Below are 72,089 nucleotides of genomic sequence, written 5' to 3'. Positions count from 1 at the left end.
GCAAAAAAAAAAGAACTTCACCAGAAAGATGAATTCAAAAGAATCCAAGTCATGGTCATGACCTTGTGGTTCTGAACATATAAACAAATTGGGAATTTAGAACAGACAGGTACTGTGTTCAAAATTGGTTTCATCATTTACACTAGCAATTTCCCCGAAATTACAGGTCTTTGCTTAGCATAGGTCAATATATATATATATATATATGATATTGTTACAATGTCAAATATTCCAATCCCAACTATAGCTAGCAAAGGTCAATTAAATAATTTACTGCTGTTGGAAGTCATAAAATTCAATATGGTTTGATTCTATAAGTTAGGTCAAAGAACATACCAAGTCAGATATTAGTTATTAATAAACACGAAGTAATAAACTAGATTATTATTAAGTCAAAAAGCACAAAGAGTTTTTATTTATACTTAACTCCATATATTAACTTGTGTAAACTTAGCTAGTGGACCCTTGCTATTGAGCTATAAACCCTGTAATTGAAACCAACCTGCTGGTCATCACCTAATTCCAATCAAAAGCAGAGTGCATGCGTATGCGTATGCGTACAGCTGGATACTTTGGACAATTTCTATACTCATCTTGTCCTCAATATTCCAAGTTGTCTAAAACAAAAATTATTATATAAAATACTAGTTAAATATTATTTAAGTAGTAACATAAAAGTCTCATTTGAAATTTTTGCTTTAAGCCTCTGAAATGTTTGGGCTGGCCCTAATATTCACTTTTCTATTTTAAATGCTAACATTATTTTTGTCATGTGTATATTTTTACAGGGTGGATGTAACATATATGCATAAAAAAATATTTTCTTTTCACAAAAAAAAAATTGTAAAGTTGTGATTTACAAATTTGTATTTTGTTGGTTTTTATTTCGTGCCAAATTTGATTGTAATTTTATTCAATCTTTTGTACCCTATATTTGTTGTGGGAATTTATTGTAAGGGTTGTGTGATAGTGAGAGAGAGTGTGAAGACTCAAGCTATTGAAGACTGAAGAGTTTTTGCGGGTATATCGCGACTAAGTATCCCACGAAAGGAAGCATGTCTTGGCATATGACTGGAATGCGAAAAGTCAGGCCAAATGGAGACAGTTGTGTCTCGCGAGTATCTCGTGGGTAAAGCCTTCCCATGAGACACCCGCGAGACATTCTGTTCTGCCAGCCTGTCCAATCTGATACACACTTTCTGTGCCTACACTACCCATAAATATAAGAGAGAGCTTCAGAGAGAAAACCCTAGCTAAAACACTTGAGAGTTAGAAATTGTTCATCCAACAATTCTATACACATTTGTTTGTGGAATTTCCTCATCTCCTACCTCTCCATTTCCATACCATTGAGAGATCAAAAACCCAAACACTTACCACACCTTTTGAGAGTGTCCAGTGAGGTTTTGGTGCTGTTGGGAAACATTGGAAGAAGCCAAGGATGGCAAATGCAACATGAAACTTGTTGCGGGATCCAGAAAGCTAGACAATATACTGTTCCGAGAAGCCTTGTTGGAGTAGGAGTTTGGAGGGCTTAGATACAGAAGGTAGATTAGGCTTGGAGGGTCTCTTACTTACCTATGTATCCCAACTAATTGTCTAGTGGATTGATTACCGCTTGGAGGGTGGTGGAGAGATTTTTCACCGAGTTCTTCGGTTTCCTCTTCGATAACACGTCTTGGTGTTATCTATGTTTACATCTCTCTTCCCTACTCTTGTTCATTTCATGTTATTGCTGTGTTGCTTTAAATATGAATTAGAGTAGTTCTCTTGCTTGTTTGCTTACGTTTACACTATTCTGCACTTAGTATTAAGTTAATGTAAAATCAACCAAGCCGCATTTGAATTAGGGGTCTAAATAAACTTTTGTATTTTCACACATTTCGAACTTTCAAAACTGATTATAGGGTGACTAGTGTGACTTTCCTATTTGGAAAGTAACAATATATAGTCACACCGTAATCGACTTGAGATTAATGCAATACATGAGTACAAAGAGCACTGACAAGTTGTTATTGCGCCTAGACTACCAACCCTGTTGGTGTAAAAAAATATTTTCTCAAACTATAATATATAATGTAATAGTGGATTTGGACGTGACTTTTTTGCTAAAACTTAAAGGAGAAGTTAAAAGAAAGTTTGATCAATTTCGTTTTTGAATGCAGATTTGACTGTGAGTGGCGAACAGGGGTGCAGCTAATTCCTGTCAACTGTGATAGCTCGAACAGTTTTCTTATCACAAAAGCAGCATTGGAAGCAGCATACGAAAGAGCCCAACAAGACAATATCAATGTGAAGGGCTTGATCATAGCAAACCCGTCAAACCCTTTGGGCACGGTTTTAGACAGAGACACATTGAGAAGCCTAGTGAGCTTCATCAATAAAAAGAAAATCCATTTAGTCAGCGACGAAATATATGCAGCCAGTGTGTTCAGCACTCCAAGTTTCATTAGCGCTTCCGAAATTATAGAGGAAATGGAATGTGACCGTGATCTCATTCACATTGTTTATAGTTTTTCCGAAGATATGGGACTCCCTGGCTTTAGTGTCGGCATAGTTTACTCTTACAATGATGCAGTCGTGAATTGTGGGCGCGAAATGTCAAGCTTTGGATTAGTTTCCTCACAAACTCAACATCTACTGGCTTCAATGCTTTCAGATGATAAGTTTGTCGACGACTTTCTCAAGGAGAACTCGGAAAGGCTAGCCAAGAGGCACAGCTTGTTCACCAAGGGACTTGAAAAGGTGGGAATTACTTGTTTGAAAAGCAATGCTGGACTCTTTGTTTGGATGGATTTGCGTAGGCTTCTAAAAGAACAAACACTCGAGTCTGAAATGACGCTTTGGCGAGTAATCATCAATGACGTTAAGCTCAATGTTTCACCAGGGTCTTCGTTTCATTGCTCCGAGCCAGGTTGGTTTAGGGTTTGCTTTGCAAATATGGATGATGACACAGTTGAAGTTGCACTCGAAAGGATCCGAGTATTTGTTAAGCTTAGCTTGACATCTCGAAGATACGATGAGAGTGTTATGTCACCACACAGGATGTCTCCTTGCTCACCGCTTGTTCGAGCAAGCACTTAGATGACAACTATTATAATGTCTGAAAAGCAGGGGCGGCGGCCAGGGTGCCCCTCTCATGGACCACTCTTACCTGAATTCTTCCTAATTGTTAGGAAAACTTTAATTTAATGGACTTTGTTAACAGGTGACAGTAATGAGCACCTGTGATTCATTTATAATTGTTTGTATGGATAAATATATAATTGTTTGTATTGTCTTTAGGGCTTTGAGCATTGTTTTGTAGGCCTATTACAAAGGTTCACTATCAATCTCAAGTCCGGAAAAAGAGAGTTGCCGTAGGTCATTTTGTTATAAATGGAAACTCCCAACCCTAAAAAATTGAAGACTCACACTGTTGTTGTGAGATAATTTAAATTGGTTTAACATTTACACTACCTATGGTTTGAGGGGAAGAGGACAAAAAAAAAAAGCAGAAGAGAAATTAAGTAATTTTATCTGTTTGGATAGCATGAGAGTAAAGAAAATGAATTAAATTTGATGAAAAACCTTTCACTCAAACCAAACATAGAATTAAATTCATATCCCTCTACTGTTGCTAAAATATTAAACCGTTTGTATTCTCTATTGGCTTTTGGGTATTATTTTGTGGGCTTAAAAGCGTACACTTGTAGTTGTTCCTCCAAAAAAAAAGAGGTACACCTGTACGTAGTTAGTGACCATCCCCGGGTCGGTGTGACTTGACTCCCATAAACGACCACGTGTCTGAAAAAGTCAACCATTGAACGGTTGACATGTGGCCATCCATAAAAATAGTTTTTAGAATTTTTTACTATTTTAGTAGATATCTTTTAGCTTGCATATATGGTCTCATTCATAACTTCACTCAGCTAGCTTTTTGCATGAAAGCTGGTCGATTAGTTCACAAGATTATAAAGATCACACCGCATCTTTATAGAACATTAATGCCCCAGACGGCAAGAAAACTTAAACATGTCATTTTCTGCTGAGCTGAGCAAAGAAACAGGATTTTGTTTGCCTTTGAATACAAACTGACAATGGCTCCTAAAAATCAAACTAGCAAAGGTCGGTTTATTTGCTGAGACAAAAGGTCATTTGGCTAATTAAGCAACCATTTGTACATACACAAATTAATAATGTCCATGCATGGTGGGTCAGGTATATGTCTCCTCGGCTTGGTGAAAGTGACTATATATAAACATCGCTATTTAGTGCCCACATAAACCCAAATAATTAAAGAACATCGAGACAACTGTCGTCTCCCTCACCAGTTTGGCCAAAAACTGTGACCCTTTAACAGTGACATTGCATATTTCTTGCGAGCTACAATCACTAAGTTTACTCCTAAAATTTCACAATAGACAACAGACTACGATACCACTACATGAGCAACACGTTATTACTTTTTAGTGCATTATCATTATACTAGTGGCATTGAAGTCATATACTCAATATGTATATATTATATAAAAGTGGGAGTGGGAAATTTGGACAAGTAAATATGTACATTTTGTAGATAAACGAGCAAGAAGTGTCTATCGATCAACATCATCGCCATCGATTATGGGCTTATATATAGATGAGTTGGAATTTTCTGAAATCGAGTCATAGTGACGAAATAAACATGTGGCACGCTTATAAACTATACATATTATATTCCAAGCTCGAACGTGGCCTTGGATGTCATGCTTAATGCGTTAACTATATATAAGATTAATATTGTGCCACTAATTAAGTCAATAATGAATGCAACATTTGCAATTGGTGATGTCATGCATGTTGCAATTTTATTATTATTATTTTTTTAAAAGTCTGTTTGTTAGCATTGACTTATTTGTGTTCTAAACAAACTCGTTAAGGTGGGTTGTTCTTACATCTTATACTTGATTGAACTTTGGATTCACACTATATGTTAAATATGAGACTCATTTAAAAACATTTTGAAGACAAAAAAAAAAACAGATGAATTCACACAAGCACTTTACCAGCAGTCAAAAGAAATATTTTTATTATAAAAATATGAATAATTAGTCAAATTAATTTTTTTTAAAACATGTAACACATGCATTCATGCATACATATAGATATATTTAAAATTAAACACAATATTTTATCATAAAATATTGATAATTAGTCAAATTATGTTTTTAAAGTAAACATGATTAGTTACATATTAAAATTTTACCTAAATTTAATAATACTTATAATCATTTTTTTCTAATTATTAATAAAATAGAACATGTGGTGATTTTTATTATGTGATGATATTTGTTTTATTTATTTATTGAGAAACATGTGGTGATTTTTATTATGTATATGTGAGTTTTATTTATTTATTTTATAGTTCATTAATATTATATTCTTAATATTTTGCACTCATTAACTCACTTAACACAAAGATTAAATAGGACACGTGGCACAATATTAAACTCTAATTGAAATTCAATTTTTACATTAAATTAACTCATTTGACACAAAATTTTAAATTTTAGATTAAATGAGACACATGACACAAAATTAGACCCTAATTGAATTCCAATTTGAAATTTAATTGAATTTTCTCTCTGTTTTACCTATTATTATATATATATAGATTAACAAAATAAATATTGAAAAGGTACTTAATTAATTTTAGAAATTAATACATTTCCAATAGGGTAGTTGTCCAATGTCAGACAACTTACAAATATCACTACTTTCAAAAAGGACATTTCTAATCCCATGAAAAACTTATAACACCCACACTTACTATCCAGTGGGGAAAAAATGGTACTAACCAAACAGCAACGACATCTCAAACCTTATTTTCTAAGTACAATTTAGTAGGAAATAAATTAATGAGAATAAAATCTTAAAAATTAGGGTGTACAGCACCCGTTAATGTGATAAAATTTAAAATAAATTATTCATGTTTTTTTAGGGATGTGGAAAAAACTGAATATGTATTAAATGTGTGTCAATTTAGATAAAGAAAGTCAAATCATTTTGTGATAAAACACAGCTGAAAAATAAAACTTGGTCAATTTCCTATGCAGGTGGGATTTGTGATAAATCATAAATGAATCACAGTTGGTTCATTAACATGTGCTAGCCAGCACCTGTTAACAAAGTCCTTATCTATAAAATAACAGTAGAGGGACAAGCATTTATCAAATGTTAAACCAATTTAAATTATCTAACAACAACAACAACAACACAGCATAATAGTGTGACTCCCAAATTTTTTTATGGTTGGCTATTTCCATTTATAACAAAATGACCTACCACAATATAAGCTTAGTTTTTTTTTTTTTTTTTTTTCATGTATTTTATATTACATAAAACTGAGAATACTTCACCTTTTAACAAATCTAAACCTCAATTTCTTAATTGCCAAGGGTTTTGTAGTTGAATTGACACATTCTTATGCAAAAAGTGTTTGGAGAGTAAAGGTTCAAAGTGCGAAGTTAGCAACATATTGTAATTATGTCTAAAAAAAACCTCATTTTCTTAATGAAAAGTTTTACTTGTAGAAAGATTTAGCGTGTGTTTGGATTGAAATTAAAATTATAAATTATTTCACTATTCAGCTTATTTTTACTACTATTCATGGGTCCCATTGCACTTTTTGGTACTATTTATGAGTTCCACTGTACTATTTCAACTAACTTTTACCTTTATTTATAGTACTTTCAGTAATAAGTTTTCAGTTTTAGCAAAATAAGCGGTATCCAAATAGACCCTTAATATCTTATAATTTTTACTATATCTTCAAAATTAATACATTTTTTTTAGGATAAAATTAATACACTTAAATAAACTTCAAGTTAAAAAGTTGGATCACCCCCTCCCCCCTTCTTTATTTTATTCATTATATCTTAAAATTTTGACCTTGGTTGAGTTTATCGTATAACGTTTTTAAGTGCCCGTTTGTTTCAGCGTTTGAAGCCCAAAAGTTGCGTTTTCAAAAAAGTCAGCCCAAAAATAGTGTTTGGTAAGTATGAAACGCAACTTTTTGGAAAAAGTTGCGTTTTATATTTGTGAAGAGAACGTGCGTTTGAGTTATGGAGCTCTGGAGGTCCATAAACAAAAAGTTCATGCGTGTTTTGAAGCTATCCGTTGGGCTCTTCCGAAAATTACCAATTACCCTTGATAAATCATCAGTTCTCACGCTGTGCCTCATTCCTCTCATCTCATCTCATCTCTCTGCTCTCCCAACAAATTTCCAAATCCAAACACAAAAAAATCTATAACAAATTCCCAAATCAGCTAAGGAAAAAAAAATCAATCCCTTGCAAATTAGGATTCCTCAAAATGCAAAACAAAAAAAATTAGAATATAGCAAAATGATAGAATTACAATACGAAATTGAAGGCAAATGCGTCAACAACACCAAGCTCTGGGTTTAATCAAATCGGCGAACCCCTCCCAATCAAACCCTCACCCTCTAACTCCGACTCCAACCCCATTTTCGATCTCCAAGCCCTTCCCTCTCAGCCACTCGCCGTTTCCGAACTCCACCGCTTCATCTTCGTCGTGCACTCTGATGGATTCTACGTCGCTAGAACCTGAGTGGGACGCTGTCGATTCCGCCAAGAATCAACAGACGAAGTGCCAAGAAAAAAAAAAGAAAGAGAGAGACGAAGAAGGAGAGCTTTGGAATGTTCTGGAGTTTGGAGGAATGGAAGGGGAAAAAAAAAAGAGGAAAGAAGGATAAAAAAGAAAAGAGTAAGGTTACGTGTGTGGAGGAGAAAAAACGAGGGAAAAAGAAGAAGAAAGAAATGCCATGTGTGGAGGATAAAAAAAGAGGGGGAAAAAAAGGAAAAAAGAAGAAGGAAATGTTATCACAACCTTTTCACAATTTTTTCACAATAAATTTTAAGGGGTAGGTTATTATTAACTAATATTGGTGAGAAAAAAATAATTTTTTTAGAAAGAGAAAAAAATAATTTTAATAGTATGTTAAAATTAAAATCAGTATTAATTTTTATCACAATATTTTCACAATAATTTCACAATAAATCTTAAGTGGTAGGTTATTATTAGCTAATATTGGTGAGAAAAAAATAATTTTTTTAGAAAGAGAAAAAAAAATTTTAATAGTATGTTAAAATTAAAACCAGTATCAATTTTTATTACAATATTTTCACAATAAATCTTAAGTAGTAGGTTATTATTAGTTAATATTAGTGAGAAAAAAATAAATTTTTTAGAAAGAGAAAAATTAATTTAAGTATGATGAAGTAGTTTTTTTTTTTTTTTGGCTAAACAAGTATGATGAAGTAGTTGATTTAAGTATGAAACAAACTCACATAAAAAAATTAAAAAAAAAAAGTATGAAATAAACTCCCTTATATATATTGTCCTTTTTGGTAATTTATCCCTCAAACTGCCACTTTTATAAATGCTAGTCAAACACTCAGTTTTTTCAAAAAGCATTTTTTAACAGTTTTTACCAAACACTCAGTTTTTTAAAAATGCACTTTTTCATTATGCACTTTTTGAAAACTCAACTTTTTCATTATGAACTTTTACAAAAAGTTGAACCAACTCACCCTAAAAAGTAAAGATTGAAAGAATACTTTCATGATTTAATACAGTACTCAAATAAATTTTTCAGGCCTTTTTTTTTTTGTTAAATAATAATTTTTATACAACTAAAAAACCTCTTTATCAAGTTATTTAATTATGTAGTATTTTTTTGAAATTTGATTTTGCTAAAATCAAGTTCAAAGTAAAACTTGATTTTGTCAAAATCGAGTTCTACGCAAGTAACCACTGATGTGGCATGGTCGATGTGGAACTAAGAACTACTAAACTCGAGTTCCATTTGCCACATCAATGGTTATTGCATAGAATTTAACTTTGGCAAAATTGAGTTTTACTTTGAATTCAACTTTGACAAAATCTAGTTCCGAAGGAGCACATAACTAAATTAATTGGGAATGAAGATTTTTAGGGTCCGTTTGAGATCCGTTTATTTTACTGAAACTAAAAACTTTATACTGAAAGTATAGTAGATAAAGGTAAAAGTTAGCTGAAATAATACAGTGAGACTCATGAATAGTACCAAAAAGTGCAGTGAGACTCATAAATAGTAAAAAAAAAAAAAAAAAAAAAAAAAAAAACTGAATAATAAAATAAGTTGGCAAAAATAATCTTTACCAAATGGACACTTAGAGCATTAGTATTAGTGGTGCTAAAAAGCTATTTTTAGCACCACCATATAGCTTTTTAGCACCACCATATAAAAAAGGGTGCAACATTGGTGATGGTATAGGTAAAATTTTTACCTACACAACTACAGTGCACAGCCATGACTGTGCACTGTAGCTCAAAACTAAACTCAAAAATAATTTTTTATTCCCACCTTACGTTAAAATTTTTTTTTCTATCTCTTTTTTCCTCTACCCGATTTCAGTCACTCACTTTCTCAGATCAAACTCTTACCTCTCTCTCATATTCATCAAACTCTCACCTCTGCCACCAATTCATCATCCTCTCACCACCGCCACTAAAGCTTACCATCGCCACCGAAACTCACCATTGCCGATTCATCATCCTTCTCCCTTTACTTTTTTTTTTTTTTTTTTTCACTCCTTACAGGCCCAACTCCCCTACCCCACGTTGTCGACCCACGTTGGCCCATCTCGACCTCGCCGCCGACCCAAGCCCTAGGCCCCAAGTCCCAAGTTGACCCACGCCAACCCATCTCGCCCTCTCTTCTGTCTGGCCCATCTCGGCCTCTCTTCTCTGTTTGGGTAACCCATTTCTTCAAAGCTTGCTTGTTGATTTACAAGTGAGTTGTCTTTGTCTTCTTCATCATTTAATGCTTAGGGTTTTTGATTTAGGTCATTGGAATGATAAATTTTTCATGTCAGTTGGGAATTGTTTTAGTAAAAAGAAAATATTGTATATTTATAATTTGGGGTTAAAAAATATTATTGTTACACTAGATGATTATTTGCTATCATGACAATTGAGAAATTGTTTTAGTAAAAAAAAAAAAAAAATTTGTATATATATAATTTGGGGTTAAAAAAATATTATTGTTACACTAGACGATTATTTGTTATCATGTGGCTTTATGAGAAATTGTTTTAGTAAAAGATATTTTGTATATATATAATTTGGGGTTAAGAAAATATTATTGTTACACTAGACGATTATTTGCTATCATGTGGCTTTATGAGAAATTGTTTTAGTAAAAAAAAAAAAATTGTATATATACTTTGGGGTTAAAATAAATATTATTGTCACACTAGACGATTATTTTTATTTGGTATTATGCGGTGGTGGCGGTGGCGGTGGCGGTAGTAGCAATGACGGCAGTGGTGGCGATGACAGCGATGGCAGCGAGGGCAACGATGGTGGCAGTAGTGGTGGCGATGGCAGCGGCGGCAATGGCAGCGACGTTTGTATTGGTTGTTATGGTTGTTTATTGTAGTAGATATATTATTTTATTATGTTGTTTACATTGTTTTATTGTGTTCAAAACTAAAATAAAACTATTGATGTTGGGTGGTTTGTAAAGTGAGAAAGTAAAATAGATAAAGTAACTTTTGGTAGAATCAAATATCTAAAATTAGCAAAATAGGCTGCCTTTTCGATCCCCACCTCCCAAAAAAAAAAAAATGCAAGCCTCAATCAGCTACAGTGCACTAGCGTGTCCGTGATAAAATCCTAGAAGGCCTACTGGGCACAGTATGCTTGTACTCGGAGCTAGGGCTATAAATGAGCCAAGCCATTCATAAACAGCTCGGGTTTGGCTCTATAAAAAGTTCATTCATGATTGTTTGTTTATAAACAAGCTAAGCTTAAGGTTTAGTTTTAGGCTTGTTTAATAAACAAGCCAAGCCTGAGTAAAAAATATTGCTCATGAACAAGTTCATGAACACTAAGGCTTGATACAAAAATAACAAAACAAGTTGAGCCTAGGCTTATTTATGAGCTTGGTATTAAAATTGATATAAGCTTGACAAGTTGACTCATATCTTTCTATGAATTTAATTAATTATAAGTTGAGACCACTCATCCAAACCAAATAAGCTGGATAATAAATTGGATATGGGTTTGATAATATACTTGTATTGAATCTCAAGCTCAAAAGCATGATATTGAGGTTGAGTTTGGGCTTGAAATTGAGCTCGAGCTTGGCTTGACTAATGAATCAAGCCAAGCCAAGCAGAGTTCAAGCTTTTATACTTTATAATAAGTTCAAGCTTGAACATTATTTGCAGGCTTGTATCAAGCTCAAGCCAAGTTTGAACATTCTGCTTTTGTTGTCGAGCTGAGCTTGAACATTCATTACTCGACAAAGTTTGGCTCGTTTACAGCCCTACTTGGAGCATCCAAACCGGTTAATCTTATTCCATGTGCTTGTTATCTAAACAAATTAAACTGTAGCATAGACGTGTTGGATCCAACTAAGAGCGACTAAATCAGTGACGAAGTGAAGATTTTATTTTAGGGGACCATGGCTTGAATGTAAAAAAATGAAAATTACAATCAAATTTGATACATTAATTTTTTTTGGAGAAATTTGATACATTAATTAGAATGTGTTTTACAGCTCAAAAATTAGTTTAATTTGGTTTTGAATCAATTTTAATCAACTCATTTCATTTAGTTTGTATGTTATTTGATGCATGAGACACTGTTTTTTTTACTCTTTCATTATCCATTTACTATTAGACTTTTTTTGTTTCCTCCCTAAATATCGTAATGCATAAGCTTACTTGGAGTAAGATGACTTCTTAACCATTTTGCTCAGCAAGAGCCTTGTGGTAGGGGTACAATCGAGTTGAGTTGAATATAAAAAGCTTAAAATTTGTTTGTTTAATTTTATGTTGAACATATACTAAACTTTAGGTTACTGCTAAACTAGATTATATGTTTCTTGGTTGATTTTCTTATTGAATAAGTTCAAGCTTATTCGCATGTTGAAAATTTTCATGACAATATTTGATGTTTTTGTAACTGTCATTCAACTATCCAAGATCAGACATGTTAAGATGTAGCTCAAAGAAGATAATCTGGTATATTTCGACTATCTTTTGATCAACTCTCAATCGATTGCACCTAAGATTTCGATGGACTTTCAATCACTTTTCAGACAATTGAAAGAGGATTTTTGACCGTGCTTTGATTGTAGATTCAATTTTCTAATGTGTTTTAATTTAAGTCAATGTCATGAGTTTAGAAACCCTACCAAGTCTACTATATAAGGACCTTCAGTGTGACTTTAGAGGCAAAAATCCTGAGCTATTCAGGAAGAAAATCTTTAACTTCTTTCCCGCTATACTTGTGAGGTTAGAAAGACATGTTCTTCCGATTCTTTCATATTGGTGAGATCAAAGCTTGAAAACACAAAGCCTTAATCCCAATGATGCTTCTGTCGTGTTCATATCATCAAGGGCATCTTTGGAGTTTGTCAAAGTATCTAGTTATGATCACATATGTAGTTTGTGCAAGGAATTCATGAACTAAAAGTTCAAAAGTTCTGAAATTGGTGTTAGGTGACATCAATAAGTTAACTACCGAGTAGGGTCTAATGTCATGAGTTTGAACTAGGTTGTAAAACTACTCTACTAGTAGTGAATTTCCTTTTGTGAGTAAGGGTACCCCAAGTAGTAGTGGTTTTTCCTTGGATGAGTCTTATTTGATTTTCCACTTTATCATCATATCATTGTCTCATGATTTATTGCTTTATTTTATATCTTTGGTGGTGACTTAATGCTTTCATTGTTTTAATTGCCAAAACTTGATCACATAATTGGCATAATTGAAATACAATTAAGTAATTCACTGCATAATTGTTGTTGGGGTCAAGACTGATTTTGTTTTTCACAAAATGCTAATAATTAATAAGTGTTAAGTTATGGTTTTTCACATAATATTTGTAGTGGCTTTATTCTATAACAAAAGTGTTGTAATTGCATTAATTTATTTCCTTGTATTTGGTGAAATTTATTTGTAATGGGTTTAGTATTAAGTTGGTGATGATTGCCCAAGAAGTTGATCTCACAACTTGGCTCGCAAGTGGTGCAACTCGCAAATGTCATATGAGAAGCACATGACAAAAGCTGAAGAATCAATGAGTTTCGCGACTCTTCTCGCGAGTTGGCCAACTCGCGAGATAACCTGCGAAATGCATTGATAACTGAGATTATAAGTGTGACTTTTCTATCCTTCACCCATACTATATATACCCTCATTACCCATAAAAGTGAAAGGAGGCTATCAAATAGAAAACCCTAGAGGTTTCTACAACACACCCACCATTTTAGAGAGAACTACTCATCCTTAAGTGAGAATTCATTTGTAGTCTCTTCTCCTTTCCCTCTCCCATTGTTATACCTTGAGAGGTGATTTATACACAAACACAACCCACACCTATTCAGAGTGTAGAGAGTGTTTTGGAATTTGGGAAGCATTTGAGATTTGCCAAAAGAAGCCAATGAGGCTTGACAGATACAATCGGGCGGTAATGTAGGATCTGGATAACTAGTGAAGACAAGACTCCGAGAAGTCCATTAGTAGCAGGAGCTTGGAGGGCTCAAGTACATTGGTTAGATTAGGCTTTGAGAATCTTTTTGATATTCGTGTACTCCAACTTATTTACTAATGGATCGATTTTGACTTGGAGGGTCGCAAAGAGGTTTTTCGCCAAATTCTTCGGTTTCCTCTTCAATAACACATCTTGATGTTATCTTGTGTTTGCATCTCTCTTCCCTTACTCTTTAAGCTTTACATCTATTGTTCATTGTATATGCTTATGCCTTAGAGTGTAGTTCTGGTTTATTGCATTTCATCTACTCTTATTTCGCACTTAAATAAGTTAAAGTAAAAGCAATTAAACCGTAATTTAAAATTGGGGGTCTAAACAAGCATTAGTGTTTTCACACTAATTGAGCTTTCATTAAGTAAGACTATAGTTTAAGTTATGTTATTTAAATTAATTAGATAAACTAAATTTTCCTTTATAAACTTATAAAAGCAATATTCACAAACCATTATATATAATTTTTATTACTAAATAGACTCTTTATATATATTATTAAAAAAATTACCTTATGAATTTATTTACAAAATTATAAAATTAAATCTCAAGTCTATATATATATATATATATATATATATATATAAGTATCTTTTAATATATGTATACATAATTGCATATAAGAATACAATAAAACGTTATATACATGTGCACACACGCACACACTTTAATTAAGCCTCATGTTCATGAACTTCTTCACGAAGCATTTTTTTTTTCTTTCTTTATACTCATTTAATAGTCAAGTTTACCATTGAGATAGCAAAGAGTAGTCAATAATAGTGGGTTTATACGAAATCCAAATAGAAATATAGAAAAATATAATCATACATGGAAGATAGATTTGTGTGATTCACCTTAGACTTTAAATGCATGAGAGGTGCCAAGTAGATATTTTTACTAAGAAATGTGGATATCATGAAGGTACGTAGCACAAAAGTTTTCATAAAATCCAAACCCTAAATATAACCAAAATTGAAATCTCTTTTGATCTTATCACAACTCGTACGTCACAAGAATTCCAAAATTATTTAAACTTGATGTGAAAGACTAAAATTGCATGCCCGTTACGTCTTGAACTCTTTCCAACAAAGAAATCCAAGAAAGCCGAACACATACACACGTGTGTGTGTGTGTGTGTGTGTGTGTGTGTGTGTGTATATATATGCTTTGTGTCGACATAAAGTGGTTTTGGTAATACCACTCAAACACATACACTGTGAGTTATGATCTCCCATGACTCATTCCGATGAACTTATTCAAACCATCAATCAACACCTAAATTTAGGCTTGGGTTTAACTAGTTTTCTAAATAAATAAACATCAACAATGTTTTCCTGACTAAATGAGAACTATTTATGAACAATTTATTTGATTTACAAGCCTAATCCTTGGTACAAACTTTTGTTTTTTTTCCTTTTTGTTTTTGTTTTTTTCTTTTCTTTTTTGAGGGTACTTCTGTTTTTTTTCCCTATTAGCTTCCGTCCTGTTGAATAATTCATCTTTCAGATTGTCTCTGCTTAAAAAAATAATAAATAAAATAAATAAATAAAATATTTTGGATTGTCCTTTACCACTGTGGATAAGATTGACTTTATGTTGGTATCGACAGGTAGTAGTACTAGGGTCGATAGGAGGTAAAAGCACTCATGGTTCTTGCTTGCACGTATGTTACTTGAAAGCTTCACTAGAAGACTTTTTCTTCATAAAAGATTTTTGTCTAACAAATTAAGATCGTTTGAAGTGAGCTTGTACAAGTGATTATCCATATATAATTGCACAGTAATTATCAATAACTAGTAATGTTTATGTTTTACTTGTATCTATAACTGATCTTTAAATTTGCTGAAGAGTAAGCATCATCTAATCACCTTTGGTTTCTGTCATGTCATCTTGTCAATTCTACTGACTCTCTCATGACGTGGATGGATAATGCTGGAGATTAAGGTTGGCAACTTTGCTTAAAGATGATTTAAGGATATATGACATTGAAAAGGAGAGACTCTGTCTTTGCTTTTCAAAAAAAAAAAAAGAGACACTGTCTTTGATTCTAGAGACTTCATAGCTTTCTTTGAGTTGAAGTACTGTTCATTTTTTTTCCTCTTGAAACTTACTGATAAGTGGAAATATCCCTTAATGCTTCAATTTTTGCTGAAATTTCACATAGAATGTTTACATAAAATAATAACTACAACCGTCACTGGCCTTGGAGCCTAGTGGCATCCAGTTCTATTGTAAACCGTGAGCTTGGGAAGTTCAATCTCCTGCAATTACCAAGCAAAAAATAATAATAATAATAAGAATAATAATAACTACAACCGAGGTTGAATCAGATATATACAATATAGTACAAATGATGCGGCTCGGTTACTTTTATCACATGCACTTGTGGTTTAATATATAAAGTATGCAAATAACAGCCAGGGTCCTCATGTGGAACTGGAATACAGAAGCACAGGTTTGTATTTTACTATTTGGTTAAACAAATAATCATTTAAAAGAGATTTGAACCCTCCTTGGATGCTTGTCTACTTGCATAGCTGATTACTCAATACACGTGCATCACCAAAAGAAATGAAATACATAATTTTTTTTAATGATTCTCATTCCTATAAATTTGGTGCTTAATCTATTCATACATTGCATTTGACATATATAGATCTTGTAATGGCCTGATTAACATGTAAAAAATAAATAAAAGATACACATCAGTTTAATGATGTACCAAAGACTTTAAGAGAGAGAGAGAGAGAGAGAGAGAGAGAGAGATCTGGCCCTCACACTTGGAAAGCAAGTGGCCAGAAAGGTTTGAAAGAAATGCTCAAGGCAATCAAACAAACCACGATTCTTTCGGCAGAGAATTCCATAGGCAAAAACTTGTATGCCAACTAACAGGTGCCACGCACATGAACCCAAGAGAAAAAGGTTGCTATTAACACCGACCAATTGCTCTATGGGGCCATGGCCAATCAGTTCATACGTCAGAGACAGATCAATGAGACCCACAAATCTATGAGAACCATCACTTTTTATTTCATATAGTAGCATAAAACACAGAGAAAGACACGAGATGTGAAAAAAAAACAACTTGACACATTTTAAAGAGAGCTCTCAATCTCAATCTCAATCTCAAACCCGTGAGTGTGCTCTCACTTTGTTCCTTTTCAGCTGCCTTGTCCCACAGCATCGTCCTCATAGGCATGGCCCTTGAAAATAAAAGGCTTTTCATACGGGGAAAGTAAAAAAGAGAAAAAAGTTTAGCTAGGTAACACTTTCCAAAAAAAAGCATTACGTGCCAAAAATATAGATACTATATAGTGTTCAAAACAAATTCCAAAACTTATTTCTACACATTATTAATTTCTAAGCATACCAATGAAGCATCACCATCTTTGTGTACAAGAGCTCCTACCAATCTTGGGTGTTTGCCTCCTTTACCAAACAAAGAAAAGATTTAATCTTTTCACTCAGTTTTTGGTGGCCCATTAATTATAAAATAGCACAAGCATTTGGATTCTCCTCCATTGGTTGGACGTAGTAATATGAGGTGTGGAATGGATTATGTGCGGCGAGGTGGAGATTATATGCTTTGTAAGCCTTAACAAGCTCTAAAACAGGGTCTGGTGGAGGTGCTTCTTTCTTTTTCTCTTCTTCTTTCTTTTCCTCTTTCTTCTCTTCTCCTTTCTTTTCCTCTTTCTTCTCTTCTTCTTTCTTGGGTTCCTCCTTGGGTTCCTCTTTCTTTGCTTCCTCGGCCTTGGGTTCCTCCTTCTTCGGCTCTTCTTTCTTCTTAGGTTCTTCTGCTGGCCCAACTGAGATCATACTTGTTGATGCCCAATATTTGCGCAGTTTGCTCACTATATTTACGGGATCCACGGTTCCTATGACCGTTAGTTTCTTATCCTTCATGTCCATTGCAATCGAATCAATCCCTACAAGAAGAAAAAAAACCAAGCCTATACATATCAAAGCCATCTAAGAAAAGATAAATATGATAATATCAAAGCCATCTAAGAAAATCTACCCTGTATTTGAGACATATATTTATCCTTTCACATGTAAACCTTACAAATAATATCAAAATATGTATCCACTCTTTCACATGGAGGTAAATCCTACAAATATAAAATCCACCCTATGTAAAAAGGTAAATATATTGTATCAGATACACGTAATACCATCTCTAAAGAGTATATCTCATGACAATAATTATGTTTTACGGATAATTTTTAGATCTCATAGTACCCTCTTCTGTGGGGATTGTGAAGTGAAGTTGACAACTATTTAATTATGATTTATAGTACATAATTAATTTTTATTAAAAAAATACTAATCAATAATTTATTGGTTTACATATACTAATTTATTATAATTCATTTTATGTTTTTCCTAGGATGGGTTTTTTATATCCATACAAAATTTAATTTTATAAAATATATAAAATATCAGTTAATAAAATATTAATAAATATTTTATTATGAATTATAATTTATATTATTTATAATATATATCAATAATTAATTGATTTACGTACACAAATAATACCTAAACATAATTATAAAAAAATTAATTTTATAAAATACATAAAAAGATCATTTAATAAGTATTAAATACATTTTCATTAAACTCTCAATTAACACGTATTATTTAATCACCGACACACATTGCTGGAAGCTAAAAAGATACTAATTGGGAACAATGTGCTATGGGTGACAACATGGCACTTATTTATTTTTTTTTTTTTTTTGGAATGTGACAACACGGCACTTGTATTGATTAGACCACATAATAGCTAGATGCAGCATTTCCGTGCTTTCTTTTTTCTTTTCTTTTTTCTTTTTTCTGTTTTTGGTATAGGGAAGTCTAACCCACCCCATAGCCTTTCCTAAGCATTAGCATTGAGGAATGTTAATGCTAAGGAGAATTTGACATTTACAGTCCCAAATTGCTCTGTATCAGAGAATTGTAAACTTAAGAATTGCAAATTTTTTTGCAATACAATTCTACATTTAGAAGTGCAATTCTATATGTAGAATTTCATTGTAGCAGTATTGTAAAAATAAATATTTTATTTTATTCATTTTCTCTCTCATCTGCTCTAACTCTCCCACTCTCTCAACTCTGTCCTCCTCGTCTCTCTCTCTTTCTCCCTCTCCCTTTCCTCTCTATCAATGCTGTTTGCTCCGATGGGTTCGATGTGGCTTTGATGGGTTTGCTCTGATGTGGGTGTAGTTTGCTCCGATCAGTATGGTGGGTTGTGGGTTATGGGTTATGGGTTTTGGATTTGGGTTGATCTGGACGTGACAGAGCTGGGTGTTGATTTGGGTTAATCTGGGTATGGATCGGCAGCGTGGGTTTCTGATCAATAGCTTGGGTATTTTTGGGTATTTTCGAAGTTTTTCTAGGTTGATCATCGGTTTTTTTCTGTGTATTTTCGACAACCTGGGTTTCAAATCGACGGCGTGGGTTTGCTGATCAGAGGCTGGGGTGGTGGGTGTGGTGGCCGTTGTTGGCTCCAACTAGTTTGATGGTTTGTGTGTGTGTGGTTCTGTTGATGGTTTGATGGTTTGTGTTTGTGTGTGTGGCTCTGTGTGTGTGGTGATGGGTTTGGTTAGGTTGATCGGTGTATCGTGGGTCTCTATGTGTGTGTGGCTTTGTGTGTTGAACCGATGCTAGAGGTTAAGAGAGAAAGAGAGGGAAAAAAATAATTGTTGGAAAGTCCAGGAAAAATGTCAAGTCTATAAAAAAGTGATGGTTGGAAAGAAATAAAAAAGAAAGATTAAAAATAATATTTTAATAAAAATAGAGTTTTGGGATGCTGGAGGTATTGTAAAATGATATAGTATAATGATAAAGTGGTTTTTAGAATGGTAAAATAGAGTAGAATTGGAATTTTCCAATACTAATGCTCGATCGATCTCTACTATCAACACATCCCTTTAGACGCCACCAGAGATCAAAATATGAGACTTTTTACTCCTAAACATACTTGGTATGAGTTATATACAAGGCAAAAAATAATAATAATAATAAATAAATAAATAAATAATAGTACTATATATTTCCCTATTCTCATAAATCCCTTGATCTTTTATGAAAAAGCGATTCCATCATAAGTTTTAACACAGCCTCAATTACTAATCTCCCGTGTAAAAAAAAAAAAAAAAAAAAAAAAAAAAAAAAAAAAAAAAGAGGTTTTCTAGTGGTTTTTATATTAAACGTGTAATTAAAAGTTAAATATTAGTTTTATTATTATTTTTTTTTTTTTTTTTTAAGCTTAGACAGAAAGCGAAAAGCTAAAATATGAAAGATTTTAATAAAGCTAAAAATCAGTTTATTTTTTATGCTAAAATGTGTGATAAAAAGTTAAAATTTAGTTTTTTTAGTTTTTTTTTTTTTAATACAAGATAGAATTTCTACTCTAACATAATTTAAGTGTATATGTGTGTGAAACTCCCTCCTGGAGACTTGAATCCCGGCCCTTTCCCACCATACTCCACACGCATTTATACTTGCGGAGTGACCACTGTACCAAGGGTGTGCGATAGTAGTTTATTTTTTAAAAGGCTTCGATTAGTTCTTTTATATATATATAAAAAGATATGACAAAAAAAAAAAACAAAAACAAAAAGCTAAACTTTTTTGACAAAAGCATTTAAAAAAAAAAAATTGATGAAGAATTTATTTATTTGTCATAAATAAATAATTTTGATTAAAAATTTATTTATTTGTCATATATGGTTGTGCAGTGGAGGTCTAAAAATGAGACAATTTATTATATGTCTGGCTGTTTTTCTATACAAGTCTTCACAGAAATATTTAAAAATAAAAATGGAATGGACCACAAACAATCAAATCAAATCACAAAAGAGGAAAAGAAAAAAAAAAAACGAAGAGCAAGTGCTGATGAGAGAGAGAAACTTGGTGAGGAAAGGAACTGAGGTGGTCGGGTGCAAGTGTTGATGAGAGTTAAGAATGAGAGAGCCAAATATTAAGGATGTCTGTCATTTGTTTGTGGAATTAGGGACAGAGAAGACTAAACAGTATAGTTCATAGTTGCATTGGATTGAGATTTTAGTGTTCAAACCCAACTGCATTTTGATTGGATTCAGGCCTTTTCTCAGTTAGTTTTACTTGCTATATACAGATCTCTTTTAGGGCCTTTTATTTGCCATATACAGCTGGGCACGGTAGCTGATAAACTCAAAAATAATTTTTTATTCCCACTTCACATTAAAATATCATTTCTATATATATATATATATATATATATATATTTTTTCCTATACTCGATTTCAGTCATTGACTTTCTCAGATCAAACTGTCACCTCTCTCTCATATTCATCAAACTCTCACCTCTGCTGCCGATTCATCATCCTGTCACCGCCGCCACCAAAGCTCACCATCGCTCCATCGCCACTGAAGCTCACCATCGCCGATTCATCATCCTTCTCCCTTTCCTTTTTTTTTCTTTCTTCTTCCACTCCTCACGGGCCCAACTCCCCTGCCCCACGCCGCCGACCCACGCTGATCCATCTCGCCCTCGCCGTTCACCCAAGCCCTAAGCCCCAAGTCCCAAGCTGACCCGCACCAACCCATCTCGCCCTCGCTTCTGTCTGACCCATCTCGACCGCTCTTCTCTGTTTGGGTAACCAATTTCTTCAAAGCTTGCTTGTTGATTTACAGGTGAGTTGTCTCTGTCTTCTCCATCATTTAATGCTTAGGATTTTTTATTTGGGTAATTGGAATTATAAATTTTTCATGTCAGTTGAGAATTGTTTTAGTAAATAAAAATAAAAAAAAGTATATATATATATATATATATATATAATTTGGGGTTAAAAAAAATTATTGTCACCGTAAATAATTAATTATTTAGTATCATGACTATTTGCTATCATGACGGTTGAGAAATTGTTTTAGTAATAAAAAATATTGTATATATATAATTTAGAGTTAAAAAAATATTATTGTTCCATTATAGGATTATTGGCTCGATGAGAAATTGTTTTAGTAAAAAAAAAATTGAATATATATATAATTTGAAAATAAAAATATATTATTGTGACACCGGACGATTATTTGTTATCATATGGCTTTATAAGAAATTGTTTTAGAAAAAAAAATTGTATATATATATATATATAATATTTGGGGTTAAAAAAATATTATTGTAATACTAGATAAGGGTAATTTTACATTACTTCTTTATTTTTATATTGTGTAGTACTAACATTATATGTAACTGTACTTTTGTTATATACGGTGGTTTTCTTAGTTTTTTCTCACATTTGATGGTACCATCATCATATTTTGTAGTACCAACATCACATGTAACTATACTTTTGTCACATTTGGTGGTTCCTTTTTTTTTTCTCACATTTGATGGTACCATTCTCACATTGTGCAGTACTAACATCACATGTGACTATACTTTTGTCACATTCGATGGTTCTTTTATTTTTTCTCACATTTGATAGTATAATCCTCACATTGTATAGTACCAATATCATATGTAACTGTACTTTTGTAAAAAAAAAAAATTGTATATATAATTTGGGGTTAAAAAAATATTATTGTTACACTAGGCGATTATTTGCTATCATGTTGCGACAACAACAACAGTTGCAGCAGCGGGAGCAACGGTTGCTGCAGTGGGAGCAACGGTTGGGGAAGAAACATACGCGACAACAATTTTTGCAGGACCAACAGTTGCAGAAGCAACAGCAGTTGCAACAGCAACAGCAACAATTGCACTTGTGGCAGCAACAATTGTGGCAGCGGCGACAGCCACAACAACAGCAACAATTTTTGCTGCAGCAGAAACAGTGGCGGCAGCAGCAGCAACAATGGCTGAAGGAAAAGCAACGGCAGCAGAAGGAACTGCAACAGTGGCAGAAGGAACGGCAACAGTTGCAGCAGGAATGGCAACGGTTGCAGCAGGAACAGCAACAGTTGCAGCAGCAACAGTGCCTACAGAAACAGTTGCAGCAACCACGACGGTGGCGGTAGTGGTGGCGGCAGCGGTGACAATGGCGGCAATTGCGATGGTTGTGATGGTTGTTTATTGTTGTGGATATATCAATATGTATGGTCTTGCACCATCAATAATGACTTTTCTTTAGAGTTTGGACAATTGATTGATCCACTTACTTCTATTATGTCAATCTTAATTACTACTGTTGGAATTCTCGTTCTTATTTATAGCGACAATTATATGTCTTATGATCAATGATATTTAAGATTTTTTGCTTATATGAGTTTTTTCAATATTTCAATGCTGAGATTAGTTACTAGTTCTAATTTTATACAAATTTATATTTTTTGGGAATTAGTTGGTAATTTATTGTGTTGTTTATATTATTTTATTGTGTTGAAAGTTAAAATAAAACTAATGAATGTTGGATGGTTTGTAAAGTGAAAATGTAAAATAGATAAAATAGGTTTAGGTGGAACCAAAGCTATTTGGTAATGTTGTTCTAGTAACATAGTTTGTATTTTTTAGAAATACGTGTGAGTGAAAAAGTATTTAGAAATGCATATAATGTTGTTTAAAAATTGAAAACATGTGTTTAAACTCCTATACCAAATGACCCCTAAAATTAGCAAAATAGGCTGCCTTTTCGATAAACCCCTCCCAAAAAAAAAAAAAAAAAACAAAACAAAACAAAACAAAAAGTAAGCCTCAATCAGCTGCAGTGCACTTGCGTGTCTGTGATAAAAGAATTAAGCTAGTGTCATAACTTGTAGCACAACTCGCCTATGTGGTGAGTTCTGGTTAGTGGAGGGGTGTCTCTACATGGACCAACAATTACCCTTCCACCAACCACAACTCACCACATAAGCGAGTTGTGATACAAGTTGTGTCACAAGTTGTGGCACCAGCATTGCTCGTGATAAAATCTTAGAAGGCCTACTGAGCACAATATGCTTGTACTTAGAGCATCCAAACCGGTTATTCCATGTGCTTGTTATCTAAGTGAATTAACTGTAGCATAGATGCGTTGGATCCAAGTATCCAACTAAGAGCGACTAAATCAGTGACGAAGTGAAGATTTTACTTCAGGGGGCTTGAATGTAAAAAAATGAAAATTACAATCAAATTTGATACATTAATTAGAATGTGTTTTACAGCTCAAAAATTAGTTTAATTTGGTTTTGAATCAATTTTAATCAACTCATTTCATTTAGTTTGTATGTTATTTGATGTATTAGACCTTGTTTTTTTTACTCTTTCATTATCCATTTACTATTAGACTTTTTTTGCTTCCCCCCTAAATAACGTAATGCATAAGCTTACTTGGAGTAAGATGACTTCTTAACCATTTTGCTCGGCAAGAGCCTTGTGGTAGGGGTATAATAAAGCCGAGTTGAATATTAAAAGCTTAAAATTTGTTTGTTTAATTTTATTTTGAACATAAACTAAACTTCAAGTTACTGCTAAACTACATTATATGTTTCTTGGTTGATTTTCTTATTGAATAAGTTCAAGCTTACTCACGTGTTGAAAATTTTCATGACAATATTTGATGTGTTTGTAACTGTCATTCAACTATCCAAGATCAGACATGTTAAGATGTAGCTCAAAGAAGATAATTTGGTATATTTCAACTATCTTTTATTCAACTCTCAATCGATTGCACTTAAGATTTCGACAGACTTTCAATCACTTTTCGGACAATTGAAAGAGGATTTTCGACAGTGCTTTGATTGCAGATTCAATTTTCTAATGAGTAACTTTAGAGGCAAAAATCCTAAGCTATTCAAGAAGAAAATCTTTAACTTCTTTCCCACTATACTTGTGAGGTTTGAAAGACATGTTCTACCAATTCTTTCATATTGGTGAGATCAAAGCTTGGAAACACAAAGCCTTAATCCCAATGATGCTTCTGTGGTGTTCATATCTTCAAGGGCATCCTTGGAGTTTGTCAAAGTATCTAGTTGTGATCACATAAGTAGTTTGTGCAAGGAATTCATGAACTAAGAGTTCAAAAGTTCTGAAATTGGTGTTGGGTGACATCAGTAAGTTAACTACCGAGTAGAGTCGGAGAAAATGGGCATTTACCCCTTTCGCCAAAACTTTTCAGCAAATTGCCCCATATCTGAAACTATTTAGGAAAATGTCCTTGTTTTGAAACTCGATTTTCTAAAAATCAAGTTTCAATTTAAAAGCCGATTTTTAGACAATCGAGTTATAGCGAACTGAAAATTAAAAAAAAAAAAAATTCTAGAACTCGAGTTCCATGTGAAGTACTTGAGTTCCTTGAAAAAATTCAAGAAGAACTTGAGTACTTTACAAGGAACTCGAGTTCCCAAAAAAAAAGAAAAAAAAATCTAAGTCCACATTTGTTATAACTCGATGTTCCAAAAATCGAGTTTTACATTTGAAACTCGATTTTTAGAAAATCAAGTTTCAAAACAGGGGTATTTCCCTAATTAGTTTCAAATATGGGGTATTTTGCTGGAAAGTTTGTGAAAAATGGGTAAAAGCCCATTTTGACTGAGTAGGGTCTAATGTCATGAGTTTAAACTAGGTTGTAAAACTACTCTACTAGTAGTGAATTTCCTTTTGCGGGTAACGGTACCCCAAGTAGTAGTGGTCTTTCCTTGGATGAGTCTTATTTGATTTTCCACATTATTATCGTATCATTGTCTCATGATCTATTGCTTTATTTTATAGCTTTGGTGTTGACTCAATGGTTTCATTGTTTTAACAGCCAAAACTTGATCACATAATTGAAATACAATTATGTAATTCACTGCATAATTGTTGTTGGGGGTCAAGACTGATTTTTTTTTTTTCACAAAATGCTAATAATTAATAAGTGTTAAGTTATGGTTTTTCACATAACATTTGTATTGACTTTATTCTATGACAAAAAGTGTTGTAATTGCATTAATTTGTAATGGGTTTAGTATTAAGTTGGTGAAGATTACTCAAGATGTTGATCTCGCAACTTGGCTCGCGAGTGGTGCAACTCGCAAAAGTCACATGAGAAGCACATGCCGAAAGCTGAAGAGTCAATGAGTTTCGTAACTCTTTTCGCGGCTTGGCCAACTCGCGAGATGACCCGCAAAATGCACTAATAGCTGGGATTTTAAGTGTGACTTTTCTACCCTTCACCCATACTATATATACCCTCATTACCCATAAAAGTGAAAGGAGGCTATCAAATAGAAAACCCTAGAGAGGTTTCTACAACACACCCACTATTTTAGAGAGAGCTACTCATCCTTAAGTGAGAATTCATTTGTAGTCTCTTCTCCTTTTCCTCTCCTATTGTTATACTTTGAGAGAAGATTTATACCCAAACACAATCCACACCTATTCAGAGTGTTGAGAGTGTTTTGGAACTTGGGAAGCATTTTAAATTTGCCAAAAGAAGTCGGTAAGGTTTGGTAGATGCAATCGGGCGGTATTGCGGGATCCGGATAACTAGTGAAGACAAGACTCTGAGAAGTCCGTTGGTAGTAGGAGCTTGGAGGGCTCAAGTACATTGGGTAGATTAGGCTTTGAGGATCTTTTTTATATTCGTGTACTCCAACTTATTTACTAATTGATCGATTTCGACTTGAAGGGTTGCGAAGAGGTTTTTCGCCGAGTTTTTCGGTTTCCTCTTCAATAACACGTCTTGGTATTATCTTGTGTTTACATCTCTCTTCCCTTACTCTTTAAGTTTTACATCTATTGTTCATTGTATATGCTTATGCCTTAAAGAGTAGTTTTGGTTTATTGCATTTCATTTACTCTTATTTCGCACTTAGATAAGTTAGAGTAAAAGGAATTAAGCCGTAATTTAAAATTGGGGGTCTAAACAAGCATTAGTGTTTTCATACTAATTGAGCTTTCATTAAGTAAGATTATAATTTAAGTTATGTTATTTAAATTAATTAGATAAACTAAATTTTCCTTTATAAACTTATAAAAGCAATATTCATGAACCATTATATATATATATATTATTAAAAAATTATAAATAATAATTTAGTACCTTATGAATTTATTTACAAAATTATAAAATTAAATCTCAAGTCTTTATCTATATATATGAGTATCTTTTTATACATGTATACATAATTGCATATTAGAATACAATAAAATTTTATATACATGTGCACACACGCACACACTTTAATCAAGCCTCATGTTCATGGACTTCTTCACGAACGCATTATTATTATTATTTTCTTTATACTCATTTAATAGTCAAGTTTACTATTGAGATAGCAAAGAGTAGTCAATAATGGTGGGTTTGTACGAAATCCAAATAGAAATATAGAAAAATATAATCATACATGGAAGATAGATTTGTGTGATTCACCTTAGACTTTAAATGCATGAGAGGTGTCAAGTAGATATTTTTACTAAGAAATGTGGATATCATGAAGGTACGTAGAACAAAAGTTTTCAACAGGAAGAAAATCTTTAACTTCTTTCCCACTATACTTGTGAGGTTTGAAAGACATGTTCTACTAATTCTTTCATATTGGTGAGATCAAAGCTTGAAAACACAAAGCCTTAATCCCAATGATGCTTCTGTGGTGTTCATATCTTCAAGGGCATCCTTGGAGTTTGTCAAAGTATCTAGTTGTGATCACATATGTAGTTTGTGCTAGGAATTCATGAACTAAGAGTTCAAAAGTTCTGAAATTGGTGTTGGGTGACATCAGTAAGTTAACTACCAAGTAGAGTCGGAGAAAATGGGCATTTACCCCTTTCGCCAAAACTTTTCAGCAAAATGCCTCATATTTGAAACTATTTAGGAAAATGACCTTGTTTTGAAACTTGATTTTCTAAAAATCAAGTTTCAATTTAAAAGTCGATTTTTGGACAATCGAGTTATAGTGAACTAAAAATTTTAAAAAAATAAAAATAAAAAAAAATTGGAACTCGAGTTCCATGTAAAGTACTCAAGTTCCATGTGAAGTACTCGAGTTCCTTGAAAAAATTCGAGTAGAACTCGAGTTCCATGAACTCAAGTACTTTACAAGGTACTGGAGTTCCCAAAAAAAAAAATCTAAGTCCACGTTCGTTATAACCCGATGTTCTAAAATTCGAGTTTTACATTTGAAACTCGATTTTTAGAAAATCGAGTTTCAAAACAGAGGCATTTCCCTAATTAGTTTCAAATATAGGGTATTTTGCTGGAAAGTTTGTGAAAAATAGATAAAAGCCCATTTTGGCCGAGTAGGGTCTAATGTCATGAGTTTAAACTAGGTTGTAAAACTATTCTACTAGTAGTGAATTTCCTTTTGCGGGTAAGGGTACCCCAAGTAGTAGTGGTTTTTCCTTGGATGAGTCTTATTTGATTTTCCACTTTATTATCGTATCATTGTCTCATGATTTATTGCTTTATTTTATAGCTTTGGTGGTGACTCAATGGTTTCATTGTTTTAACTACCAAAACTTGATCACATAATTGGTATAATTGAAATACAATTAAGTAATTCGCTGCATAATTGTTGTTGGGGGTCAAGACTGATTTTCTTTTTCACAAAATGCTAATAATTAATAAGTGTTAAGTTATGGTTTTTCACATAACATTTGTGTTAGCTTTAGTCCATGACAAAAAGTGTTGTAATTGCATTAATCTTTTTCTTTGTATTTTGTGGGATTTATTTGTAATGAGTTTAGTATTAAGTTTGTGAAAATTGCTCAAAAAGTTGATCTCGCGACTTGGCTCGCGGGTGGTGCAGCCTGCGAAGGTCAAATGAGAAGTACTTGCCGAAAGCTGAAGAGTCAGTGAGTTTCGCGACTCATCTCGCAACTTGGCCAAATCACAAGATGACCCGCAAAATGCACTAATAGCTGGGATTTTGAGTGTAACTTTTCTACCATTCACTTATACTATATATATCTTCATTACCCACAAAAGTGAAAGGAGGCTATCAAATACAAAACCCTAAAGAGGTTTCTACAACACTCCCACCATTTTAAAGAGAGCTACTCATTCTTAAATGAGAATTCCTTTGTAAAGAGTGTTTTGGAGCTTGGGAAGCATTTGAGATTTGCCAAAAAAAGCCGATGAGGCTTGGTGGATGCAATCGGGCGGTATTGCGGGATCTGGATAACTAGTGAAGACAAGACTCTGAGAAGTCCGTTGGTAACAGGAGTTTGGAGGGCTCAAGTACATTAGGCAGACTAGGCTTGGAGGGTCTTTTTGATATTCGTATACTCCAACTTATTCATTAATGGATCAATTTCGACTTGGAGGGTTGCGAAGAGATTTTTTGCCAAATTTTTCGGTTACCTCTTCGATAACACGTCTTGGTGTTATCTTGTGTTTGCATCTCTCTTCTCTTACTCTTTAAGTTTTACATCTATTGTTCATTGTATATGCTTATGCCTTAGAGAGTAGTTCAGGTTTATTATGTTTCATTTACTCTTGTTCCGCACTTAGATAAGTTAGAGTAAAAGCAATTAAGCTGTAATTTAAAATTGGGGGTCTAAACAAGTATTAGTGTTTTCACACTAATTGAGCTTTCAATAAGTAAGATTATAGTTTAAGTTATGTTATTTAAATTAATTAGATAAACTAAATTTTCCTTTATAAACTTATAAAAGCAATATTCACCAACCATTATATATAATTTTTATTACTAAATGGACTATTTATATATATTATTAAAAAATTATAAATAATAATTTAGTACCTTATGAATTTATTTACAAAATTATAAAATTAAATCTCAAGTCTATATATATAAGTATCTTTTATACATGTATACATAATTGCATATAAGAATACAATAAAATGTTATATACATGTGCACACAGGCACACACTTTAATCAAGCCTCATGTTCATGGACTTCTTCATGAACACATTATTATTATTATTTTTTCTTTTTACTCATTTAATGGTCAAGTTTACCATTGAGATAGCAAAGAGTAGTCAATAATGGTGGGTTTATACGAAATCCAAAATAGAAATATAGAAAAATATAATCATACATGGAAGCTAGATTTGTGTGATTCACCTTAGACTTTAAATGTATGAGAGGTGTCAAGTAGATATTTTTACTTAGAAATGTGGATATCATGAAGGTACATAGCACAAAAGTTTTCATAAAATCCAAACCCTAAATACACCCGAAATTGAAATCTCTTTTGATCTTATCACAACTATTACATCACAAGAATTCATAAATTATTTAAACTTGGTGTGAAAGACTAAAATTACATGTGCGTTGCATCTTGAACTCTTTCCAAAGAAGAAATCCAACAAAGCCGAACACATACATACACGTATATATATGCTTTGTGTCGGCATAAAGTGGTTTTGGTAATACCACACATACGCAGTGAGTTATGATCTCCCATGGCTCATTCCGATGAACTTATTCAAACCATCAATCAACACCTAAATTTTGGCTTGGGTTTAACTCATTTTCTAAATAAATAAATAAACATCAACAATGATTTCCTGACTAAATGCGAACTATTTATGAATAATTTATTTGATTTACAAGCCTAATCCTTGGTACAAACTTTTTTTTTAGGGTACTTTTGTTTTTTTTCCTATTAGCTTCCGTCCTGTCGAATGATTCATCTTTTAGATTGTCTTTGATAAAAAAAAAATTAAAAAATAAAATAAAAAAGTTAAAAAAAAAAAAAAAAAAAATTCTTTTGGATTGTCCTTTACCACTGTGGATAAGATTAACTTTATGCTAGTATCGACAGGTAGTAGTAGTAGGGTTGATAGGAGGTAAAAGCATTCATGGTTCTTGCTTGCACGTTTGTTACTTGAAAGCTTCACTAGAAGACTTTTTCTTCGTAAAAGATTTTTGTCTAACAAATTAAGATCGTTTGAAGTGAGCTTGGACAAGTGATGATCCATATATAATTGCACAGTAATTATGTATAACTAGTAATGTTTATGTTTTACTGGTATCTATAACTGATCTTTAAATTTGCTGAAGAGTAAGCCTCATCTAACCACCTTTGGTTTCTGTCATGTCATCTTGTCAATTCTACTGACTCTTTCATGACGTGGATGGATAATGCTGGAGATTAAGGTTGGCAACTTTGCTTAAAGATGATTTAAGGATATATAACATTGAAAAGGAGAGACGGAGTCTTTGATTCTAGAGACTTCTAAATAGCTTTCTTTGAGTTGAAGTACTGTTCATTTTTTTCCTCTTGAAACTTACTGATAGGTGGAAATATTCCTTAATGCTTCAATTTTTGCTGAAATTTCACATAGAATGTTTACATGAAATAATAACTACAACCGCCACTGGGCCTTTTAGCCTAGTAACACATGATTCGGTTGTAAACTGTTAACTCAGGGATTTTATCCCGGTAATTACCAAGAAAGAAAAAATAATAATAATAATAATAACTACAACCGAGGTTGAATCAGATATATACAAAATCGTACAAATGATGCGGCTCGGTTACTTTTATCACATGCACTTGTGGTTTAATATATAAAGTATGTAAATAACAGCCAGGGTCCTCATGTGGATCTGGAATACAGAAGCACAGGTTTGTATTTTACTATTTGGTTAAACAAATAATCATTTAAAAGAGATTTGAACCCTCCTTGGGTGCTTGTCTACTTGCATAGCTGATTACTCAATACACGTGCATCACCAAAAGAAATGAAATACATAATTTTTTTTAATGATTCTCGTTCCTATAAATTTGGTGCTTAATCTATTCATACATTGCATTTGACATATATAGATCTTGTAATGGCCTGATTAACATGTAAAAAATAAATAAAAGATACATATCAGTTTAATGATGTACCAAAGACTTTAAAAGAGAGAGAGAGAGAGATCTGGCCCTCACACTTGGAAAGCAAGTGGCCAGAAAGGTTTGAAAGAAATGCTCGAGGCAATCAAACAAGCCACGATTCTTTCGGCAGAAAATTCCATAAGCAAAAACTTGTATCCAACTAACAGGTGCCACGCACATGAACCCATGAGAAAAAAGGTTGCTATTAACACCGACCCATTGCTCTATGGGGCCATGGCCAATCAGTTCATACGTCAGAGACAGATCAATGAGACCCACAAATCTATGAGAACCATCACTTTTTTATTTCAAATAGTAGCATAAAACACGGAGAAAGACACGAGATGTGAAAAAAAAAAACAAGACACATTTTAAAGAGAGCTCTCGTTTCTCAAAAAAAAAAAAGAGAGCTCTCAATCTCAAACCCGTGAGTGTGCTCTTACTCGGTTCCTTGTCAGCTGCCTTGTCCCACAGCATCGTCCTCATAGGCATGGCCCTTGAAAATAAAAGGCTTTTCATACGGGGAAAGTAAAAAAGAGAAAAAAGTTTAGCTAGGTAACACTTTCCAAAAAAAAGCATTACGTGCCAAAAATATAGATACTATGTAGTGTTCAAAACATATTCCAAAACTTATTTCTACACATTATTAATTTCTAAGCATACCAATGAAGCATCACCATCTTTATGTACAAGAGCTCCTACCAATCTTGGGTGTTTGCCTCCTATACCAACAAAGAAAAGATTTAATCTTTTCACTCAGTTTTTGGTAGCCCATTAATTATAAAATAGCACAAGCATTTGGATTCTCCTCCATTGGTTGGACGTAGTAATATGAGGTGTGGAACGGATTATGTGCGGCGAGGTGGGGATTATATGCTTTGTAAGCCCTAACAAGCTCTAAAACAGGGTCTTCTTTCTTTCTTCTCTTCTCCTTTCTTTTCCTCTTTCTTCTCTTCTTCCTTCTTGGGTTCTTCTTTTTTCTCTTCTTCTTTCTTAGCTTCCTCCTTCATGGGTTCCTCTTTCTTTGCTTCCTCGGCCCTGGGTTCCTCCTTCTTCGGCTCTTCTTTCTTCTTAGGTTCTTTTGCTGGCCCAACTGAGATCATACTTGTTGATGCCCAATATTTGCGCAGTTTGCTCACTATATTTACGGGATCCACGGTTCCTATGACCGTTAGTTTCTTATCCTTCATGTCCATTGCAATCGGATCAATCCCGACAAGAAGATAAGAAAAACCAAGCATATACGTATTTGACTAGTACTAAATAAAATTAGGATTTTGCTAATGTTTATTATTTTTGAGAAAATAATTTTCAGAAATTGAAAAAATATTGACAATTTTTTTAATTTTCGAGAAAATGTTTTAAAAAATAGATGACTTAAAGTGTGCCCGTAACTGGACTCATAAAATTAAACAAAAGATAAATATGATAATATCAAAACCACCTAAAAAAATCTATCATGTATTTGATACATGTATCTATCCTTTCACATGTAAATCTCACAAATATGGTGGAGAAAATATATTATACTTTCAAAATACGTATCCACTCTTTCACATGGAGGTAGATCCCACAAGTATTAGATCCACCCTATGAAAGAAGGTAAATACATTGTATCAGATACACATAATACCACCTCTAAAGAGAATATCTCATGACAATAATTGTGTTTTACGGATAATTTTAGACCTCATAGTACCCTCCTCTATGGGAATTGTGAAGTGAAGTTGAATCTCCTAATAACTATTTAATTATGATTTATAGTACATAATTAATTTTTATATAAAAAAATACTAATCAATAATTTATTGGTTTACATATACTAATTTATTATAATTCATTTTATGTTTTTCCTAGGATGGTGTTTTTTTTTTATTTTTTATTTTTTTATTTTTTATATCCATACTGTGGGGGCCGTTCGATCAATAGGCCCATTAAGTTCAGGATTGTTGGGCCTGTAGCCCATCCGAGGATGCATATCCGTCCGAGGAGGCCAAGTCAAGTCATAAGGTAGTTACTGAAGGGGGTGGTAATCAATATCATGACGGTAGAGTTCTGTATCCATCCGAGGACGACATACTCCTCGGCAGTATGCGTTCGAGGACGATCAGGGCGCGGTCTTATTGCAACCAGACCTCAGAACTAGGTCACCACTAAAGATAGAATAACCGACCAAGGGTGAAAGAGATAAGGCAAACAAATATCTATAACTACAGCTGCCTCCGCATTAATGACCTCTCAACCAACTCTCTGGCCGCATTAATGTGGAGGTGATACCTGAACAGTAAGGAAGCAGCCTTAGAGCTGCCCATAGGAAGTTCCAGGAGGTGCTAGATGGGACAGAAAGAAATCCTCCGAACCCAACCTACACGTGTGCGGTGAGGATGGAACACAAAGGGTGGTATATAAACTGAAAGAAGAACATGCAGAAAGGAGGATCGAAACGGAAAAGAAAAGAAAGAAAAACACAGACAAAAAAAGAAGAACAAAAAGAGAGAAAAAGAACTGTATCGATTACCAAAGAAAACGATCGTTGTGCTAACTCTAGGCTTTCAATATACGTGAGGATGAGTCTTTTTATTATACAAAAGTTAACCTAGTTCTTTACACCCACGCTCTACAAATCATATCGTTACAAATCGTGTCCTTACACATACAAAATTTAATTTTATAAAATATCATATAATAAAATATTAATAAATATTTTATTATGAATTATAATTTATACTATTTATAATATATATATATATATATATATATATCAATAATTAATTGATTTACGTACACAAATAATATCTAAACATAATTTATAAAAAAAATTATTTTTATAAAATACATAAAAAATCATTTAATAAGTATTAAATACATTTCCATAAAACTCTTAATTAACACGTATAATTTAATCACCGACACACATTGCTGGAAGCTAAAAAGATACTAATTGGGAACAATGTGCTATGGGCGACAACATGGTACTTATATTGATTAGACCACATATTAGCTAGATGCAGCATTTCCGTGCTTTCTTTTTTCTTTTCTCTTTTCTTTTTTCTGTTTTTGTTTTCTGTTTTTGGTATGGGGAAGTCAAACCCACCCCATAGCCTTTCCTAAGGGTCGATCTCAACTATCAACACATCCCTTTAGACGCCACCAGAGATCAAAATATGAGACTTTTGAATCCTAAGCATACATAGTATGAGTTATATACAAGGCAAAAAAAATAAATAAATAAATAAAGAAAAAGAGAGTACTATATATTTCCCTATTCTCATAAATCCCTTGATCTTTTATGAAAAAGCGATTCCATCATAAGTTTTAACACAGCCTCAATTACTACTCTCCCGTAAAAAAAAGGGTTTTCTGGTGGTTTTTATATTAAACGTGTAATTAAGAGTTAAAAATTAATTTTATTATGATTTTATTTTAAAAAAAAAGCTTAGACAGAAAGCGAAAAGCTAAAATATGAAAGATTTTAATAAAGCTAAAAATCAGTTTATTTCTTATGCTAAAATGTGTGACAAAAAATTTAAAATTTAGTTTATTTTTTAAAAGGCTTCGTTTACTTCTTTTATATATGTATATATAAAACAATATAAAAAGATATGACCAAAAAAAAACAAAAAGCTAAACTTTTTTGACAAAAGCATTTTTTTTTTAAAAAAAAAATTGATGAAGAATTTATTTATTTGTCATATATGGTTGTGTCCTGTAGGTCTAAAAATGAGACAATTTATTATATGCCTGGCTGTTTTTCTATACAAGTCTTCACAGAAATATTTAAAAATAAAAATGGAATGGACCACAAACAATCAAATCAAATCACAAAAGAGGAAAAGAAAAAAAAAAAAACGAAGAGCAAGTGCTGATGAGAGAGGGAAGAGAGAGAGAAACTTGGTGAGGAAAGGAACTGAGGTGGTCGGGGTGCAAGTGTTGATGAGAGTTAAGAATGAGAGAGCCAAATATTGAGGATGTCTGTCATTTGTTTGTGGAATTAGGGACAGAGAAGACTGAACAGTATAGTTCATAGTTGCATTGGATTGAGGTTTTAGTGTTCAAACTCAACTGCGTTTTGATTGGGCTCAGGCCTTTTCTCAGTTTTATTTGCCATATATAGCTGGGCACACACGTAGCTCAAAGATAAACTCAAAAATAATTTTTTATTCCCACTCCACATTAAAATATCATTTTTTTTTCTATTTCTTTTTTCCTATACTCGATTTTAGTCATTGACTTTCTCAGATCAAACTGTCACCTCTCTCTCATATTCATCAAACTCTCGTATCAACCCATCTCGGCGATCTCACCCTCTCTTCTGTCTGACCCATCTCACCCTCTCTTCTCTGTTTGGGTAACCAATTTCTTCAAACCTTGCTTGTTAATTTACAGGTGAGTTGTCTTTGTCTTCTTCATCATTTAAAGCTTAGGGTTTTTGATTTGAGTAATTGGAATGATAAATTTTTCATATCGTTGGGAATTGTTTTAGTAAAAAAAAAAAATTGTGTATATATATATATATATATATAATTTGGGGTTAAAAAAAATATTATTGTTACAGTAGTTGATTATTTGCTATGATTGAGAAATTTTTTTAGTAATAAAAATTTTTGTATATATATAATTTGGGGTTAAAAAAATATTATTGTTTCACTAGACAATTATTTGCTTTCACGTGCATTTATGAGAAATTGTTTTAGTAAAAAAAAAAATTGTATATATATAATTTAGGGATAAAAAAAATTATTATTGTTACAGTGGATGATTATTTGCTATCATGACGATTGAGAAATTGTTTTGGTAATAAAAAATTTTGTATATACATAATTTGGGGTTAAAAAAATATTATTGTTTCACTAGACAATTATTTGTTATCATGTGTGTTTATGAGAAATTGTTTTAGTTAAGGGTGTGCATAGGTTGGATTGGGTCGGGTTGAACCCATGGGTTTGACAAAAATTTATTATTATTATTATTATTAAATTGAGTAGAAAAAAAAAATATTAATATTAATATATTAAAAAAAACCTAAAGATTAGTATCAATGTAATTCCTTAAAGGCAAACAATACTAATGACTAAATAACAATTGTGGGGCCAGAGAATTCGTGGCCCAGGCCCACTCTACATTAGGGCCCAAGGCATAAGCCGAGGAGAGCTATTACCGAGAACGCATAATGAAAGCCCAAAAAAGCACAAGGACATGGCCGAGGACGATCTTATGCTCAGCACCTCACAAAACGCCTGAAGAAAAGGACAAACTCAGTACAGGGGCAGGATAAGGGAGAAAGCTGCCAACATCGTAATACAGAATCCTGCGTCTGACAGGCCCATACTCCAAACCATGCTATTTAACTTTTCCAACGACCCCCAACCACTCTAGGTATGGATTGACAGGACAGGTTTACACCCCAGAAAGTAAAACTTACACGTGGACACTAAAAGGGGAAATGAACACTAGTATAAAAGGGAAAGAAAGTGAAGGAGAAGGGATCCCTCGGAAGGAGGGGAAAATCCTGAAAAAGGAAGAAAGGGAAGGATACTATGCTCCTCGAACGCTGTCCGAGGACTTAAACCTACAACCCGCACTAATGGAAGGCTTAGCTAGTCTAGCCAAGTCCACCCATATAGAAGCTTCCATAGAAACCCCGATTAAACCGCTAACCTGTGACTAAGGTCCTGCCTTTCAAGCCCACTCTCTACAAATCATATTGTTAGGGCCCTTTACTTACGAGCCCAATGTCATTCTTGGGCCGTTAAATAATCGTGTCCCTACAACAATAGTAATTTATTATGGTTTGGGTGAACTAATTGGCTTTTATATAGGATAAGAAGAACTAGTTATTTTAAAAAAATTATTAATTTTATATATATATATATATATATATTAAATTAGTATTAGTAGGAGGAAATGCTTCAGCTAGTTTTTTTTAAAAATAATTAAATATATAATATATATATATTTAAATACACACACACACGCACACACACACACACATATATATATATATATATATATATATATAAGTGCCCTACAGTTGATTTTAAAAAAAAATTATTAAATATATATTAAATATGGGTGAGTCGGGTCGGGTTTGGCGGGTTTGTAATTTTATGACCCAAAGCCAACCCGACCCGCTATAAAAAAAATTTTTGTAACCCAACCCAACCCACCAAGCCTTAAAAATCGACCCAACCCAGCGAGTCGGGTTGGGTTTGGCAGGTCGGTGGGTTTTCTACACACCCCTAGTTTTAGTCAAAAAAAATTGTATATATATAATTTGGGGTTAAAAAAAATATTATTGTTACAATAGATGATTATTTGCTATCATGACAATTGAGAAATTATTTTAGTAATAAAAAATTTTGAATATATATAATTTGAGGTTAAAAAAATATTATTGTTCCACTAGACGATTATTTGCTATGGCTTTATGAGAAATTGTTTTAGTCAAAAAAAATTGTATATATATAATTTAGGGATAAAAAAATATTATTATTACACTAGACAATTATTTGCTATCATGTGGTTTTATGAGAAATTGTTTTAGTAAAAAAAAATTGTATATATATATATATATATATATAATTTGGGGTTAAAAAAAATATTATTGTTATACTAGACAATTATTTGCTATCATGTGGCTTTATGAGAAATTGTTTTAGTCAAAAAAAAAATTGTATATATAATTTGGGGTTAAAAAAAAAATATTATTGTTACACTAGGAAATTATTTGCTATCATATGGAGGTGGCATTTGTGGCTGCAACAGCAACAACAGCAACAGCAACTGCAGTAACAGCAACAGCAACATCTGCAACAGCAACAGCAACCGCAGCAACAGCAACAGCAACCGCAACAACAGCAATGGTTGTCGTTGTCGCAGCAAGTGTAGTAGGTGCAACGGTTGCCGTTGTCGCAGCAGGTGCGACAACGGCAACAGTTGCAACAGCAACATCAGCAATGGTGGTGGCGGTAGTGGTGGCGATGGCGGCGATTGCGGTGGTTGTGATGGTTGTTTATTGTAATAGATATATTATTTTATTATGTTATTTATATTATTATATTGTGTTGAAAGCTAAAATAAAACTAATGAATGTTGGGTGGTTTGTAAAGTGAAAATGTAAAATAGATAAAATAGCTTTAAGTGGAATCAAAGTCGTTTGGTAACGTTGTTCTAGTAACATTGTTTGTATTTTTTAGAAATACGTGTAGGTAAAAAAATATGTAGAAATGCATGTAATGTTGTTTAAAAATTGAAAACATGTGTTTAAACTCCTATACCAAACGGCCCCTAAAATTAGCAAAATAGGTTGCCTTTTCGATCCACCCCTCCCAAAAAAAAACAAAAAAGTAAGCCTCAATCAGCTGCAGTGCACTGGCGTGTCTGTGATAAAAGAATTAAGCTGGTGTCATAACTTGTAGCACAACTCGCCTATGTGGCGAGTTGTGGTTGGTGGAGGGGTGTCTCTACATGGACTCACCATCACCCCTCCACCAACCATAACTCATCACATAAGCGAGTTGTGATACAAGTTGTGCCACAAATTGTGGCACCAGCATTGCTCGTGATAAAATCCTAAAAGGCCTACTGGGCACATTATGCATGTACTTGGAGCATCCAAGCCAGTTATTCCATGTGCTTGTTATCTAAGCCAATTAAACTGTAGCATAGATGCGTTGGATCCAAGTATCCAACTAAGAGCGACTAAATCAGTGACGAAGTGACGATTTTATTTCAGGGAGCTTGAATGTAAAAAAAGAAAATTACAATCAAATTTGATACATTAATTAGAATGTGTTTTAAAGCTCAAAAATTAGTTTAATTTGGTTTTAAATTAATTTTAATCAACTCATTTCATTTAGTTTGTATATTATTAGATGCATTAGACCCTTTTTTTTACTCTTTCATTATCCATTTACTATTAGACTTTTTTTGCTTCCCCCCTAAATATCGTAATGCATAAGCTTACTTGGAGTAAGATGACTTCTTAACCATTTTGCTCGGCAAGAGCCTTGTGGTAGGGGTATAATCGAGTTGAGTTGAATATTAAAAGCTTAAAATTTGTTTGTTTAATTTTATTTTGAACATAAACTAAACTTTAAGTTACCGCTAAACTACATTATATGCTTCTTGGTTGATTTCTTATTGAATAAGTTCAAGCTTATTCACGTGTTGAAAATTTTCATGACAATATTTGCTGTGTCTATAACTGGCATTCAACTATCCAAGATCAGACATGTTAAGATGTAGCTCAAAGAAGATAATATGGTATATTTCGACTATCTTTTAATCAACTCTCAATCGATTGCACTTAAGATTTTGACAGACTTTCAATCACTTTTCGGACAATTGGAAGAGGATTTTCAACAGTGCTTTGATTGTAGATTCAATTTTCTAATGTGTGACTTTAGAGGCAAAAATCCTAAGCTATTCAGGAAGAAAATCTTTAACTTCTTTCCCACTATACTTGTGAGGTTTGAAAGACATGTTCTACCAATTCTTTCATATTGGTGAGATCAAAGCTTGAAAACACAAAGCCTTAATCCCAAAGATGCTTCTGCGGTGTTCATATCTTCAAGGGCATCCTTGGAGTTTGTCGAAGTATCTAGTTGTGATCACATATGTAGTTTGGGCAAGGAATTCATGAACTAAGAGTTCAAAAGTTCTGAAATTGGTGTTGGGTGACATCAGTAAGTTAACTACCGAGTAGAGTCGGAGAAAATGGGCATTTACCCCTTTCGCCAAAACTTTTCAGCAAAATGCCCCATATCTGAAACTATTTAGGAAAATGCCCATGTTTTGAAACTCGATTTTCTAAAAATCAAGTTTCAATTTAAAACTCAATTTTTGGACAATCGAGTTATAGCGAACTAAAAATTAAAAAAAAAAAAAAAAAAAAAAATTCTGGAGCTCAAGTTCCATGTAAAGTACTCGAGTTCCATGTGAAGTACTCAAGTTCCTTGAAAAAATTCAAGTAGAACTCGAGTTCCATGAACTCGAGTACTTTACAAGGAACTCGAGTTCCCAAAAAAAAAAATTCTAAGTCCACGTTTGTTATAACTTGATGTTCCAAAAATCGAGTTTCAAAACAAGGGCATTTCCCTATTTAGTTTCAGATATGGGGTATTTTGCTGGAAAGTTTGTGAAAAATAGGTAAAAGCTCATTTTGGCCGAGTAGGGTCTAATGTCATGAGTTTAAACTAGGTTGTAAAACTACTCTACTAGTAGTGAATTTCCTTTTGCGGGTAAGGGTACCCCAAGTAGTAGTGGTTTTTCCTTGGATGAGTCTTATTTGATTTTCCACTTTATTATCGTATCATTGTCTCATGATTTATTGCTTTATTTTATAGCTTTGGTGGTGACTCAATGGTTTCATTGTTTTAACTGCCAAAACTTGATCACATAATTGGCATAATTGAAATACAATTAAGTAATTCGCTGCATAATTGTTGTTGGGGGTCAAGACTGACTTTGTTTTTCATAAAATGCTAATAATTAATAAGTGTTAAGTTATGGTTTTTCACATAACATTTGTGTTAGCTTTATTCCATGACAAAAAGTGTTGTAATTGCATTAATTTTTTTTTTTTTTGGTATTTTGTGGAATTTATTTGTAATGAGTTTAGTATTAAGTTTATGAAAATTGCTCAAAAAGTTGATCTCGCGACTTGGCTCGCGAGTGGTGCAACCTGCAAAGGTCAAATGAGGAGCACATGCCGAAAGCTGAAGAGTCAATGAGTTTCGCGACTCATCTCGCGACTTGGCCAAATTGTGAGATGACCCGCGAAATGCACTAATAGCTGGGATTTTGAGTGTAACTTCTCTATCCTTCACTTATACTATATATACCCTCATTACCCACAAAAGTGAAAGAAGGCTATCAAATACAAAACCCTAGAGAGGTTTCTACAACACACCCACCATTTTAAAGAGAGCTACTCATTCTTAAATGAGAATTACTCTTTAGAGCTTAGGAAGCATTTGAGATTTGCCAAAAAAAAGCCCGTGAGGCTTGGTGGATGCAATCAGGCGGTATTGTGGGATCCGGATAACTAGTGAAGATAAGACTCTAAGAAGTCCGTTGGTAACAGGAGTTTGGAGGGCTCAAGTACATTGGGCAGATTAGGCTTGGAGGGTCTTTTTGATATTCTTATACTCCAACTTATTCACTAGTGGATCAATTTCGACTTGGAGGGTTGCAAAGAGGTTTTTTGCCAAGTTTTTCGGTTACCTCTTCGATAACATGTCTTTGTGTTATCTTGTGTTTGCATCTCTCTTCTCTTACTCTTTAAGCTTTACATCTATTGTTCATTGTATATGCTTATGCCTTAGAGATTTGTTCCGGTTTATTATGTTTCATTTACTCTTGTTCCGCACTTAGATAAGTTAGAGTAAAAACATTTAAGCTGTAATTTAAAATTGGAGGTTTAAACAAGTATTAGTGTTTTCACAATAATTGAGCTTTCAATAAGTAAGATTATAGTTTAAGTTATGTTATTTAAATTAATTAGATAAACTAAATTTTCCTTTATAAACTTATAAAAGCAATATTCACCAACCATTATATATAATTTTTATTACTAAATGGACTATTTATATATATATTATTAAAAAATTATAAAAAATAATTTAGTACCTTATGAATTTATTTACAAAATTATAAAATTAAATCTCAAGTCTATATATATAAGTATCTTTTTATACATGTATACATAATTGCATATAAGAATACAATAAAATGTTATATACATGTGCACACACGCACACACTTTAATCAAGCCTCATGTTCATGGACTTCTTCACGAACGCATTATTATTGTTATTTTTTCTTTTTACTCATTTAATGGTCAAGTTTACTATTGTGATAGCAAAGAGTAGTCAATAATGGTGAGTTTATACGAAATCCAAAATAGAAATATAGAAAAATATAATCATACATGGAAGATAGATTTGTGTGATTCACCTTAGACTTTAAATGTATGAGAGGTGTCAAGTAGATATTTTTACTTAGAAATGTGGATATCATGAAGGTATGTAGCACAAAAGTTTTCATAAAATCCAAACCCTAAATACACCCAAAATTGAAATCTCTTTTGATCTTATCACAACGTACTCATCACAAGAATTCCAAAATTATTTAAACTTGGTGTGAAAGACTAAAATTACATGTGCATTGCGTCTTGAACTCTTTCCAAAGAAGAAATCCAAGAAAGCCGAACACATACATACACGTATATATATGCTTTGTGTCAGCATAAAGTGGTTTTGGTAATACCACACATACGCTGTGAGTTATGATCTCCTATGGCTCATTCCGATGAACTTATTCAAACCATCAATCAACACCTAAATTTTGGCTTGGGTTTAACTCATTTTCTAAATAAATAAACATCAACAATGTTTTCCTGACTAAATGCGAACTATTTATGAACAATTTATTTGATTTACAAGCCTAATCCTTGGTACAAACTTTTTTTTTTCTTTTCTTTATTTTTAGGGTACCTTTGTTTTTTTGCCTATTAGCTTCCGTCCTGTCGAATGATTCATCTTGTAGATTGTCTCTGATAAAAAAAAATTATAAAAAAAAAATCTTTTGGATTGTCCTTTACCACTGTGGATAAGATTAACTTTATGTTGGTATCTACGGGTAGTAGTATTGGGGTCGAATGGTCGATAGGAGGTAACAGCACTTATGGTTCTTGCTTGCACGTATGTTACTTGAAAGCTTCACTAGAAGACTTTTTCTTCATAAAAGATTTTTGTCTAACAAATTAAGATCGTTTGAAGTGAGCTTGTACAAGTGATGATCCATATATAGGGTCTGTTTGGATTGAGTTTATTTTTGCTGAAACTGAAAATACTGTAGCAAAATATTTTTTAAATATGTGAATAATACCGTGAGACCCATTTTTAATGAAAAAATTGCTGAAAAGTGAAATTTGTGGATCCGTGAACAGTGCACGAATCACTGTTCACAGGGAAAAGTCAACATTTGCAGTTACTGTTTATGTAACAGTGCATGAACAGTAACCGCAACTCTAAAACGCGTGAAAACAAAAACAAAAACAAAAAAGGAAAAAGGACACAACAGTAACCGCATCACTCTGAGACGCGTGAAAACAAAAACAACAACAACAACAACAACAACAACAAAAAAAAAAAAAAAAAAAAAAAAAAAAAAAAAAAGAAGAAGAAGAAGAAGAAGAAGGAAAAAGGACACATTTACTGTAGCATGAGTCCCATGCCCAAAACGTAAACTCTGATGTTTATGTTTTACTAGTATCGAAAACTGATCTTTATATTTGCTGAAGAGTAAGCATCATCTAAGCACCTTTGGTTTCTGTCATGCCATCTTGTCAATTCTACTGTCTCTTTCTTGACGTGGATGGATAATGCTGGAGAATAAGGTTGGCAACTTTGCTTAAAGATGATTTAAGGATATATATAAAATTGAAAAGGAGAGACACTGTCTTTGATTCTAGAGACTTCTAAATAGCTTTCTTTGAGTTGAAGTACTGTTCATTTTTTTCCTCTTGGAACTTACTGATAGGTGGAAATATCCCTTAACGCTTCAATTTTTGCTGAAATTTCATATAGAATGTTTACATGAAATAATAACTACAACCGAGGTTGAATCAGATATATGCAAATTACAAAATAGTACAAATGATGCGGCTCGGTTACTTTTATCACATGCACTTGTGGTTTAATATATAAAGTATGCAGATAACGGCCAGGGTCCTCATGTGGAACTGGAATACAGAAGCACAGGTTTGTATTTTACTATTTGGTTAAACAAATAATCATTTAAAAGAGATTTGAACCCTCCTTGGATGCTTGTCTACTTGCATAGCTGATTACTTAATACATATGCATCACCAAAAGAAATGAAATACATAATTTTTTTTTAATGATTCTCATTCCTATAAAATTGGTGCTTAATCTATTCATACATTGCATTTGACATATATAGATCTTGTAATGGCCTGATTAACATGTAAAAATTAAATAAAAGATACATGTCAGTTTAATGATGTACCAAAGACTTTAAAAGAGAGAGAGAGAGAGAGAGATCTGGCCCTCACACTTGGAAAGCAAGTGGCCAGAAAGGTTTGAAAGAAATGCTTAAGGCAATCAAACAAACCACGATTCTTTCGGCAGAAAATTCCATAAGCAAAAACTTGTATCCAGCTAACAGGTGCCACGCACATGAACCCATGAGAAAAAGGTTGCTATTGACACCGACCGATTGCTCTATGGGGCCATGGCAAATCAGTTCACACGTCAGAGACAGATCAATGAGACCCACAAATCTATGAGAACCATCACTTTTTATTTCAAATAGTAGCATAAAACACAGTGAAAGACACGAGATGTGAAAAAAAAAAAAACAACTTGACACATTTTAAAGAGAGCTCTCAATCTCAAACCCGTGAGTGTGCTCTTACTCAGTTCCTTGTCAGCTGCCTTGTCCCACAGCATCGTCCTCATAGGCACGGCCCTTGAAAATAAAAGGCTTTTCATACGGGGAAAGTAAAAAAGAGAAAAAAGTTTAGCTAGGTAACACTTCCAGAAAAAAGCATTACGTGCCAAAAATATAGATACTATAGTGTTCAAAACATATTCCAAAACTTATTTCTACGCATTATTAATTTCTAAGCATACCAATGAAGCATCACCATCTTTATGTACAAGAGCTCTTACCAATCTTGGGTGTTTGCCTCCTATACCAACAAAGAAAAGATTTAATCTTTTCACTCAGTTTTTGGTAGCCCATTAATTATAAAATAGCACAAGCATTTGGATTCTCCTCCATTGGTTGGACGTAGTAATATGAGGTTTGGAATGGATTATGTGCGGCGAGGTGGGGATTATATGCGGCGAGTTGGGGATTATATGCTTTGTAAGCCTTAACAAGCTCTAAAACAGGGTCTGGTGGAGGTGCTTCTTTCTTTTTCTCTTCTTCTTTCTTTTCCTCTTTCTTCTCTTCTCCTTTCTTTTCCTCTTTCTTCTCTTCTTCTTTCTTGGGTTCTTCTTTTTTCTCTTCTTCTTTCTTAGCTTCCTCCTTCTTGGGTTCCTCTTTCTTTGCTTCCTCGGCCTTGGGTTCCTCCTTCTTCGGCTCTTCTTTCTTCTTAGGTTCCTCTGCTGGCCCAACTGAGATCATACTTGTTGATGCCCAATATTTGCGCAGTTTGCTCACTATATTTACGGGATCCACGGTTCCTATGACCGTTAGTTTCTTATCCTTCATGTCCATTGCAATCGAATCAATCCCTACAACAAGAAAAAAAAAACAAGCATATACATATTTGACTAGTACTAAATAAAATTAAACAAAAGATAAATATGATAATATCAAAGCCACCTAAGAAAATCTCACATGTAAATTTCCCAAGTATGGTGGAGAAAATTTATCATACATTTGAAATGTTTCAACTCTTTCACATGAAGGTAAATCCCACAAGTATAGGATCCACCCTATATAAGAGGGTAAATGTACTATATCAGACACACGTAATACCACCTCTAAAGAGGATATCTCATGACATTAATTGTGTTTTACGGATAATTTTTAGACCTCATGGTACCCTCCTATGTGGGGATTGTGAAGTGAAGTTGAATCCCCTAATAACTATTTAATTATGATTTATAGTACATAAATAAAATTAAACAAAAAATAAACATAATAATATCCAAGCCACCTAAGAAAATTATATGTATGCACTCTTTTATGTAGAGGTAGATCCCATAAGTATAGAGTCCACCCTCCTATGTAAAAGAGTAAATATAATTTTTAGATCTCATAGTACCCTCCTTTGGGGGGATTGCAAAGTGAAGTTGAATCCCCACATCTTCATTGGGGAAAAAAATACATAAGATCTTGTTAACAAGGGTCCTCATGTATTAACGTATAATAACTATTTAATTATGATTTATAGTACATAATTAATTTTTATAAAAAAAATACTAATCAATAATTTATTGGTTTACATATACTAATTATTATAATTCATTTTATGTTTTTCCTAGGATGGTTTTTTTATATCCATACAAAATTTAATTTTATAAAATATAAAAATATAATTTAATAAAATATTAATAAATATTTTATTATGAATTATAATTTATATTATTTAATATATATATATATATCTCAATAATTAATTGATTTACGTACACAAATAGTATCTAAACATAATTTATAAAAAAAATTAATTTTATAAAATACATAAAAAAAATTCATTTAATAAGTATTAAATACATTTTCATAAAACTCTCAATTAACACGTATAATTTAATCACTGACACACATTGCTGGAAGCTAAAAAGATACTAATTGGGAATAATGTGCTATGGGTGACAACATGGCACTTTTTTTTTTTTTTTCTTTTTTTTTTGAATGCGACAACATGGCACTTATATTGATTAGACCACATATTAGCTAGATGCAGCAATTCCGTGCTTTCTTTTTTCTTTTTTCATTTCTTTTTTTCTGTTTTTGGTATGGGGAAGTCAAACCCACCCCCTAGCCTCTCCTAAGAGTCGATCTCAACTACCAAGTATCAACAAATCCCTTTAGACGCCACCAGAGATCAAAATATGAGACTTTTTGACTCCCAAGGAAAAAAAAAAAAAATACTACTTCCCTATTCTCATAAATCCCTTGATCTTTTATGAAAAAGCGATTCCATCATAAGTTTTAACACAGCCTCAAATCTCAATTACTGCTCTCCAGTAAAAAAAAAAAAAAAAAAAAAGTTTCTGGTGGTTTTTATATTAAACGTGTAATTAAAAGTTAACAATTAGTTTTATTATGATTTTTTTTTTTTAATAAAGCTTTGTGAGAAAGCGAAAAGCTAAAATATGAAAGATTTTAATAAAGCTAAAAATCAGTTTATTTTTTATGCTAAAATGTGTGATAAAAAGTTAAAACTTAGTTTATTTTTCAAAAGGTTTCGTTTAGTTCTTTTATATATATATATATATATATATATATATATAATATAAAAAGATATGACCAAAAAAAAAAAAAACAAAAAGCTAAACTTTTTTGACAAAAGCATTTAAAAAAAAAATTGATGAAGAATTTATTTATTTGTCATAAATACTATGGTTGTTGGCATGTACGTTGCACCGATCATCTCAAAAGTTGACAGGAAACCAAATATGCCATAGAAGCAACTCAATGAACAAAATCATGTGTAACAAGCAACTCAATATGGGACATAAATTCTAATATATAATACAGAGTAAAAAGTATGCATTAGGTTTTTTTGGCACCTTTTGTTTCTCAAAAAAAAAAAAAAAAATCCGTTTTCCACAACTTTCCATGTTTTCATTTTCTTCTTCTTTTTTTTTTTTTTTTTTTTTTTTTTTTTAAATTATCGTAAAAACGTAATAGATGGAACATGGAAGATATATTTTTCTTTAAAAACATTTTTTTAAAAAACAGAGGGACAACTAAAATTAAACAAAACGTTACTGATTTGGTACCTGAAAGAGTAGAGACAGTCTTCAAGGCCTTCTGCTTGGCTTTGTCATCTTCTAATTCCAGCTTCAAAACAATCTTCTGGAAGAACAAATACACAGATCTAGTTTAGATTCACTCAAATCCGTTGATAATCTCTTTAACTACTAAAGAATCAAACATAACTGAAACTTAATATTCTAAATCGATCTAGACACAGCTAAAAGTACTTTAAAAAACGGATAGAATCTTTCCTACATACTCTGAAACCTTAAAAGAGGAAAACAAAAAACAAATGAAGAATAAAATCTAACTCTGCCATCAAAATTTTTGTCCCCAGAAATCAACAAACATGCCTTAATTATAAGATTCAATTAAAAGCTAAGCCAAAAAGGAAAAGAAAAAAAAAAAAAAACAAACCCATTAAAGTTCATGAAGAATCAGAATTGAATCAAAGTTCAAAAGTGAATCTTTGATCATTTCATTTCATAAAAATAAAGTAATAGGAAAGAGATGAAAAATTATATTCCATAGAGGGAATCAGACCTTCATATTTGTATAGCCTTTTGAGGGCTATGCTGATCAAACCAGAAACTAAAAAGAATGGTGAGAGTTGAAAGTTGAGAGAGAGACAGAGAGAGAAATGGTTGTGGGGAAAAGAACGAGAGCCAAGAAGAAATGGAATAATGCTTTGTTGAAAAAGGGTTAAGGGAGGTTTGGACAGATTAATATGTACCAGGAAAATACGAATCAAAACAAGAAATGCAGAATAGGAGAGAGAATAAAAGTTAGAAAGAGAGAGAGAGAGAGAGTGTGTGTGTGTGTATGGTAATGGTAATGCCGTAATGGTATTGGAATATATGATTATGATATGATGAAGAAGGGTAAACCAGAGGAGTCTATAACTCTAAACTCTATATAGTCCATCGAGCCTTTTTTGAACATGGAGTGTAAACTGTAAATCATCGCTTTTGTGATGATGTTCACGCGAATGATAGGGGAGTGTGAACCACACTTGGCCTCACGTACCATATAGCATAGCAAATGCTATATCCTATATATTTAGATTTTGATTCTTTCATAATTACATCCTTTTTAAAAAGCAAAATTTCTTTTAACAGTTATTCTGCTCACTATTTATCTTGAAAATTATGAACCATGAAAAATGTGATTTTTGTGGAATAATCTCAACCAGATTATTTGAAAAAGAAGAAGGAAAAAAAAATATTGTTCTGGAGCTTTCGTCCTTGAGTTCTGAGGAATACATATCGATTTCAACTTTCAAATTGATGGCTTTTTGGTTTTTTCTTTTTTGTCTTTTTACGTCTTGAAATTTTCTTTTCCGTGGGGTGAAGAATAATATTTTTTACTATAATGTGATAGATGGCGTTATCAAGCTGGCCAAGTGGCCATCAAGTAAGTTCGCACATTGCTTAAAATGGTGTGTTGTATGTAGTATAATTTGTCGCACCCTCTCTTAAAAGTTACTATGACTTTTGAGTGGAGTTGTGATATGCCTTTGTGTTAGAACTCATTTCTTTCTTCCTTGTGTGTGTATGTTTGTTTCTAAAAAAAAAAGTGGCCATCAAGTAAGTTTGCATTACATTTTTAGATTAACATCTTAACCAATTAAACCTATAAGGACCAGATTTGGGTCCCTAACCCAAAAGATAGATGGACTTAGGCTCAAAAAGTTCAAAACAATGAATTTGTAAAGAGTGGGTTGGAAATCTGGGCTTTAATGAATCGGTCCACAAATAAAGTGGATTCAGATAACAAGAAAATGTAAATGGACCAGTTTAATCTAAAGAAAATTGTCCTCGGCATAGTCCGATGAGGCCAGTTCTTGTATATTGATTCCTAAGTTTGATTACAAGTTCAGTTCTAGATTGCTATAGTGTTTTTCTTTCTATTTCCCATCCCTTTTTCCTCAGGGGCCTCTTATATTATATATCTCCATTTGAATGATCTTGGCCCTCCACTTGTCAATCATCCTAGCTACTCGATAGGCTGTTCTGACCGTGAATTGTTGGACTTTATTCTCTTTCCAATAGAGCCTATCCCGAGCATGTGTATTACTGAGTGGGATGCGTAATATATCCTCTTGCGTGGATTGCATGAAGGTAGCTTATAGCAACGGACGATTCCATTGCATGGTTTGGTGATGGATGAGTTCTGCCACTTTCATATTGGTATTAGCTCCTGGCTTAAACAGAGGTGGATGTGGCAGCCACTTGTTACAGTTAACTTGAACACTCTGCCCATTACCTATCTTTCACAAGGACCCTTCCTGAATTAAGTCCCTTGCAACTAGGAGGCTATGCCACACGAAAGATGGGTTGTGGCCTAACTCAGCGTCCATGAAAGAGCAACGAGGGAAATATCTAGTTTTGTACACCCGAAAGAAGAGGGAGTGTGAGCCAGTGACAAGTCGCCAAGCTTGCTTTGCTAACATAGTAAGATTAAAAGCACAAATGTTCCTAAAACCCATACCACCCTTACTTTTTGGTGTACAAAGTCTATTCCAATTAATCCAATGGATTTTCTTTTATTTGGTGTTTGTACCCACTAATATTTTACTAAGACTGAGTTGATACCCTCACACACCCTTCTTGGTAACTTGAAAATGCTCATAGAGTATGTGGATATTGCTTGGACCACTGACTTGATCAAAGTCTCCCTACCCACCTTCGATATGGTTTTTTCCTTCCACCCCATCACATTTTTTGTTATCCTCTCCTGAAACTCCTTAAACGTGCTCACCTTTGATTTACCCCCAACCATAGGCAATCCAAGGTACTTTTCACAATTATTCATGATTTGTGCCCCCCATCAACCTCCGAATCTCCTCTTTGTCCCTTCAGCTTGTATTTTGGCTGAAAGAGTGGTCTTCAATCTATTTATGGCTTGACTCCCTCCTCATATTGTGTAAGTAAGTCAAGTAATTTGTGGCATTTTCTAATCTTTGCTCCACCAAACAGTTGCAAATAAGATATGAGACATACGCACTCCACCCTAACAAGAATAAAAGCCCTGTAAGCCTAATGAGCTGAAGCTATGGGCTACTATTTTACTGTATACTTTAGTGGGGGAAGTTATAACCCCAGTTTGTCTTTTCAATAAAAAATTCTATCATCGCAGTCAAAAAAAAAAAAAAAAAAAAAAAAGGAAAAACGAAAAAGAGTTATACATATAAATGCGATTCCACTCCAGGTAATTAAAGAAGAAAACAAAATATATAAAGCCGTGTCAAGTGGAAGCAGTGAAATAAGTGTGGATCCCATACAGTTGGTACAACGTACAGTGTGGCTCTGTAGCAATGCAAAAGTTTGGTGGCGCGTGATATATTAATATTGTGATTTGTGAATCGGATGGATTGTCGTGAGGCATTGGGATTGGGCCCACTGTGACTCTATCAAAATTCAAGGGCGGTGGTGTCGTCAATAATCGAAATACATCTGCGGGTTTTTACAACTGTGGGCCGCCAGTCATCCATTCCTCGCCGTTAAATTCACAATTCGCCGCCAACTACTGTGTCTATGTGCCAATACATCTTCGCCACGTGGCTATTTCTCTACATTTTAACATTAGTAATACGCTAGCACTTGACTCCTACAACTTGTGTCTCTTTCATTCTCACTTTCTCAGGTTGGTAGCGGCCATTGTCTTAAACATATCCTCTCAAATAATCATTTCACTATATTTTTATAATAATTTGAGTTTTCCATTACACCCTTCACTATAATCAGTTTGTTTAATTAATAAACTATTTTGTCATTGTAAAAATTTGAGTTACAATCTAATCAAAAAATCAATCGAAATCTTGACCTAGTAAAAAAAGCAATATTAAAATTCTTTAATATACATATAAAAATATTTTTTTTAAATTATAAATCAAAATAAATAAAAAATTAAGAAAAAGTAAATGGATGTCTTAAAAGCACAAAATTAATGCTTGTATAATAAAAAAAAGTATAACATTTTAGCCAATTAAGCTCAAAAAAATTGGATGTTAGTTATTATGTGTGAAGAAAGAGAAAAAATTAAAATAAAATTAATATTTTAATGAAATAAATTGTAAAATAAATAATCTGACATGCAATGTTTTAAAAAGTGAGTATATAAAACACAAAAACCAGGTCATTATGCTAAAATAAACAAAAAGGTTTACACAAGCTGATGTAAATGCCTAAGTGTGTTGATTTAAAAAATTTTTTAGAAAATAAAAAATCAACTAATTGCCTTAACATTTTTTTTATATTTTCTATGACATTTTTTTTATATTTTCTATGACAGTGATGTAAAAATTTTTATAAAATGTTGTATCAAATGCTCACTAATCATGACCCATCATAACATAAAATAAAATTAAAAAAGTGAAATTATTATTAAATTTTGTTGTACATTATAGACTTTCTTAAAAAGAAAAAGAAAAAAAAAAGGACAAGGATTTCCTCCAAACAGGTTTGGAGGAATTCCTACATACAGGGACAGATGTCACTTAAAAAGAGGAGACACCTCAGCTTGGAGTCATGTGCAACGCACATGACCCATTTAGCTGTGGAATAGCTGTTAACCCTAACAACGTTAGACTCTTTCTTCTCAAACACACGTTCAGCCCCTTTCTTCTTCTCAAACACACCCACACAACCTCACGCCTCTCTCTCACAGCCTCAACCTTCATTTTCTGAGCAAACTCAGACTGGCAAGGGATCTTGTGAGGCGAAATCGACGGCGGCCACGTGCAGCACCCGCGTCTCAACCTGAGGTTTTGAGGTTCTGACCGGCGAGAGCTTGTGAGGCGGAATGGACGGCGGCCATATGCAGCAGCAGCTGCCGATCTCACCGGACCAACTGGACAGCCCTCCTCTTCACCCGCTTCCCCCTTCGCTGATTCCACCCCATTTAGTTTCTCACTCATCTAATGCCGCTCCCATAAATTCGCCGCCAAGGACCACCACTCCCACTGCTCCTACCACTCCATCGTGTCTCAGCATTCTCCCTGACAGTGAGAAATGCAGTGATTCTCAATTTGTTCAGGTCTGATTTTCTTTAAAAAAAAAAAAAAACATTGTTTTTTTAAAGATTATTATTTCCTCAAATTGGTTTCTCAAATTACATTATATTTGAATTTTGAATATTTATCCTTATGACTACGGACATAGCTGAGTTCTATAGTTTAATAGCTTATGAATTTGTTGGTTTTGAATGGATATTTATTGTTGGTGGCAAGGATTTATATACTACTTATTTTTTGGAAATTTTTTTAGTATAATTTCTGTTGAATAGGATGTTTAGGTATTTTGAGTTTTGAATATTGTTGTTGTTGTTGTTGTTGTTGTTGATCTTGACTGTTTATAAGACTATAAGCAACTATGGTAGGTTTATTAAAAAAATTGAATATTATTTTTCATATTGAATATTTTTAACACCATTGCTTTTTTTTGGTTTTTGAATTTAGGAAGAAGCACAAGTAAAACCTATTGATGGCAGTCCAAACACTCCCAGTAAACACAATATGGAAATTAAAGCACCGATGATTGGAATGAAATTTGATTGTGATGATAGTGCATATGAGTTTTACAAAGAATATGCTCATAGAATGGGCTTCAGTGTAAGGAAACAGTATGTTAGGCGAGGAAGTGCTGGACATGTTAAGAGGAGAACATTTTGTTGTTCAAAAGAAGGTGAACGAGCTATTGACAAACGTCGTGAACAGGTATCTTTTCATCACCCAATTTCACGAATTGGTTGTTTAGCACAAATGACTTGTCAACTTCAAAAGGATGGTATGTTAGAAGTTGTTTCTTTTCATGAACAACATAATCATGAGTTTGCTCCTTCTCCAATGAAACACATGTTAAGATCAAATAGGAAAATTACACCTGCCCAACAAGCTTTTGCGGATGATGCAGAAAAATCTGGGGTATCAATAAAACAAACCATAGATTTGTTGAGCATGCAAGTTGGTGGTTATGAAAATCTTGGGTTTTTGAATGTTGACTATAAAAATCATGTAAATTCCAAGAGGAGAGAGGCTTTAAAGAGAGGAGATGGTCGAGCTGTAATGGATCACTTTAGAAAGATGCAATTAGAAGATCCATCTTATTTTTATTCTATACAACTTGATGATGATAATCAAATTTTGAATATTTTTTGGGCTGATTCTAGATCTATAGTTGATTATGGATACTTTGGGGATGTTGTATGTTTTGACACCACTTATCGAACAAATTCATATGGTCGACCCTTTGCTCCATTTATTGGGGTTAATCATCATAAACAATCAATTGTTTTTGGTGCAGCTTTACTTTATGATGAAACTATAATGTCATTCAAGTGGTTGTTTGAAACTTTTTTGAGTGCAATGTCAGGAAAACAACCAAAAACTATATTTACAGATCAATCTGATGCAATGGCTAATGCAATAGAAGATGTGTTTCCTGAATCAAATCACCGTCTATGTGTGTGGCATATTTATCAGAATGCTGCTAAGCGTCTACATCATATATTTAATTCATCAAACCAATTTCGAAATGATTTTAGTAATTGTGTGTATGATTTTGAAGATGAAAATGAATGGATGGTTGCTTGGAATGACATGCTTGAGACATATGATCTAACTGATAATCCATGGTTGCGTGAAATGTTTGATGTGAAAGAGAAATGGTGTATGGTATACGGTAGACATATGTTCACTGCTGATATGAAAAGCACTCAACGCAGTGAGTCAATGAATAGTGTGCTAAAGAAATACTTGAAACCAAAACATGGTCTTTTGCAATTTTTTGGACATTACTCTAGAGTATTGTCTGATAAGCGAAGTCAAGAACTACAAGCAGAGTTCAAAATGAGACAAACAACACCAGTTTTACTATTTGATTTTGAGATGTTGAGACATGTTGCAAAATTGTACACTCCAGAAATATTTAAAATGTTTCAAGATGAATATGTGAAGATTGTGGATTGTACCATTTACAAGGCTAGTAAATCTGATTCTATCACAGAATACAGAGTGAAATATCGAAACAAAACTCAAGAGCATTTAGTCAAATATGAAGCCTCAACAACGACAGTCCAATGCAGTTGCATGAAGTTTAGCTTTTTGGGAATTCTATGTTCCCATGCTTTAAAAGTTCTTGACAAGAAAAATGTTAAGAGAATTCCACCCCATTATGTATTGAAAAGATGGACACAAGATGCAAAGGCTGGTTCTATCAAGGACTATCGTGGCATTGATGTTAAAGGTAGTGCTCGAGAGTCAGTGGGAAAGCGTCTTTCTCACTTGAGTCACAAATGCCTTCAAATTAACACATTTGCAGCAGAGAGAGAGATGATGTATGAACATGTTGATAAATGTTTTGACAAATTATTGCAGGATTTGCAAGAAATGAGAATTAAATGTTGTTTGTCCTCTATGGAGGGTGAGATCCATGGTGAAGTTGCTCCCAAGAATGTTTCACAAGATGACGGTGGATTTGAGTCACATGTGGACATTTCTCAAGGCATATGTGGGATCAAAACAAAACCTACTGTAGGTCGTCCAAGAGGAAGGTTGAAAAGTTCATTAGAAAGGACAAAAAAAAAATCTCAAAATAAGAAGGATCAATCCAAAAAGACTTGTGGAGCAAGACAATTTCAATCATGTGGTGGCCTAAATAGAGTAAGTTCATTTACATTCCATTATAGAACATGAATTTGTAGGTTCATAAATTTGTTTTATGTAACAATTATTTTTTCTTCCCACATAGGTTGATTCCTCAGTTAATATTAATTCTTACAAAGAACATAGTAATGTTGAACAACCATCACAATTAGTAGATAACATAACTCAGGTATGATGCTACTACTTACATATTTTTTCTAATATCCTATTAAACAATTACTAATATTAAAAAGTGACACATAAATTTATTTAAATGTCATATACAGGAATCTTTCAGTTGTAGTAATTTGGTTGGACAAGACAATGTTGTTGGGTTCAATGGTTTGAATCAGGTATACTTATAAATTTTGTCTAATATCCTACTACCCAGTTACTTTCATTAGTATAGAAAATGAAATATTGATTTGTTTAAATGCTATATGTAGGAATTTTTTGAGTGTGAATTTTTGGTTGGACAAGATCATATTGGGTTATATGGCTTGAATCAGGTGTGTATACTCGTTATGAATTTTGCTACAACTTAAACTTATATTTTCCTTTTAGTTATTTTTTCCATACACTTATTTTATCTTCGGTGGTATATTTGGCAGGCTTCGGTAGATCCTGATATTGACAACCTTTGAAAAACACCATATTGGTTGTTTTCCTTGTGTTTTGCACAGTTTTTGGACAATATATTGGCTGTTATATAACATCTAGTGGACAGAACTTTAACAGTATTTTTTGGACAGCACATTTGACTTCGACAGATTTTTGGAAAGCATATCTGACAATTTGGATAGATTTTTTGGACAGCACAATTTGGACAGATTTTTTGGACATCACAATTTGGACGTATGCAATGGGAAAGCTCATTTTTATATCTTTGTATCTATGTATTTGCATATTTGAACAAGACAGCTTTGAATGAATGCAATAGAATGATATGGATGGAAATTTAAATTCAGGAACTTTAAATTTAGCAATAGATTTGTTGAGCTTTTCTTTTTATTTAGCTCTCTTTAAGATTGGTTGGCTGGATGAAACATGCAAAAGTTTGCAACATGGTTGGCTGGATGAAACAAATATCTCCAAGTATCTTTATAATTGACCTATGCAGAAGTTTGCAATGAAACATGCAGGTTCAGTCTTGAAAGAATAAGAACTTATAGTGTGTTCTCTTTTTTTTTTTTTTCTTTGTCCTCTTTTGTATATACCATTTGATGGCTGGATGCAATTGAAATCATTTTAGAGTCTGAGCCAAAAAAGGATCTTTGGTAACGTTGGGTCTTGGATGCTCATATATCTGTAAGGCAGGACACATCACACATTGATTGATACAGTACCCATTGGTGCTATTAGTACTGTATGTTAAAAGCAATGTGTAGTAATGGCCAAATTGACAGCCTCTATATAAAACTCAGGGCCTAAGATTCCCTTCTATTTGGATAATCTTGCAATTACATGACACCAATTGGTTCAATTTTCATAAAAGAAAATAAAAAAATGGAGGATGTGGTTACGTGGGAACATCACCTACAAATTCAATAAGAGGGCTGATTTGATTCTCTTTTGCTGGAGTACTTTAAGAGAGAAAAAAAATAGAGTAAGTTTGGGTCCAAAAAGGCTCATTGTTTGTTTAAAAAGGCTCATTTGCCTCACAATAATAACATAACATAGCTTGAAAAATACATGATCAATAACACTTTCCATTCATTACATCACCAAAGAAAATTTGCTGAAAAACATCAATGCTACCATGCACTTGTACACAAATCACCAAGTGCCACTGGTTACGCAAAAGAGGAAAAAAAAGCCAATTTTTACAAAATAATAATAATAATAACAATAACTGAGGGAAGCCAAGGCTACAATTTCCAATCAATTTCCTGCACTTAAGCTTTTAGTTTCACCTCATCTGCAAGTCATGGTATACTATACAAATTTTTCTGCTTCACTCTCAAAGTGCGGCTCATTGGCTGCTCCAACTACTACCATCACATAAATTTTGTCAAATGCAGGACCCAATGAAAAGACGGGAGCATATTCCAGCTACTCATCAATCTGAGAAGAAGCAACAGCAGGATTAGAATGAAGTAAAACATTAACAGAAAACAACTTAAAAAAAAATTCCAAAGAAAATAACCTGGCCAGATTCATATGCATTCTGTCCATAGAAATTGGGAAGGCTAGCAACACGAGCAATATAGCGAAGAAGCAAATATGTTCCATGTAATTTATGCCTACAATGCAGAGGTTGAGTTTGAGTACTGTAGAATCTCTAAAATCTCTCACAGTGATTACATTACATATGGATAAAAGACAGCATCTTTGGGTTTTAACTTGAGAATAAAGAACATAGATAGATGGAAGTGGAATCCCTATAAGTCGTGGAAGCAGCAGAAATATATAATTACATCAAAGACAAAAGAGAGAAACAAAACCCAATACATCAATTCAATTTAAGACCCATATAAGTAAAAATAAAAACAGATACACAAAATCTAAGCTTTAGGAAGAAAAAACAAATCTTTATAAAAAAAGAAGAAGAATGAATACCCATTAGAGAAGAGAAGCGTGGGAGCAGAGTTATGAGGTAGGGAAGAGAAGCATCACAAGATCGGCGGCTGCTGCTGTCCGGTGAGATCAGTGAGGAGGTAGGGGCTGTCCAGTTGTCCGGTGAGATCGACGGCTGCTATACGTGGCCGCCGTCGATTTCGCATCACAAGATCTCGCCGGTCTGAGTTTCTCAGAAAACAAAGGTGGAGGAGATGAGAGAGAGGCGTGAGGCTGGGCTCTGTGTGTTTGAGAAGAGAAGTTGAGACGTGGGTTTGAGGGGTTTGAGGAGTTCGAGTTGAGAGAGAGAGAGAGAGGGGCTGGAATAGTTGTACCGGATTCTCTTGCCAGTCTGAGTTTGCTCAGAAAACGAAGGTTGAGGCTGTGAGAGAGAGGCGTGAGGCTGTGTGGGTGTGTTTGAGAAGAAGAAAGGGGCTGAACGTGTGTTTGAGAAGAAAGAGTCTAACGCTGTTAGGGTTAACAGCTATTCCACAGCAAAATTGGTCATGTGCGTTGCACATGACTCCAAGCTGAGGTGTCTCCTCTTTTTAAGTGACACCTGTCCCTGTATGTAGGAATTCCTCCAAACCTGTTTGGAGGAAATCCGTGTCCAAAAAAAAATGAAAGTAGTTGGCTTTTCATTGCATGCGTAGAGACTGGTCTCGAGATATGGACCTGATGATGGGTAGGAAGTAGGATGATAGCATATCCTTCTAGACGGCGGTTCAACCGGTAGCCGGTAGGTTATCTTATTAGTTGTACTGTTGGTTTTATTTATTTATTATTTAATCTTCATTATTAATTAAATAATATTCATAATTATAAATGTGTTTTTAAAAATAACAATTATGTATAAAATATATTTGTGGGGCCCAAATGATTTATGGGTCAGGCCCATCTTCCCGGGGAGAATCCGAAGGCCCAAGCCGAGGAGGGCTATGGCCCAAGCTCGACAAGATAGCCTTTGGATACCGCCGAGGACAGCTCAGTCCTCGGCCGACCCAAAGTCCCCCTCTGAAAGAAGGGTAAAAACGGTATAGGACTGAAACTAGGAAGAAAGATCTAAAATATCCAGGGAAAGCTGCCCTTACTGCCATTCAATGCTCTGAACCTGATAGAGCCGCATTCTTTGGCTTTTACAACCACCCCCAACGACTTTGAATATGGGCTGATGGGACAAGTATCAATCTTGGAAAGGTTGACCCTATACGTGAACGAAGGACAATGAACGCAGGCGAATATAAAAGGAAAAACAAGTAACCTAAAGAGGGGGTTGGGAAAAATGGCCAAAAACCAGAGCCTCCCAGCCCACCTCCAGGAGAAAGACTCCAGGGGTGAAGGAAAACTTAAACTTGGACGAACACCGCGAAAAACCCACCGCCTGTCAACCAAGGCCTAGCCTTCCAAACCCACGCTCTACAAATGATATTGTTAGGGGCCTTTTTACGTGCGACCCCGACACTGTTACGGTCCGCCACGAATCGCGTCCTTACAATATTAATAAAATAACAAATTTCTAGAGGCAGCGTCTCTTGTCTTCAAAATTTAGAATTCTCAGCTAGGATCATCATCACAACATGTTGTAAATTTTAAGATAGCAAGTTCAATTTAGTTCAACAAACTAATTTTATTAGTGATTTTCTAAAAATACCACTGATTCATTGTTTTTTTTTTATTATCAATTTGCTTTCATATCTTAGTATAATAAACTCCAAAGTTTAATCCTAATTCAAATTAGACACTAATTCAATATAAACCTCAAAATTTTAATTTGATTAGTACTTATATCTATGTAGTTGTTAGCATGAACTCACGAAGATTACAATAATAAATCATGTGAACTACACATGGAGACCTTCTGGGTGAGGGAAAAAAAATTCCATGTGAATTATATTGGTATTCTTAAAAATAAAATATCACTGATTAAATACGAACATCAACTTATAATTTTGTTTATCTATTTTAATTGTTGTACATATAATACCTATTTGTAGTAGTATAGCTTAATTGGTTAGGAAATGGAGCCTTGCCCAATTTGTAAACTTAAAAATAAGGTGACTAAAATCTTTAAAATTTCACCATTTTTTTGGGTATTATTGTGTTTTTATCAAACTAATTTTTCAAGAAAACTAAACAAATTACAATAACTATACTTTTTTTATACTTTTATATAAGAATTAGAAGTTGATGTTCGTATTTTAAGCCCTTTTGTAATTGTACTCTGTTTATATAATGTATTATAAACTCAATTTAAAACACTATTATTATTTTCGTGTGTGTTCTAATAATTATTACTATTTACTCAAAAAAAAATTACAATAACTATACTAAATGCACATGATGTCATTTATAGGTTTTTATTTTATTTTCTTTTATGGCATAATGTTTAGTATATAAAATTTTTCATAACTATTGCTCTAGCAAGTTGTGATTGATGTACTATTATTTTTTCATATAAATTCAATACTGAGATCAATTTTATTAACACTAATCACAACTGCCCCTTAAATGGTAACAGAAAAAATTGTGAAAACTTCATGCCTTTGAATGCCAAAAATCAAGGCGAAAATGGCCAAATACCATCTTTAGTCAAAATAATTAGCAATCTACCTCTGTTTGGGAAATATTTAGCAATGTACCACTTTTTAAAAACTCGAATTTGACATGTAACTCGAGTTCCAAACACTCGAGTTCTATAATGGCGCCCGCTGACCTGGAATTTTTTAATTAAAAAACTCCTCGTGGAACTCAAGTTTGGGGAACTCGAGTTCCTTGTAAATAAAAGTCAAGCTCTATGTAATCGAGTTATGCATCACAGAAGAAAATTGATGAGTGCAATAGATGTTTGAGAGTGCAAGTGGCAGATCAGAATAATTGCAGGAGAGTACCAATGCTAAAGTGACTAGTTGTAAAGGGCAACAGGTGTTTTTGATAGTTGAGGGGTAATGGCAAAGAGTTCACAAACTTCTTGTTTTTCGAAAAGCATTAACTAATGCCATACAACTGCACTAATTGAAGACTAAGTTCACTTTGTTGACTTCCTATTTTGATCAGCACTAGAAAGTTCGTTGGCAGCGTGGATGACTTCAATTTGGGAAAGAAAGTTCCTTGGCAACTAACTGCATTGATTGAAGACTAAGTGCATAATTGTTGGGTTTCACAGGTGGAACTTGAGTTTCATTTCCCTGTTCAAATTTTCACATAACTTGATTATGTAGTGCTCGAGTTCCACCCTGCAAGCTACTTGAATTTCACATACTCGAGTTTAAAAAAAATGGTACTTTGCTAAATATTTCCCAAACAATGGTAGATTGCTAATTATTTTGGCCAAAGATGGTATTTGGCCATTTTCACCAAAAATCAAAATACCACTCATGTAAAAGCGATCAGGGGCATTAATCTTACCAAAAAACTTATACCCCTACAAATCATATTTTTGAAGTTGCTTTGCGCATTTTTGCTTAATAATACAAATTTTAAAGCAATTTGGCAAAATAGCATTGTTTGAAACTTATATGGGAAATAGTCTTTTTAGAATCTCATCTCTTAAAGAGAGGAGTCCCAACATTAACCTCATCTATCGAAGTAACTCTTCTCTTCCAGAAATGCAATACTAAATCCAAAGCTTGGCATGATTGGATTAACATGTTGACCTTGTGACCTCCAAGTGTATATATGTTAAGTTCTCAGTCTAGGGTTAAGGTTCTCGCCGCTCCCTAAACCTAGGCTATAGTATTGTTGTTACCTTTCTCCTCGAGAAAGACGTGGTTGTTTCCCTATAATAACTCTGTTACTAGTAGGGCTAGGGTTTGCTTCTCTTCTATGTGGGGTAGGGATACACTATGGTGGCCATAGATGGAAGACCTTACTTGCAGGTGTGATAACTTGTCTCTCTCGGAGTGGGAAGGCAAGAAAGTCATGCTGTCAAAGAAAAATCAGATACCAAAGTGTGTGTTAGTAGCGAAATTCTTTATGAAGAGGGCACTGAACATTGAGGCAGTGGCGCGTACGTTTCGTCCTCTATGGCACACAAAGGCGAGCTTCCATATTACTAATGTGGGAGACAATATACTTCTGTTTACTTTTGACCAGGAGGTAGACGCTATAAAAGTTTTACTTAGGGAACCCTGGTTTTATGATCGACACTTAGTAGTGATACAACAGTTTGAAGGAAATAATCCTATAAAGGAGGTTGAGTTTAATAGAGTTAAATTTTGGATTCAGATACATGATCTCCCATACAAGTTTATGAACCCAGAGACTACCATTGAAATCGGTGAATCTATTGGTGAAGATGTTATTCCTCAGGATGATTCAGAGATGGGGGGAGGTACTTTTATGCAAGTTAGAGTCTTGGTTGATATTTTTTGCCCCTTATGTCGAGGAAGAAAAGTAAACTTTGAGGATGACTTAGAGGGGTGGGTATCTTTTCAGTATGAGAGATTGCCGAATATCTGTTTCTGGTGTGGGATGTTATGCATGATGATAAGGAGTGCGAAATCTAGCTGAAAAGCAATGGAAACCTGCCGTTGGAACAGCAACAGTATGGGCACTGGATTAAGGCTTCAACATTTAGTTTGGCCAAGAGGCAAGTTCTTGAGGTGAAGGGTTATGATTCAGTGATGGTCAAGCCTCCGTTGTTCAATTTGCTAAGGGTGGAGTGCCCGTGCCAATTGGGCTTAATCAACACCCTTTAATTCTGTTGATTCTGGAAGCAGAAGGGAGTAGCTCAGATCTGGAAAGTCTACAACAGTGGCAGAGTTGTTTGGGGGTGGTGGGATGGGTAAGATGAGTTGTGAGCCCTCTACGATATCTGGTAGTTCAAAAAATTCCCAGAATTTAGCAGATTTTGAAGCGATAATTGAGGAAATAGATAAGGAGCTTGTTGATAATATTCCAACTGCAAACACATTAGTTGCTGAGGTTATCCATGAAATTAAGGGAAAGGAGGTGGATAAGATGAGTCCAGAATTGGAGCAAGGTTCTGTGGAGATGTTAGGGGAGTCAGAGGTAGTCAGGTCCAAAAATGTCTCTGCTAGCATGCAAACCAAGTTGGGAAGTGTGGGGTTTTCGATGGGCTAGGCTAAAGTTTCAGAGAAGAAGAAAAATATGAAAATAGGGCATAGTAAACATGCACCTAAGGGGGCTAATGTTGTAGGTAAGACTAATGGCGCTGACCTCACTAAAGAGCATAAAAAAGGTACGTGGACTAGGCTTCCTTGTAGGCCCAATAATGAGTAGATGCTGATGGATAAAGTGGAGAACATAGGCCCAAAAAGAAAAGCTGAGGGTGGAGGTAGTGCATAGGGGGTGTTTCTGAAAATGAAAAGAAGCAGAAAGTTGATGATGAGACTAAAAGACTTAGTATTTTATTTTCCACACATTTAGGATCGGCGGAGGTTGCTAGGCAACCCCACCAAGTCCAATGAGTCTTTTAAGTTAGAACTATCGAGGGCTTGGGCAATGGCAACTCCAGGAAATTTTGTCAAGGTATTCCTTAAAAAGCATAAATTAAACAATTTAATAAAAAGAAAATTTTATGTATTGATAACAACAACAATAAAAAAACACGTAAATACGTAAAATTTACAATTGTCTTCTACGAGTTTTCATATTTTGAAATCGTTGCATGATAGTTTCATTATCAATGCTACAAGCTACATCTTTTTCAATATACACAATCAAGCAATCATTCATTCACTGATCTCCCATTTGATTGCGCAGTTCATTCTTTATATATTTCATTGCTAAAAAACTTCTTTCTACTATTGCAGTAGCAACTGAAAGGGTCAAAACTAACTTCACAAGCAAATAGACTAAGGGATAAGTCTCACGCTTCCTTGTGCTCAATAACTTTTCAGCAAGTTCACTAATTCCTTGAAGCTCTAAAAAGAAGTCGTTGTTGTGCATATCAAAAATGTAATTTTGCAATTGAGAGCAAGTGCCAAAATATCTATCCCAAGAAAATCAGAGGGATAGAACTTAGCTAGACGTAACAATTTTTCCTTATCAAAAGTCACAAATGAATTACTTGGATTCAAGCAAGCCATACAAAGTAGCAAATCGGTATTCGCCTCAGAAAAACGGTTGTTAAGCTCTTGAAGTTGCATATCTATGACTATGTAGAATAGCTCAACACGATAATGATGTAAATTTGTCTTTTGTTGAGTGTTGTGTCGCGACCTCCCACTAATTACAAATGTTTCATTCATGATCAAGATAGAAATATCATGCGTGGTACAAAAAGAAGATACTTCAGTTAATAAAGATTTCCATTCATCTTCTCTCATTACTTGCAATCGTTGCTTAGACACTTTAACAAGATCCATAGCATTTACTATATCCTGATTTTTTTTTTTTTTTTTTTTTTTGCAATGCTATTGACAACTCATTTGTGATCCCTAAAATATTTTTCATCAAGTGTAGGGCAAAGACAAATTCAAAAGATAGAATTGACCTCATAATAGATCGAGCTTCAACTTTTAGGTCGGACAGGCCATCTTCTTCAATAATTTCAAGTACATCAACAACAGCAGAGAACATCAAAATCAAGTTCGGAATAGTCCCATAATATGATCCCCAACGTGTATCACCAGGGCATTTAAGATTTGTCTCTTGATTCAAACCTTGCCCACTTCTATGTACACCATTCTCTAAATCTTCTTTAATTTTGGCAAATTGTGCATCTCGAAGAGCATCTCGTCTCTTACAAGAGCCTCCAACAACAGTTACTAAATTACTAACCACATAAAAAAATTCAGTAATGTTAATGTGATTTTTAGCAACAGCAACAAGTGTCAATTGAAGTTGATAAGCAAAACAATGGACATAAAATGCTGACTTATTCTCTTTCAAAATTAAAGTTTTGAGACCATTGATATCACTTTGCATATTACTAGCCTTGTCATAACCTTGCCCACGTAGGTTCGACAAACTCAAATTATGTTCACAAAGTAAACATTAAATAGCACATTTAAGTGACAAAGCGGTGGTACTTGCAACATGTACAATACCAAGGAACTGCTCTATAATAATTCCTTTTTTGTTCACATAACGAAGAACGAGGGACATTTGTTCTTTCACTGAGATATCACGTGACTCATCAACTAATATTGAAAAGAACCCATTGTCAAGATCCTTGATGATGGCTTCAGATGTTTCACGTGCAATTGCATTCACAATGTCTTTTTGAATATCCCGGTGGGTAAGCATGCAATTTTTCGGAGCTATTGGCAACACTTCATTGATAGATTCATTGTGATCCTCCAAAAATTGTACAAGCTCAAGAAAATTTCCTTTATCACTTGAACCTTGAGATTCATCGTGACCACGAAAAGCTAATCCCCGGCATAAAAAGAATTTTATGCAATCAACTATTGCATTTAATTGAACCCGATAATCATGTTTATCTTTATTTGATTGCTTAACCAAAACACTTTGAATGTGTTGCTTTTCCTTCAGTAGATCCTTACCCTTCTGGACAGCTTGGCTATGAGCACTATTAACTCCTCCAACATGGGAATCTAACTTCGCAACTTGATTCCAAAGTTTGAATCCCTTTGTTACAAAAGTCTCACCTCCTCCTTACTTACCAACATCTTGCCACCCAAATAGGTAGCAATAAAAACAAAATGCTGCATCCTTGTCTATACTATATTCCAACCACCTTCTACCCACATACCAATCGGATCTAAATCAATAGGGCTTTTCAGAAAAATATGATATAGGGAAATCATGAAGAACAGGTTGACAAGGGCCTTTTGTTAAATAATGTCTTCTTATTTCATCATGATTATTAGGATGATAAGATGATATCTTTTGTCGTAACACATGATCTGAAGGAAGATTTTCTAAGTCAAAGTCAACACGAATTCGCTTAGAAAATGAAGTTGAATCTTGCACAGGAAATGAATCTTGCACAGGAGATGAATCTTGCAGAGGAGATATCTTGGGTACGTGGTTTTCTTATCAAATATTTGCCCACAATTCTAGCAAAAGAATAAACAATAAACTATAAGTTCATTTGAAATATTAATAAAATTATTAATTATTGTTGTTTAGTTGTTTCATTAATTTGTTTGTCTTTTATAAACTATAATTTGTTATATTGTTATTTCATTAATTATAAAATTATTAATTCTTATTTAGCCTAACATAACTTAATTTATTTGTCTTTTATAATGTATTGGTTAATTATACAATTTTAATTATTGTTGTTTAGCGTAACAATAAACTATATTGCTTTAATTTATTTGTCATTAATTATATTGTTTTAATTTATTATATTGTTTAGCCCCTTGTACACATTACACTAAAAGAGCTTGACATTACACATCTCATGTGCTGCACAATAATTAAAGCAGTGTAATGTGCAACACATTACACTGCTTTAATTATTGTGCTCCCGGCCCCATATGTGTTGTGCCCATCAGCCCATCTATGATCTACCCCCACCCCACTCAATGGACAAGCACAAGTCTCATGCCTGATGCCCAATCACAAAAGTCTGCCAATCAGAAAATTTCACAATCACAGATTCACAAATCACAATGCACACTAAAAGATAATTAATATCATACCAACACAGTGAACACACACTGACCAACACCAACGGATAAGATAAACACTAAAGCCAAATTCAAAAAGACAACAAACAGAAAAAAGCAAAACATAAATAAAGCCAATCAATGTTTCATTCGCCCAGCCAATTAGAGAGAGAGAGTTACTAAGTGATTCATTCAGCCAAGCGGGCCAGCCAATCAGAGAGAGAGAGTTACTGAGTTAATTTCTTAAAGAATAAAGACTAAAGAGAGAGAGAGACATTCATTATTTTAGAAAATCAGGATTAGTGAGATAAAGAGAGAGAGATTGAGAGACTGAGAGAGACAAAGAGAGAGAAATTAGAAATACCTTGAGGGAGTTCAAGGAGGGTCCAGAGGGATCTGTGAGCACCGAGCGGCGAGCACCAAGCACCGAGCACCGAGCACCAAGCTGAGCAGAGCGATCTGCGATCTACCGTCTACGATCTGCGATCTGCGATGAGGGGCGAGCGAGGCTGCGAGTTACGGCAACGATGACGACGAGCGAGCTACGGCGACAACGACGACGAGCGAGTTATGGCAAGTTGGCAACGACGAGGGTCTGTATTAGGGTTTTTTTGGTTTGGTTTTGGTACAGAGGCTCTGTATTGGGGTTTTTGTTTTTTTTTTTTTTTTGATAAACACAGTATTGGTTTTGGTTTGTTTTACTTTGCTCTGTATAAACTGTATCAGTGTATTGGGGATTGGCTTTTTCTGCTTTCTCTGCCAGCGATGTGACCATGGGTACGGTGGGTAAGTTTGATTTCTGATTCTGTGTTGGTTTTTTTTTTTTTTAAAGAATTCATGGGTGGGTTTGCTCAGTTGGGCTCGCTGTGGGCTTGGCTTGCTATGGGCTTGTTTCAAATTTGTTTTTTGGGCTTTTTTTTTTTTTTTTTTTTTTTGCTTGAAAGTTGAACGGATAAATTTTGGCTTGGCTCTATTACAATTTTTTTTTTCTTTTTTGGGCTTTTTTTTTTCTTTTTTTTTTGCTTGAGAGTTGAACAGATAAATTTTTTTTTTAATCTGAGGGTGTTCCTAATTTAGCTTAAATATAATTTTTTTTAAAAATTTTTTCAAGTTAGGATGTTCCTGGGAACACCCTGACCTATATGTGGCGCCGCCACTGGGCTTGGGAACCCTCAGACAGTTAATACCTTGAAAAAGGTTATTAGGTTAGAAAATCCCAACTTGGTTTTCTTAATGGAAACAAAGTCAAATTAAGAATGGGTAAAAATTGTACGCAACTAGTGTGGTTTTAAGGACAGTTTTGTTGTACCAAGTGATGGTTTAAAGGGAGGGTTGTATTTACTTTGGAAGTCTGATATTAAAGTGGATATTCTGAATTCTTCGCTCTCTTTTATTGATGCATTGATTGAGGAGGTGATAGGATTGGGTGTTGGCATTTGACAGGCTTCTACGGTCATCCTGAGACTTCACAAAGGGTGGAATCATGGTGATTTCTTAATTCTTTAAGGGATATTTCACAGTTGCCGTGGTTAGTGATTGGGGACTTCAATGACAATGTTAGGCTAAGAAGGAGGGAGGTGCATCTAGGCCTGTTCAGCAAATGGGCCGGTTTAATGCTTCTATTAATTATTGTGGGCTAAAGGAGGTTGGGTTTGAGGGTCTGAAATTCACATGGCTTTATCAGAAACGAGATGGCACTCAAATCAGGGAGCGCCTGGATAAAGCTCTAGCTTCTACAAACTGGCATTCTTTATTCCCTATTGCAAAACTTCATCATAAATCCTCTTTTGTTTCTAACCATAATCCTCTTTTGCTACATCTGTTCTCAAAGAAAAAGCATCAGTAATACAAGAAAATCTTTAGGTTCAAGTTTATGTGGTTGAAGGATGAGAGATGTGAGAAAGTGGTGACAAAGGCATGGGGGGAAGGGTTGTGTATGGCTTCGAATTGTCCTATTTTATCTTGCATGGAGTCTTGTCGAAACAAATTGGAGGTATGGAATACGAATGAGTATGGGCATGTGGGGAAGAAGATTGCATTCTTACAAAAGCATTTGGAGGGTTTGGAGGTGCAAGCTTCATCTCCGACTATTATCAAGGACTTAAGAGAAACTAGAGTGGAGTTGAATTGTTGGCTTGATAAAGAAGATGCCATGTGGAAACAGAGGGCACGATTGAATTGGTTTCAGGAAGGAGATTGGAACACTTGTTTCTTTCATGCAAGGGCTTCATCAAGGTTTCAAAAGAACTTAATTAAGGGGATTTTTGATGCCAAAGATGTGTGGCAGGTTGATCATGGGGAGATTGAGAAGGCTTTTATTGAGTACTACTTTTATTTGTTTATTTCCTTAGAACCTTCGGACTTCACTGAAATTATGGAGGCCGTGCAACCTAAGGTGACGCAATCCATGAATTCTATGCTGGTGAGGGAATTCCAAGCAGGTGAAGTGCACAAAGCTTTGAAACAGATGTATCCTTTGAAGGCTCTAGGCCCGGATGGTATGCCTCCTCTTTTCTTCCAAAAATTTTGGTCTACGATAGGTGGTGTAGTGACTAAGACAGTTTTGGATTTCCTAAATTTGAGCATTACCCCACCAAAATTTAATGAAACCTATATTGTTTTGGTCCTTAAAACTAACTCACCTAAAAGAGTGACTAAATTTAGACCAAAAAGTTTATGCAATGTCATTTATAAACTGGCATCTAAAACTTTAGACAACAGGCTTAAAAAAATCCTCCCATCTATTATTAGTGATATTCAGAGTGCTTTTGTGAATGGTAGATTAATTACTGATAATGTTTTAGTGGCTTTTGAGACAATGCACTAGTTAAATTTGAAGAAAACATAGGCTAAAGGAGAGACAACTCTTGAGCTTGATATGAGCAAGGCTTATGAAAGGGTGGAGTGGGCATGCTTAGATAAAATTATGGAGAAACTAGGGTTTCACTCAAGATGGAGAAGCTTAATGATGCAATGCATTTCTTCAGTCACTTATGCTATCTGTATTAATGGTAAACCTAGTGGCCATATTATTCCCACTAGAGGGCTACGCCAAGGTGATTCGCTTTCTCCATATTTATTTTTTCTTTGTGCTGAAAAGGTCTTTCTGCACTAATCAAAAAAGCCACAGTTGATGGTTTGTTGGAAGGCATATCTATGTGTAAGAGAGATCCTTGCCTTTCTCATCTATTTTTTGCAAATGACAGTTTAATTTCTACAAAGCCACCATTGAAGAGTGTGAAGCCTTATAGAAGGTACTGTGCACGTATGAGCAGGCTTCTGGCCAACAGCTGAACCATGCCAAAACTTCCTTGTTTTTCAACCCTAACACAACTAAGGAGATCCAAGATGAGATAAAAGTTAGGTTTAGTGCTCAAGTGATTTGGCAACATGAGAAGTACTTGGGTCTTCCATCGTTGGTGGGAAGAAATAAGAAGAATACTTTCAAGGAAGTTAAGGAAAAATTGGCTAAGAAGTTGGCAAGTTGGAAGGAAAAACTTTTGTCCAAAGCTGAAAAGGAAGTTCTGATTAAAGCTGTGGCCCAAGTTATTCCAATGTATACTATGAGTTGTTTTAAAATTCCTGATTCTCTTGGTGATGAGATGACATATTATTAGGAATTTTTTGTGGGGGCAATGTAAGGAGGAACGGAAAATGGCATGGATCAGTTGGGAGAAACTGTGTGCTTCGAAGGCTTGTAAGGGTATGGGCTTTACTAACCTAAAGCAATTTAACTTGGCCATGTTGGCAAAACAAGGTTAGAGGCTTTAGACTAGGAATGATTCTTTATTGTATAAGGTTTTTAAGGCCAAATATTTTCCAAGATGTGAGTTTGTTAATGCAAGTCTTGGAAAAAATCCTTCCTTTGCTTGGAAGAGTATAATGGTAGTTCAGGCACTAGTCAAAAAAGGAAGAAGGTGGCAAGTAGGTAATGGCCGTAGCATCATCATTTGGAAGGATAAATGGGTGGCCTCTTCCTCTACTTATGAAGTTGTCTCTCCTGTTTCATGCATGCTTGATGACTCTCGAGTTGCAACACTTATAGATGAAGGGAATGGTGCCTGGAAAAATGATTTGGAGCGACAAGTTTTCCTTCCTCATGAAGCTGATTTAATCTATGGTATTGCCTTAAGCACTAATCTACTAGCGGACAAGCAAGTTTGGGCTTTGACACCCAATGGTCTCTTTAGCATCCGAAGTGCATATAAGCTTGCCATGGAGACGAGATCAGTTACACCAGTGGGAGCTGTGTCTGATGGAAGACATTTGAGGAAGTTATGGAAGTACCTCTGGAGCTACAATATTCCACATGAGATCTGCCACTTTGCTTGGAGGGCTTGTAGAGATGTGTTGCCCACGGAGGAGAACTTGGTTAGGCGCAAAGTGCTTTTGGATAGCTATTGTGATGAGTGTAATATGGAGGAAGAAACTTCAGGGCATTTGTTTTGCATTGTCAGTGAGCTTGTGATATATGGCGTCTGTCTAATTTGTTTCGGGACTCATTGGTTCATCACTTCAGGTCATTCATGGATATGCTATGGTATGTGGTAATGGTAGCTCAATGGGATCACAATGGGCTGGAGAAGCTAATTGTGGTGGCTTGGGCGATTTGATTGAACAGGAATGAGTGCAGAAATGAGGGTGCGAAGAAATCCTATTAGGCCTTACTACAGGGGCGTTGGAGTATTTAGGTGAGTATCAAGCATGTTTGGAGGTTCCTAGGAGTCCGAAGCAGCCAGCTGAAGCAGTGAAATGGACGCCTCCCTCTTCGACCCACTACAAAATCAACGTGGATGGTGCTGTGTTCAAGGAGCAAAAAATGGCAGGTGTTGGGATTTTGATAAGGGATGAAGAGGGTCAATTGATTGGTGCTTGTAGTAAGAAGATTGAAGCTCCCCTGGGTGCCATTGAAGTTGAAGCAAATGTTGTTGAGTTGGGTCTTCAATTTGCTAAGGATATGTCTATTCAGGATTTCATGCTTGAGAGTGATTTTTTTATGCTGGTCAATGCTTTAAGGGACTTGTCTCCTCCTCCATTATCAATTGCTGCTCTGGTCTATAATTCAGTAGCTTCTGCCCATTCTTTGCGTTGTGTAGACTTCTCCCATGTTGGTCATAATGGCAATAGGCCAGCCCATTTACTTGCAAGACATGCTTTAGGCATTGCAAATTTGTCTGTTTGGGTTGAAGAGACTCCTTGTTTCCTTGAACAAGCTCTCAACCAGGATGTATTTGTCAATTCTTCTAATTAATAAAGTTTAGTAGTATTCCACATCAAAAAAATAAAAAATAAAAAAAAGCCTAGCATTACTAATTTAAAGTGGAATTTTTTTTAAATGTTGTTTACATGAAATTGGTATCTTGTAAAAAAGAGTTCCATTTAAAACATGGAATTCGTCTCTTCAAGAGATAAGTTCTTCTTAAAACATTCCAATTAAAAAAAAAGCATGAAAAGCCCTTCTTCCAATACCAACTCACAAGGCTTTTTAGGTCTAAACCTGCCTTAATCTATCCCTTAATTTCCACAACCACAACTAACATTTCATTCTTAAAAGGCC

The 72,089-nt window shown here is 34.1% G+C and overlaps 3 protein-coding genes, 1 long non-coding RNA gene and 2 pseudogenes across 4 annotated transcripts; 2 read left to right on the top strand and 4 right to left on the bottom strand.

Moving 5' to 3' along the window:
- The window catches only part of LOC115983923, a 4,518-nt pseudogene extending 1,331 nt beyond the window's left edge, over window positions 1–3,187 (top strand).
- A 13,403-nt stretch (window positions 3,188–16,590) lies between these two features.
- Window positions 16,591–17,576, bottom strand: LOC115984216 (heavy metal-associated isoprenylated plant protein 39-like). Its single transcript, XM_031107184.1, has one exon. The coding sequence runs from the start codon at window positions 17,549–17,551 to the stop codon at window positions 17,069–17,071; it is 483 nt and encodes a 160-aa protein (XP_030963044.1). The 5' UTR covers window positions 17,552–17,576; the 3' UTR covers window positions 16,591–17,068.
- A 14,364-nt stretch (window positions 17,577–31,940) lies between these two features.
- On the bottom strand, window positions 31,941–32,562 carry LOC115985474 (annotated as a pseudogene).
- Window positions 32,563–44,631: 12,069 nt separating this feature from the next.
- LOC115984215 (heavy metal-associated isoprenylated plant protein 39-like) lies at window positions 44,632–48,751 on the bottom strand. The gene is made up of 3 exons (XM_031107183.1): window positions 48,332–48,751; window positions 47,812–47,887; window positions 44,632–45,591 (listed from the first exon to the last, which is right to left on the bottom strand). The coding sequence occupies exons 1-3, from the start codon at window positions 48,335–48,337 to the stop codon at window positions 45,098–45,100; spliced, it is 576 nt and encodes a 191-aa protein (XP_030963043.1). The 5' UTR covers window positions 48,338–48,751; the 3' UTR covers window positions 44,632–45,097.
- Window positions 48,752–52,591: 3,840 nt separating this feature from the next.
- LOC115985473 lies at window positions 52,592–56,534 on the top strand. Its single transcript, XM_031108416.1, has 7 exons — window positions 52,592–52,825; window positions 53,247–53,504; window positions 55,164–55,448; window positions 55,537–55,620; window positions 55,718–55,783; window positions 55,877–55,939; window positions 56,042–56,534. Exons 1-7 carry the CDS (start codon window positions 52,592–52,594, stop codon window positions 56,072–56,074), a joined length of 1,023 nt encoding a protein of 340 aa, XP_030964276.1. The 3' UTR covers window positions 56,075–56,534.
- Window positions 56,535–57,071: 537 nt separating this feature from the next.
- LOC115984214 lies at window positions 57,072–58,416 on the bottom strand. The gene is made up of 3 exons (XR_004090426.1): window positions 57,990–58,416; window positions 57,577–57,673; window positions 57,072–57,494 (listed from the first exon to the last, which is right to left on the bottom strand). It is a non-coding gene; the product is annotated as an uncharacterized LOC115984214 (long non-coding RNA).
- Between the last annotated feature and the right edge of the window lie 13,673 nt (window positions 58,417–72,089).

This window comes from Quercus lobata, chromosome 4 (assembly GCF_001633185.2).
Source record: "Quercus lobata isolate SW786 chromosome 4, ValleyOak3.0 Primary Assembly, whole genome shotgun sequence".
NCBI lineage: Eukaryota > Viridiplantae > Streptophyta > Magnoliopsida > Fagales > Fagaceae > Quercus > Quercus lobata.
The sequence above is the reverse complement of the archived record's forward strand: the minus strand, read 5'-3'. Positions and strand labels throughout refer to the sequence as shown.

Excerpts from the sequence above, each read along its gene's own strand:
- LOC115984216 (XM_031107184.1), bottom strand. The coding sequence starts at position 17,551 with ATGGCTTTGATATGTATAGGCTTGGTTTTTTTTCTTCTTGTAGGGATT.
- LOC115984215 (XM_031107183.1), bottom strand. Across the intron at positions 45,592-47,811 it reads GACTGTCTCTACTCTTTCAG|GGATTGATTCGATTGCAATG; the intron begins GTACCAAATCAG and ends TTCTTGTTGTAG.
- LOC115985473 (XM_031108416.1), top strand. The coding sequence starts at position 52,592 with ATGGACGGCGGCCATATGCAGCAGCAGCTGCCGATCTCACCGGACCAA. Across the intron at positions 52,826-53,246 it reads GTGATTCTCAATTTGTTCAG|GAAGAAGCACAAGTAAAACC; the intron begins GTCTGATTTTCT and ends TTTTGAATTTAG. Across the intron at positions 55,621-55,717 it reads TAGTAGATAACATAACTCAG|GAATCTTTCAGTTGTAGTAA; the intron begins GTATGATGCTAC and ends TGTCATATACAG.